The 60,948-nt window shown below is 49.3% G+C and overlaps 15 protein-coding genes and 1 non-coding gene across 16 annotated transcripts; 9 read left to right on the forward strand and 7 right to left on the reverse strand.

Moving 5' to 3' along the window:
• The first annotated feature begins 2,235 nt into the window (after window positions 1-2,235).
• On the forward strand, window positions 2,236-3,255 carry EI90DRAFT_2676523 (uncharacterized protein). The gene is made up of 4 exons (XM_039053450.1): window positions 2,236-2,681; window positions 2,746-2,846; window positions 2,905-2,999; window positions 3,055-3,255. The coding sequence occupies exons 1-4, from the start codon at window positions 2,387-2,389 to the stop codon at window positions 3,122-3,124; spliced, it is 561 nt and encodes a 186-aa protein (XP_038910035.1). The 5' UTR covers window positions 2,236-2,386; the 3' UTR covers window positions 3,125-3,255.
• Window positions 3,256-12,523: 9,268 nt separating this feature from the next.
• On the reverse strand, window positions 12,524-13,930 carry EI90DRAFT_3082058 (uncharacterized protein). Its single transcript, XM_039061979.1, has one exon. It carries the CDS (start codon window positions 13,707-13,709, stop codon window positions 13,158-13,160), a length of 552 nt encoding a protein of 183 aa, XP_038910036.1. The 5' UTR covers window positions 13,710-13,930; the 3' UTR covers window positions 12,524-13,157.
• Window positions 13,931-17,603: 3,673 nt separating this feature from the next.
• On the forward strand, window positions 17,604-17,961 carry EI90DRAFT_3132578 (uncharacterized protein; the record flags this gene model as incomplete). The annotated part of the gene is made up of 3 exons (XM_039064483.1): window positions 17,604-17,658; window positions 17,726-17,808; window positions 17,872-17,961. The coding sequence occupies 3 exons, from the start codon at window positions 17,604-17,606 to the stop codon at window positions 17,959-17,961; spliced, it is 228 nt and encodes a 75-aa protein (XP_038910037.1).
• An 862-nt stretch (window positions 17,962-18,823) lies between these two features.
• On the forward strand, window positions 18,824-19,577 carry EI90DRAFT_3082069 (uncharacterized protein). The gene is made up of 2 exons (XM_039061980.1): window positions 18,824-18,971; window positions 19,029-19,577. Exon 2 carries the CDS (start codon window positions 19,139-19,141, stop codon window positions 19,478-19,480), a length of 342 nt encoding a protein of 113 aa, XP_038910038.1. The 5' UTR covers window positions 18,824-18,971; window positions 19,029-19,138; the 3' UTR covers window positions 19,481-19,577.
• A 3,812-nt stretch (window positions 19,578-23,389) lies between these two features.
• Window positions 23,390-24,208, forward strand: EI90DRAFT_3082077 (uncharacterized protein). Its single transcript, XM_039061981.1, has 5 exons — window positions 23,390-23,472; window positions 23,557-23,655; window positions 23,717-23,815; window positions 23,875-23,944; window positions 23,995-24,208. The coding sequence occupies exons 2-5, from the start codon at window positions 23,596-23,598 to the stop codon at window positions 24,153-24,155; spliced, it is 390 nt and encodes a 129-aa protein (XP_038910039.1). The 5' UTR covers window positions 23,390-23,472; window positions 23,557-23,595; the 3' UTR covers window positions 24,156-24,208.
• An 881-nt stretch (window positions 24,209-25,089) lies between these two features.
• Window positions 25,090-25,163, forward strand: EI90DRAFT_t243. The gene has a single exon. It is a non-coding gene; the product is annotated as a tRNA-Ala (tRNA).
• Window positions 25,164-28,829: 3,666 nt separating this feature from the next.
• EI90DRAFT_3020770 (uncharacterized protein) lies at window positions 28,830-29,480 on the reverse strand (the record flags this gene model as incomplete). Its single annotated transcript, XM_039057543.1, has 1 exon — window positions 28,830-29,480. The coding sequence occupies one exon, from the start codon at window positions 29,478-29,480 to the stop codon at window positions 28,830-28,832; it is 651 nt and encodes a 216-aa protein (XP_038910040.1).
• A 1,534-nt stretch (window positions 29,481-31,014) lies between these two features.
• Window positions 31,015-31,294, reverse strand: EI90DRAFT_3082089 (uncharacterized protein; the record flags this gene model as incomplete). The annotated part of the gene is made up of 1 exon (XM_039061982.1): window positions 31,015-31,294. The coding sequence occupies exon 1, from the start codon at window positions 31,216-31,218 to the stop codon at window positions 31,018-31,020; it is 201 nt and encodes a 66-aa protein (XP_038910041.1). The 5' UTR covers window positions 31,219-31,294.
• Window positions 31,295-33,564: 2,270 nt separating this feature from the next.
• On the forward strand, window positions 33,565-34,125 carry EI90DRAFT_3132580 (uncharacterized protein; the record flags this gene model as incomplete). The annotated part of the gene is made up of 4 exons (XM_039064484.1): window positions 33,565-33,622; window positions 33,690-33,763; window positions 33,836-33,908; window positions 33,971-34,125. The coding sequence occupies 4 exons, from the start codon at window positions 33,565-33,567 to the stop codon at window positions 34,123-34,125; spliced, it is 360 nt and encodes a 119-aa protein (XP_038910042.1).
• Window positions 34,126-39,651: 5,526 nt separating this feature from the next.
• EI90DRAFT_3020772 (uncharacterized protein) lies at window positions 39,652-40,101 on the forward strand (the record flags this gene model as incomplete). Its single annotated transcript, XM_039057544.1, has 3 exons — window positions 39,652-39,759; window positions 39,823-39,892; window positions 39,935-40,101. The coding sequence occupies 3 exons, from the start codon at window positions 39,652-39,654 to the stop codon at window positions 40,099-40,101; spliced, it is 345 nt and encodes a 114-aa protein (XP_038910043.1).
• Window positions 40,102-43,425: 3,324 nt separating this feature from the next.
• EI90DRAFT_3082115 (uncharacterized protein) lies at window positions 43,426-43,698 on the reverse strand (the record flags this gene model as incomplete). The annotated part of the gene is made up of 1 exon (XM_039061983.1): window positions 43,426-43,698. A coding segment is annotated over one exon (175 nt), but the record flags the coding sequence as incomplete, so codon positions are not given.
• Window positions 43,699-44,470: 772 nt separating this feature from the next.
• On the forward strand, window positions 44,471-45,242 carry EI90DRAFT_2677705 (uncharacterized protein). The gene has a single exon (XM_039053451.1). It carries the CDS (start codon window positions 44,655-44,657, stop codon window positions 45,120-45,122), a length of 468 nt encoding a protein of 155 aa, XP_038910045.1. The 5' UTR covers window positions 44,471-44,654; the 3' UTR covers window positions 45,123-45,242.
• Window positions 45,243-45,769: 527 nt separating this feature from the next.
• Window positions 45,770-46,530, forward strand: EI90DRAFT_3082119 (uncharacterized protein). Its single transcript, XM_039061984.1, has one exon. It carries the CDS (start codon window positions 45,805-45,807, stop codon window positions 46,075-46,077), a length of 273 nt encoding a protein of 90 aa, XP_038910046.1. The 5' UTR covers window positions 45,770-45,804; the 3' UTR covers window positions 46,078-46,530.
• Window positions 46,119-47,359, reverse strand: EI90DRAFT_3082123 (uncharacterized protein; the record flags this gene model as incomplete). The annotated part of the gene is made up of 8 exons (XM_039061985.1): window positions 46,119-46,263; window positions 46,320-46,617; window positions 46,678-46,723; window positions 46,760-46,835; window positions 46,893-47,002; window positions 47,054-47,103; window positions 47,160-47,269; window positions 47,305-47,359. The coding sequence occupies 7 exons, from the start codon at window positions 47,357-47,359 to the stop codon at window positions 46,498-46,500; spliced, it is 567 nt and encodes a 188-aa protein (XP_038910047.1). The 3' UTR covers window positions 46,119-46,263; window positions 46,320-46,497.
• On the reverse strand, window positions 47,088-47,864 carry EI90DRAFT_3082132 (uncharacterized protein; the record flags this gene model as incomplete). The annotated part of the gene is made up of 2 exons (XM_039061986.1): window positions 47,088-47,177; window positions 47,230-47,864. A coding segment is annotated over one exon (162 nt), but the record flags the coding sequence as incomplete, so codon positions are not given.
• Window positions 47,865-53,474: 5,610 nt separating this feature from the next.
• Window positions 53,475-54,820, reverse strand: EI90DRAFT_3132586 (uncharacterized protein; the record flags this gene model as incomplete). The annotated part of the gene is made up of 4 exons (XM_039064485.1): window positions 53,475-54,244; window positions 54,297-54,393; window positions 54,458-54,595; window positions 54,647-54,820. The coding sequence occupies 4 exons, from the start codon at window positions 54,818-54,820 to the stop codon at window positions 53,475-53,477; spliced, it is 1,179 nt and encodes a 392-aa protein (XP_038910049.1).
• Between the last annotated feature and the right edge of the window lie 6,128 nt (window positions 54,821-60,948).

Below are 60,948 nucleotides of genomic sequence, written 5' to 3' on the forward strand. Positions count from 1 at the left end.
GGGAAGGAGTCTACTGTACCCACATGACCAAACCCAGACACAGCTTAATCCCAGACATCACAAACCGGAGGATCCCGTCATCCTGACCACACCAACCAGATAACCTACCTTGTATTGACGAGCCCCTCATGTACAGTCAGATGTAAATAACCGGGCTAGCCGCACTGCCACGTACAAACGCGGCCGCGGGGTAACAAAATAGAGTACAACAACAACCCACACGACCAATTACCGGCTGAGGTTCCGAGTGTGACACAAAATAGTCAACCGGCTTCTCCTTGTGACATGTGACAAGCAACCGGAAGAGGTGGCAAGGTTGGTGTGACACCAGCCACAGTGGCGCTGGAAATGTCCAACTGGCAAATTTTCGTGTTGACACATTTTACACCAAAAAAACTACTTCCTTGCAGACGGCTTTTGTTTTCATTGAATTTAATCCGATTTCACACAGCCACTTAGGCGCCAAAAAAAATTGGTGTGACAAGGATCATTCAACCGGAACGTCAGTGTGATGCGTGACAACAGCCCACTTACAGCCGGACCGGAAGGTGCGTGTGATGCGTGACCGGTAATTGGTCGGTATATCTCCCCTCTACATGAAGACATATAATGACCATTAGTCGGCCTCCAGGAGTTGCCGGAGGCGTCGAATCAATTCAATCCAAAATCTTCGTGCGACATGCGATAGGCTTATGGTCGTTATAGAGTAATCCCGCAAACTCATTAATTTCAGTGCGTGACATGCATGATTGAGCAATACCATAATCCCGTCTACCTTAGCCTTGGCCGCGGAATGCGTGTCAGATGGGCAGACGAGATTTGTTGTAAAATATTACTTATATTTAAAAGGTAATTTGGAGTACACAACTGCCCAAGATAGGCAGGGACTCCAGCCTCTATGACTTCGTAATATCATATAGAGCCCAAAGACACACTCATAGTTTCCTGATACTAATAGAGGCTGGTCACCTGCCTAAGCTTCCTGCCACTGCCATGTCGTCGCGAGGAACAAATCGTCACCGTTACCGCTTGCAGATCCACTCATTTTTGGCCCACGACTCAACACGACGTGTAGCTGCACGGCGTGGATCTCCTCCAAAGAACAACTTAGAAACACGGCCGGTGCCGCTGTGGTGTTCTGTCCAGGCAATGCTCTTTTCACTGTATCATTCGTTCTAAGAGCCGGGGGAAATCGGTAACTAGACAATAAGAGAATAAATTCGATCCGAGAACTCGTTTTGGATGCGCACTCAGCTGGATTCGAAATCAATATATTTCAGGCTCAGCTTCGTGAGGCATTTGTACCAGCTCGTCGCTCAGATCCGAGCCCTTAAAGCTCTGCCATCGAAATCGCTGAATTCGAGAGGTGGGTTGGGGCTTGACCTGAGTTTCGCCAGTCCCTGCGAAGCAAGCCAAAAATGATCGATTTGTCGTCAAGAACGGATTAATTGTAACTGGTGGTCGGACGTGCGTGCCAGGACAACCGCTGCAATGACAAGAAATGCGGACGTCCCAGTCACCAGGTCAGGGTTGCTTTGCTTTGGGGAATTCAGCGTCAATTATTGGCCGAGCTTGCGAGGGTTTTGCTTCCCAGCACTATTTTGTTCATGCTTTTGGCGGGGGAGCTCGGAAGCAAGCTGAGTCACCCCACCTCAGTTTCCGTGCTTGTAGTAAAAGTGCCAACAACTCAGCGCAGCCTCCCCTACCCGATACAACCGCACATGACTCCTAACACCGTCCCTCCTCTCAACCACCCGGGGCTGATCAACGTGTGGCTGGTGTACACTCTGACATTCCCGAGGGTTTCTGTGCAGAACGAGAAGCACGGCCTTTCTCAACCCTGAGATCTCGCTCCCATCCCCTACATGCCACTGTTTATCACTACTTGTTCTCCTCAGCCATCTGAGAAGTTGAGGCAACTCAGCTTGGACGCACATCATTCCCTCCACACCTGCATATGGTTTCGTGGTCATCTTTCGCTTCGTCACTTTGACCTAAAGTTTAGCAGACTTGATACTGGACCGAGAGCGACCATGATCAATGATGTGAGCACATACGGGCATTGATTGGCGGTGACTTTGCTCTTCTGGCACAGGAGGCACCAGCACAGCTCATCATCATCTTCCACTCTCGTTGAATACTTTCACTGGGAAAAGTTATCGAATCTGGGGGGAATTGTGCCGTGGTCATTACCAGGCCCATGTGCAATACATGTTCTTGCGAATGGGGCAAATAACGTTAACGACCGAAGTGCGAACTCCGCCCTGAAGTGGGCAGGTTAAACCTGTTGGAGAACTCCGCCTGTTATGGATAGGGCTTGCCTGGCCCCCGAGATCTGGCCAGGTTCTGTGCGACTGGCTTCACCTCGATAACTCATTCCTACGACATGCCTGGCGTTGCGGAGTTTGCCGGAGGCGTACCTCACCAACAATCCATGCGCGCGCCATTCAGTGGACTTCGTGCATGCATGGTAACTGTGGCATCCATTTTTGGGATCGTGTTAGATCCTAGAACGGCAGACAAACCACAAATGATCACGACATTCACTCCCAGAAACACCATCACATTTCCTGAAAGTAACCAACTGTCACTGGAGACAACCCTCTCTACTATTGCTTTCTACCTTCTGCATAACCCTTTGTATGCCTCCCAGGCCACTTCCTGGATGTTTTCCGTGCAGGGTAAGCAAAAAATGTGAGATATCCTGCTTGCGCACCACCACTCGATTCTGAGTATCGCGTGTAGTGTGCCCAATGACTGCGCAGGATGGAGGAGTATGTGGCAAATGTCGTGAGAAAGGTTGGGAATGCCAAGGATATGGCGAGCAGGCACCAGGGTGGACTAAGGCATGCTACCGGGGGCATGTTTGATTCGCTAAAACACTAATTCTTTTGGCTTGACTAGGACCAAGTGTTCATAAACGAGGTCAGGGCGACACTGATGAACCGGGCTGACCCTCTACCTGCACTCGCCGGGACCAGTGAGGGGGCAGTTGTTGCGTGTGAGCCATCCTTTGTATCTGGATTTCCATACATCCTTATCCCCATTAACTAGTGGTGGCCGGTACCCTCTCTCCTCCCCTGCCAGACGCCTCCCATATATCCCCCGCAAGCGTTCCTTTTGACACTCCTGGGCTTGTTTCACTTCCACAACAGCTGCGCTGCCTTCTACCCAACTCCTCTGGCCAGTGGAGGGGCGGCTCGTGTACGACTTTCGCACCCGATGTTGCTCAGCTCATTGGGGGATCAGATGGATCGCTTGTGGCCGGCTCGGCCACCCGTTCAGATAGTGTTCTGGGACCAAATCTTGACTCTATCTCTCCCTACTCTAACCTTTCCACTCCCTGTGCCTATGAAGGGGGCTCCAGTGGGCGTCGACACCGGGTCATGCCCGTTAGTGACCCTTTATCATCTCCACCCTTTCCGGATCGTACCTTGGGAAACACCCTTCCTTACAACATGCATCCAGCTTGCGTGCCATTTGCACTTGATCATGTCTTCCACCAGCAAATGGCCCCCTCCAGCGTTCAGCGGGACTCCTTGCCCAGTATTGATCCGAACACGGTTGAAAACGCGACTCTTCGTCATCACATCCACCGATCCCTCTCCATCCTTTGTCCTCAGCATCAACCCACAACGGAAGAAATTACGTCTGTAATTCTTCATCTTCAACATATGGGCTGGAGCGAATTCTCACAGTAACGGTCAGATCCATCTACTTCGCTGCGCATGCAACGTCCCCAGCGTGTAGATCTTGAGGTTGCATTTCTCCTAGACACCCACTCCCGATGTTTTGAGCTGTACTCATATGTACTGGATGCATCAATCTTGATACTGTTTTCCTTCTGGGCTAGGGGATCTACGTTAGTAGAGGCTGAGATCCTAGAGGACGGCACATGCTGAGGGTAAATACATGGGGGAAATGTCATGTGGCGGCATCGGCGTTACACCTTAGTGTGATGGATGATGTTATCGGATGTCCTGGGACGCTTGTTTGGCGTTGCCCGTCCTGCCGCTCCAGCAGGGCACGGTTTCATTTTGCCTTCATACAATTCTGCACGTGTGCGCGCATGGAGGACAAAAGCAGTAAAACACTGATTACGTGATCGGTGCTAGTTGAATCCCCATGCCCACAGGGCAGACTCGTGACCAGCCAAAGAAGGGAGTGATGAATGTTTGGAGGATCAGGGGGAAATTTCATCCGGACATAGGCCGCGCGGTAGATGTTTATAGGGTAGGAGCTGTATATCAGCCTCAACATGTCAGCACAACCACATCATCGACAATCGCGTCTGTCAGCGCGTGAGGCAAAGTTCTCACCCATTCAATTGTTTGCGAACATCCCAACTAGGAAAGGCATTGCTTACGTCAACGTTCGCGCAGTCGACCCCAGCAGACCAACCCAGAGGATCTCACACCCGACTACACCAACCAGAAACTTCATGTAATGATGATCCAATAAATTCGGCCAGCTCCGCTATAATACAGCCAGTTATGGATAGCACTGCCACGTGACAACGAAGACACGCACCATGGAACAGATATAAAGTTCTCTTTCGAGCCGTGTCTGCGGGAGGCATGTGGATGCAGATGTCTTCCTTGCGAATGAGAGGAAAATGCTGCCTCTGAGCTCTTAGCTATTAGTGATCTCCCCGGACTCATACCGATCTACTTATTAGGACTCTCCTCTTATCGGTCGGCTTTGTATCCTGTGTCCTCACTGGTTTTGGCTGCAGTGAGAGGAGATGGTGCATGACATAAGATTGAATCGACTTCATCTACCAAGTGCTGATGTCTCACATAGAGTCCACTTCGTCCCGTGGGATGGGCTATACATGAGTTTTGATCCATCCTGTTTCTCAAATAACCCTGAAGCATAATCTAGCGCATGTGGAGTGCAGCCGATCGCAAAGTGGAAGAGAGTGGGTGGCAGCGGAGGTAACTTAGGATGGTGCCTTGCAGATGTCTAAGGTATGGTGCAGTAGGATGCGCTGCCGGGATGTGGTAGAAGAAAAGCCAAATCTTAAGTCTCCACTTGGGACAAACAAAAATAAACGATCCGGATGGCAAGTCGCCAGATGCCTTAGCCGCACCAAACAACCCCCTTCCCATTGATCTACGCCCTTGTGTGCCGAACACTTTTTCCTATTGTGAGGGCAAGGGGCATAATGAATCGCTTGAGGCCTCGGATTGGCGAATCCGGTGGAAAATTGGGGAGACAGTGAACGTGTAAAATCTCCGCAGATGAGCATCCGAAACGGCACTGCGGGGGCCAAACAAGTCCCGTCCCCACTGGAGCTCGGATCAATACCTGGCCCGAAGGTGTAAAGTGGAACAGCCACAGACTGGTCAGTTCCCGCAAAGTCAGGGATCACGGGGCCCCTATAACGAAGACCCGTAAGTTGAAAGCGAAAGCGAGATGTCCAGAAGTGGGTTCGGCAGGCTTATCGCATAGGGGAGTTAAACAATATTACCAATGAATGTAACAAGCAGGCCTTGGCTTAGGAATGTGTTAGAAGTTAGGAATATCGACGTCCCATACTTTGGGCGCACGGACCTGCAGCCGCCAAAGATCTTCCATTATTCCTTTCTTGTCTTTCTTGTGGATCGACGTCATTGTAGGCTTAAAAGCCACTGGACGCGACTTTTTCTTGCTCTCCTAGTTCTACTCTCGTGAACTGAGGTGAGACCTACTCTTCATTACGCAACTACTCCTTTTACTGAGAACTCGTGTGTATTCTACTTAGCGCTAATCCTACGCTAGTTCTCTCACAGAATGGACAGACCCGCTACGGAGGAGCAGGAATTTCAGGGCACGGCGAAGGGAGCCGGGAGCGGCGGCGTCAGGATCCGCGTTTCCGCGTCGGGGAATTGTTTTCGGGAAAATGATAGAAACTCTCGTGATGTCATTCGGGGCCGAGCGGGAACATTAATAGCCTTCGGTTGTTCGAGCAAGCTTGTTAACCAAACCCCCTAGCCCCCCGAGCTTCGAGTCTTTCCGAGTCTCGGGAAGCAGGATCCACGGAAGAGCGGCGGCCTCTGGCATTGAGATGTTCCAAGTAGAAACTTTGAGTGGTGTTTAGTTGTATTGTTGACTCATGATGAGATAGTTGAAGGTGAATTTAAATATTGAATATCATCTGGAAAAAAATGGGAAAGGAATGCTGTAAGTATTTCCAACCGAGCCGAGGAAAGGTTGTAGACACATCGGGAGCTGTGGGCCGTGAGAAGGAAGATATGTATGAATGGGGATGGTAGTGGGGTTGGGACACAGGGGAGACACAGAACATGAAGGAGGAATCGAGATGTTGCGTTTTACGTACACGAGTGGGTGGTCTAAGCCCCTGAAAAGAGGGGACTTGAAGATCTCATTGGATTACAAGTCATGCTACCGTTCAGGCAACATGTCCCGCTAGCGTGCAACATTCCACACACGCGACACCGCCTCCCCGATTGGTCCGTGCACCGATCGCCTTGTAGCACAGCCTCGCTGTACTATAAAGACGCCGTAGTTAAAATGCAACAATAACAATCGGCTTTGAATTGGCTTTGGTACTTACGTTATTACTCGAGTGCAGCCGTTGAGTGACTCACAACAACAAATCTAATCGTCTGGTTACAACGTGTTGTTAGTGCCGGACGTAGTAGGCTTTAAGCGCGCATGCACGCGTGTAGCTCGGTGAAACGGTATTTGGGTGAGTTAAGGTCCATAATCGGGAGCGAATATCGAGGGAGTGTCCAAGTGGGTGGGCACCAGTATACGATAACAAGTTAAGGGTCCTCGATCGCTTTTCCCATCCTCAGCATTGAAGAGTCTAGGTCAGCGTGCAAAGTGCTGACTGTTCATTTATCCGGTAATGAACAAAGCGCCAGTGGAAGAGAAAGTCTGGAGCATATCGCGCTATATTAGGTAGTGCCAGGAAAATCCTCTCAGGGAGGACCGATGTCGAGCTATTCAAAGTGGGGACCTTTCGTAGTTTCCCTGGGTGATATGCCGACAATGCAACATTGGAAAAGGCGGTCACTCGGAGCCCACACATGTTTTAGCTATCCAGTATATTGGTGCCTTGTGGTCGCATTTCTGGTGAAGAGCGATGAGCCGTTGTGACTAGGGGTGCCACGGTTCGGTTTGGTTCGGTTCTGGAGCGATTTTTTGAGAACTGGAACCGGAACTGGTTCGAAATTTGATGATAATGCCGAACCAGAACCGAACCAGTATGTGAACCGAACCGAACCATTATTTGGTTCTCTTGCGGTTCGGTTCGGTTCTGGAACGGTTCGAACCAACTTTGTTAAATGTGATAATTTCAATGAAATATTATATTTTCGGCGGAACATTCTAAGTGTCCATAATGAGGCCCACCCGCTCTGCGCGTTCTATCATGAGATTTGCGTCATAACCCTGCCACTCTCGGACCTTTGCTGCGTCTAATGCCTTCCTTGCCTCCCTCTCCTTGAAGTAGTTACGCTGCATATCGGCCTTCGCGATTTGAATAGCCCCGAGATGCTCGGGAGTGAGACGGTTCCGACTGTCAGTGTCACTGTGTTTAGCGGCAGAAAATGCCCTTTCACATGGAATAGAGGATGCTGGGACCGAGAGCAGATCTCGGGCGATGGAGGCTAAGACAGGATATGTAGCGCCTTTTTTCTGAAAATTAGTATAGATAAGTTCGAAGTTAAAGCATAGTTGAGACAAAATACTGGTGCCGCTCACCATCCAAAAGTCGAGGATGTCCTTTCCAGGCAGTTCAAGTGGGTCGTTGAGATAGCATTCAAGTTCCCCACAAGGATCATCGCTTGATACTTCCTGAGCCCGTCAAGCTTGGCTGGCTGCAAGACGGCGAGAGAGACCAGAAACTTCATCAGCTGAAGTGGCAACTGGCAGCGCATATACACCCTCGCCCTGGTTTTTTCCAGTTGTATTGAAGGCAGCAGACCGGGTTGCATATATGGAATGATACTCAAGAAACTGGTAATAGTCTGTGACAATCAACACTCTGGGAGATGAATGGCGCGACTCACAATGATGCGCACGCTCTCATTTTTCATTTGTGTGACATAAGATACTAGTAAGGTTTGGAGCATGACAACATTCCTACGGTTCTATGGTTCGGTTCGGTTCAGAACCGGTTCACATTTTCCCCCTAACTTAGAGAACCAAAACCGAACCATCAGAGAACTGGGTCAAAACCGAACCACGGTTCGGTTCCAGCATGGTTCGGTTCTCGGTTCGGTCCCGGTTCGAACCGGTTCTCTGAGAACCACGGCACCCCTAGTTGTGACGATTCCTTGTCAATGATGCGATGGAACATTCATCCTGTCCAAGGAAAAGGAAATTTGATTGAGCGGAACACCTTTACGAGAACGGTCATTCTGCAGCCCGCCACTGTTGATATGACCTAGTTTTTCAGTATTTGGAGGTTAGTTGATTAGCGGCAGGAACGTCCGAAGGACGCGACCCGTGACGTGACAACCTTTCCATTTGCGTCACTCCATTTCGGTGCATACCGTACTAGGTAACTGCAATTATTTGTATTTCATCTGTGGGGAGTCAGCCGCTTCTCGTCACCGGCCCCCACCAACAGATCTCCTTATGTAATCGAGGCTACACCAACAGGCCCCCAAAAAGAAGTCGTCGGAACCCCAATCTCTCATGACCAATCAAATGGGTATCTGTTTGCTCCGATCGGCCAGTCGAAATGAGGGATTTCAAATTTTGCGTAAGTCAGCTGTTGCAGCCGTTCAAGCCACATCGTTTCCGAGTAGATCGCATTGGAATACTGCTGCAACATCTGGCTGTGCATTTGATTGGTGGGATCGGCGGTCTCTCTAACCCGGGAGTTGAATGAAGTTGCGGCTGGGCGCGTACGTTTCATTCTTCAAGTTGCATCGGATAGATTTGATGACCGAACTACGCCACCCACAGCGCAATAACAAGTAGCTGCGGCACAAACCATGAGATACACCGTTTTGTTATCCGCTACTGCTAGTTGTTGAGCGTCTGCTTTTTTGCCATGGTTCTGTCCCGCGGATCCACAAAACATAATGCCAAGGATTAGGACATTTGAATGTTTTCGACCAATTCTCGATCATTTAGTAAGTAGAGATAATTCCCTGATTTGCTCTCAAGGTATTGCCGCACGTACGGAACGGTGCCACATTAAGCCCTATACTCGGCAGGGCTTCCTTACTTGGATTTCCATCTCTGCTTTCTTTTGCTGCCTAATACCCTCAAATCGGTGCCGCCAGTCAAAAAGCTGGGAGTCTTCCCCTAACTCCACTCTTCACTAGCATAACCCGACCCCCTTTCTAGGCTCTCAAGCTAATTTCGGGCCCTCCTCACCTTTACACGCGGTGTACATCCATCTCTCCTCCGGATCATACAGTGTCATTGACCTTTTTTTACATCACATCATGCTCTATATAGGACTCAGCGATTTCCGTACCTTCATCCTCGACCCTAGCGTTCCACTTTCGGGACACCCAGCTTACGCATGCCTGAAGAAGTTGGTCACCATGCTCGAGGCATTTCCAATCCAGACACGCAGCACAGAGTGTGTACTGTTTCGTGGGGTTGGACCCCCCCAGTTGACTAACGATCCACATTCATGCAGGAATCACCAGGAAGTACTATCACTACTCAAAGCTCTGAGAGCAGCGAGTTGACGGGCCGTGGAAACGTCTCTGGGGGCGACCAGCAGGCTACAATAGTGAGTGCGACTTCCTCGCTTCACTCTCAATCACCAGATACAATTGCGAGTACCAGACCCACGCGCCCATCCCTGCAGAAGACCGGCCAAACTCGTCTGGCTCTCCTCATCCAGGCAAGCAGTTCCCATGATTCCTTGAACGTTAGCGCTCATGATTTGAATCAGTGGGCAACGTTCCTGATAGCCGATTTTTTACTCCGTTCCCCGCGCAGCAGCTTTCACCCACAATGTCTAGTGCATGGCTCAACGGACATGGGCAAGACGAGTCCCTGCCTCATTAGATTGAACTGCGTAGCTACCATGTAATTAGATGGGAAGTCAGTAAAGTTGATCAAGTTAATATCTGTTTTGGCCACCATGAGGGCAACTGTATTGGGTGTCCCTGCCTCAGCCATGGGAGAGAGTTTCGAGATGAGGGCGGTATGAGGGCGAAGTTACGTATTGTTCCCCTTCGGGCGATATCCAAATCGAGGGTTGTCCATCAGTCAGTTGTGGGGGAACCCAGGACACGCGATAAGACCCACACAGTTCTAGAGTGCAACCGGAACTTCGCGGTTGACGAGTTTACTCTTCCAGTTCGAGAACTGGCTCCAAAATTAACCAACTAGCAGAATTTCGGACCGAGACCCGGAAGCCCTTCTGCTGGTCCTCACCAGCGCTTGTAACCAAACAAGTAGACTGTATGGAAAAAAATGAGCAGAGGGCCGACGGATCACATTTGGAACATATGCATTGGGACGAAGTGTCGAGATGTTGTCAAATCCACGTGGTTTAAATGAATCCCACATAACATATGGGCGATACTGATCCAGATCTTCGCTCCAGTAGAAATCGGGAATTAGAAAAGCAGCCAGGGAGTATAGCACAATTGAGAGGAGCAATGTACTTCAACAAATTAACTGGCGATCCTCATGTAAGTTGTATCAAAAGCAAGCGAACAATGCAGCAGCTAGTAAGCAGATCGATCCCTGTTTGTCTTCCACATAATGTAATTTCTTAGGACCGGGCACCGGGGGATGCTTGTGTGTGGTTTATGAGCTGTAGGGTGGCGCCGTCCAAGAAAAATGATGCAGAGTGAAAGAAACGTCGATTTCTCCATCACGTGGCATGCTTGGTCAGCTACAGCAAACCCGATAGCCTCGGAGTCGACATCACTTTATGTGCTTTGCCATTTATTGAATAAGTACATCTGGTAACTGAATCTGATGTCGTGATGTTCAACCAAAGTGAAATCTGAATGCATGCGGAGCAGTTTGAGGTACACCACGATTGAGTCTTTACAGGGCCACTGAGTTCGCCACCATCACTATGATTTTCAGATTTACGACATCACCATGGGCAGTAATTCGCACCATCACGCTCCCTGGGGTTTTCCAGGCATCACGGCCGCGGAATTGTAGGCCAGAGCGCTGGAGGGTAGCTCGAATTCTATAGCTAACCGCACATGAAGCTCGTGAATTGCAGTCTTCCTGATGGAATCTCCGCCGAGTTAGGGATACTGATTCATTCCTTGTGATTTGATTGACTGATCATCATCGATTTCATTCAGGAAAAGCATCTGCTAGCACACGAGACACAAAACCCCAGTTTGGGCCGTTTTTTAATAACCGGCCGATGCACACGTGGTACAAAACACGACAATATGGTATCAATTCAAGGCATGGACACTGAATGTTCTTCCCCATTCGTAGATTAGAAGAACGTTAGCGTGATCGCGTGAATTAACACCAGTGTTTCGCCAATGATTGACCAGACGATCACCACCAAGCAAGAAAGGCATTCTCCAGCGGGTCCACCGCTCTGCATATGTACATATGGATGGCTCATCGTCAGACCCCAGAATGGTAAATCGTGCCTTAACAGCGCCCGACCCTGCAATCTTTTTCATTGGCTCTCATCAGAGCTGGCAGATCATTCCACTAACGAGGAGCTAATCCGATCCGATCTCCGGAAGGGGGTCAGTGAAGCAAGGAATCTCAGCAGCCACCTTCTTCCTCCATTTCCCCCCTTCCAACCATGAACGTTACAATGGTTGTAACACGAAATCCGCTACACTCCAAACCGGTCTCCTAAAGCTCCACTGGCTCAAGGGGAAAAATATTGCATACTTGACTGGAGGCATAGCTGTGCAGAGATTACAGGGCGCAGTGTACCAGCGCGGAAGTCCCGCGTTCTGTAAGTAAGTATCTCCAGAACGCTTCGTAAGCCCTCAGCATCTTCACGAGAGTAAGGAGCACCCACGCCCCAGCACCATCTTCCCAAAGGTGGGCAGTTGCTGGCGCCTGTGGTTGTTCCCGAGCACTCCGGTGCTCGGCGTCTTAACATGGGTAAGGGGTGTGGCGGGCAATGAGGAATCGCTCATGTTGTGGATGACAACCGAAAACTGGAATGCCACATCCCTAACGGATCAAATGCCGAGACCAAGGCAGCCAAAGCATCGACAGGAGCTAGGGGCAGAATCTCATTCTCTCATCTCTTCCACCAAGGGCGAAAGACATGAGCGATCCCTCATTGCCCGCCAAGAAATCATAGGACGAACTATCCATTCACCAAACATCCGTGGTGCGCGTTGAAAGTCAAGAGATCAAGCCTACCGTAGTCCCAATAATGGTGCCACCTCGTGTAGATCTATAGGACTTGGTTCATGCTTTGCCACCCCCCCATCCAATTGATTGGATAGCTTTGTTGGAGATTGTTCAGGGCATAAACATTTATTGAAAAGGGCACTCATTTCGGGAATCAGATTTAGGGCGCAGGGCATCGGGTAAGCCGATACCACTCGCTGCAGCTAGCGCGGACAGCGCATCGAAGAAGCTGACTGAAATTAAGAATCCCAACGAGCATTATAGACCACTGATGCTAAAGGCTGGCGAGCGTTAGGAATACGGCGCTACAACCGCACGTCGTACAAAAGACCCAGCTGGAAGGGTCTGCCACATGCAACTGGCAGAGTGCCCCCAGTATGGTGTAATTGAAGGCTCGGATCCTCCTGCAGACTGGACCGGTGCGAATCCTATCATTGAATTGGGGACGTGAGAAGATGAAGAGAGAGAGGTGTCTCGTCTAATCGCTGTAGTTATAACGTTGTACTGCCTCAGCTCAAACGCTAACTAAGACACTTTCTACCGGCTTGGTTTGGCATGGAGGGGACCCAATAGAGGGGCAGCGCAAGGACCACTGGCATTCCGGCCTGAGCTAGGACGGGTCCAAGAAACAACCGCTGAGATTACTCCGTCACATCGCTGCATCAATATTGCACGCTCGATCATCCAATAGAGGACAAGGCTGGCGGGATTCCCGTTGTCGTGTGACGCCTCGCATGTTTTGAGTGGAAGATGGGCTTTTGTGAGGAGTTGTCCTGTCCAGCGCTAGTACGCATAGTATTGTAGTAGTAGTAATAGCAGTAGTAGTAGTAGTAGTAGTAGATGTACGTCTTTAAGCCGGTCGGCTACAATGTGATCAAGGAGGGTGTTTGTAAAAGGGTGGAATCGAAAGCATAACGGTGTGGTCTCGAGGTGATAGATCTCGGTTTCTCGGATGTAAAGTCGGCAAATTGATGTAAGGGGGAAAAGAGATATGATGGTCGGTTCACGGAAGAGTGGTGAGGTGAGTTCCTAGCATCCTTGGATTGAGTGCTCACGTGGAGATCCAGAAAAGTAGGGGTTGTCTTTGATTCAATGTAAGTTTGGCCAGGCTCGATCAAGAGGGGATGTAGTTGTTGAAAAGATTTCATCATCATCATCGCAGGGAAGGAGCTTTGGGCGGCCATTGCGGATGGGCATAGTGCGGATGCGCTGTGGAAGTCGCGCGGGTTGCTGTGGTGTGCACGCTGCAGTTGTGATACTATGCGAGAATGGTGGTCGGCGGTTCCTACTGGCGGGGTAGAAGGGAGATGACTGTCACGCGGTGTTGGGTTGGCCTTGCAGGGCCTGGCCATGTCACGAAAGGTAGGATAAATAGGCAGCCAAGAAATTTTTAGCGCAATGCTGGAGGCCTCCATCTCATGTATAGAGGCCTTGTTTGCCGACTGCTTTGAGGATGCTGGGAAGCATGTCCGATCCGACGCGTGTACCACCACCCACGTCGTCTACTCACTTCCCAGTGGACGCATCTTAGAGCCTACAGTTCCCAGTACCACATTGGGTTGAGAACTGGCCGCCTGGACTACGTCAAAGTAAGGTGTTCCTGGATAACGTGACAACAGTCATGAATAAGCGGTCTGTGTCACATGAATGAATGAATGAATTCATTGTATTGTACGTCCCTGTGCTTGTCGGCATATGCCGTACATACGTGAACCAAAGACAAGTGGAGGAATGGTATGTTGATTGAAGAAAGGTGTTGTGGGTTAGGACGGTGTTGCGACGCGATGACCGCAACTGTATAAGACAGCTTTTTAGTTCGGTGCGCTTGCCAACAGTTACTAGCGGCATGGGCCCTGGTTGTTGAACGACCGGACATACGTCTACTGCTGCATCAAGTATGAGTCGAGGTACGCCTTATCTGGAATGACCCGCGAATGGAATGTTCATTCAACTTATTGCGGCTGCCTCTTCCGAACCCCGGAACATCCCTGCGTGTAACAGTTATGGCTATTGATCATATGGTATGGATGTTCCGCGGAATCCCTGCCTCGTGATATGGAGGACCGATTTTGGACACGGGTGCGGACAACAGTGATACGCAATTTTCAATTGCGACTGGCAAGACTGGAAATCATCTCGCGTATAGGCACAGCCAACACCAGCAAGTGAATACTTTCGAATCGGTTGGTGGGAGGATACTCCGCGTTGATCTTTTCAACTTCCGTTGTAACACCGCGTGCATGACACGGACACGACGATAAGGCATTCGGCCGCAAAGCCGCAACACAAGCAGTTGCGGAGTAAATCACGCAGTAGTATATGTAAATGAGTGCAGGCCTAGAGGCGTTGGTGTTCTTCGGCCTTTCCCCCTTGCCTTCGCTTACCTCTCATCAACTATAAATTGCTATCCGATGCACGTTCATCCCAAAGAGTCAGCATAGCATGTCCAGAGGATACCCTTTTCCAATCCAATAAGTACCATTTCCGTAGCATTTATCGGGAATTGGGCGACCCAAAATGAAACTTTGTGGTAAGGATTAATCCTCCTTGCCTCATGTTGATGTCTCCCAGCACAGTTCCGTACACAATGCTGCAATGTCACGCTTGCTCCGAATTCCGCCACTCAGTTCAGCTTCCCAGAATATACCAGGATGCGAACAGTATCAACGAGGTGCCTGGGTATATCTGATACGTCAGCTCTCAATGGTACCTTGCCCGATGGCTCGTAGCGTACGTAGCGGCTGCTCCAGGTGAGTTCTGTAGTTGAACTATCCCTAGCACCTATATCCAGCTGAAACGTACTCAATTTCCTGCTGAGGATCCCGCATTATCTCCATCCATAAACGAAGCGGCTGCAATATTAGAGCCAAAGAAGTTGAATCAGTATCGATCACACCGCCTGCGATCCTACGAGCCTAGGCGAGCCAGAGTGAGAACATCTGCCAGACCTATGTTTTTAGATCTGGCGACCCCACTATTATATTGCGCTGGATGTATTCTAGCCTGACTGCTTTCGGTCCGGGTGGAGCTGGTGGGGTGAGAGTATACAGAAGCACGAGGCCGCCAATCTCATCGTTCCTAGGCTTTATTCGGGCACTTTAAATGGCTCGAGCGCAAGCTCCTCAAAGCCCAGCACTATCCGTTATGGCAGGAGACGATGAAAGACATTGCCCAACCATCCCAAATTTGGACGCATCGCCTCGGCCCCACATTTACGAACTCCGCGCAACCGAAGCCAATTATTTCTTTTCAAGTTGCATGTGCCTGATTACGACTCAATTCAGTGGTACAATGAATCCCGATCGATCTTTACTTCTCTTGGTGAGTCCAATCAGAGTTGTTGCAGACATTTTCTTTTTTGTGACGGAACGAGATTGGCGAGAGATCCCAGGTCAATCTGTCGCTGTCCCGGACCGCTGCTTTTGCATTTACCAAAACTCCGCCCGTTTGGGCTCTTGAATCTTCGGGGCTCTGTATGCTGGTGCATTCACCAACAATAGATGTCAGAGAATGCGTCCCGAGAGGTTCTTCCGATGAAATGCAATAGTCCAGACATTCATATATATACGGCAACTGATACGTACGTTGTTGCACTCCAAGGACACTACAATGAAACGTGTTCCCTTAGATACGTTTACCACAAGAGGCAATTCTCAGAGAGGTTGTTCTGGTCTCGCCTGGTTCAGGATTTTCTGCTGTAAGCAATCTGTGATAGGGCGTTTCCATGCCAATTTTTTTGGCTCTTCTGCGGAGTTGGGATGAGCGCTTCGGATGTTTTGTTCCGACAGGCTTTCCATACAAGGTTGCTTGGCCAGCTGACCATTCAATTCAACATCTAATTAACGGTGCAATCTCCCACTGCGATGAGGCACTTTCCCCTGCGCCCTCCGGCTTCTGGGGGTCGATTTTTAGCTTTCTAGCTCACGAATAACTGGGGAATTTCCCGCGGAGATTTGATCGGGATCGCTTCCGTACCAAGGGCATGCATGCTTCGGCTTTGTCCTTGGGCGCCCAACTTAACAACAGTGGCAACTCATTGCTATATTCATGCAATGGGGTTCTCTCTCCCTCTGGGGTGATGCATAGTGGCACAGTAACGTTCGGGACGCGAATCCGTCGTATCGCCCTCGGGTCCATTGCCTAGAGGAGAATTCCCCAAACCTGAATCAACTCCACCGCGACCCATTTACGAAGAGTTGTAGTAACACAATGCTGCACCTTAACAGGACATCCCTCGCGCGTTTCATTCGACGAGGGATGAGTTCACACATATTTAGTGAAGATAATGGCATTGCTTTCCCATCATTTCGCCATGGAAGCTTGCTTTGTTATTTACAGTGTATGAAGCCAAGTCTGTAACTTTGGCCATTGATATTCAAATATTTCAGCATAGGGGTGACGGATTAGGTATGTTGTAAGATTTGACCTTTTTTCTCCCTACTGAGAATGATCACAGAGACAGGGCATCGCAACGGGGGACAGGGTCGAAGAGTCGGATCGCGGTTCCCGCAGTTTTGGCGCGAGGCTCCCAGACGCACGGGGGTTAGACACCACCTCTGCCCATTTATTTGGGTAGTCTCATTCTCATATGCTCACTATGCCACGCCCCTGCCCTTGTGTTCAGCAAACTATGGCGGATCGGTCAATAACGGACAAAAGCCTACCCCAAACATGTTCTCAGTGGGATCGACATTTCACCCTGCATGCCGGGGTAGCTCAGTTTTTGCAGGCAGAAACTATGAAAAGCAGGATCATGTCGAATATTCTTTGTTCCCATCATTACCTCTACCGCATTGTCGGTCACCCCAATTTGGTTCATCGGCCAATAGCATCTCTCCCGAGTTTGATAACCCCGGATCCTACTAGATCTTGCTCCCACGCAATGAAACAGTTTTTGCTATTACTTAAAGAGGACGGATACTCATGACCTAATAGCATAGAAATGCGTGCGCGCGCTTCTTCTCTCCTTCCTTGTTCGGTCTCCGCAACGACCCCATTACCGCGCTGTTTTTCTCCGGTAAAACAGCTCCAAGAATCTGGATAAAATGCCAGATATGTTGCAAGCCCCCATCACTTACTGGTCCCCCTCCCATCCTAACAATTCCTTGCGGCGAAAACTTAACACACAACAGCAGTGTTCTCACCCACTACCTTCTTGCTACGCGTCGTAAATTCACTGTATGTACTCAGGGCCTTTACCTTTACCTTCTATCGCCAAAACCCCTCCTAAGCCTCGTGCTAGGGGGGTCAACAACTCTCCTCACTCATCGTGTTCATAATCCTCAGACTCCTATCACCAAATTGCTCGCATGTCAAGAGATCCCTCTGGCCCGGATGACATGGTCCCTACACAGCATGAGGCAGGTATGGTTCTGGGTGGTTGGCCACTAAGCTAACCGTCAATTCGCATGCGGATAGGGATCGTCCACAGAAACTGAGGATACATGTTCTCAGACTAGAGAATTCACTGGAGATAGCAACGGCTCCAATAACAATCAGGCTGCAAACGCTGAGGTGGGTGATTGGACTACCCCCTTTCCGCTATGTCTTTGTTGCTGATCAATAACTACAACCCAGAACCATGCCCCCGCTTCTGCGGAGGACGGTCCAAATCCCGTCGGTCTGGACAACCCCAACAATCCTTCTGCAGGTTGGTGGTTGCCTTAACTCCATCGTCGCTCAACATCAGCATGATTCCTTGTACAGGGGACCACGGTGTGTTCTCACCACACCCAGTCGACCAAATCCCGCCCCCACAGGATCTGGTTCGACGAAGATGGAGTGGACGACTCGGAGTTTCCGGCGCACCCCATAGACCAAATCCCCATCGATGAACGTTTATTCGTGTCTTTGCGCTAGGGTTTTCTCGAGCTAGTCTTGTGCGTGACACGAGCCAGGTTCAAAAACGCCACGCTGGGACATCAATAGTTGATCTCAATGGAATAAAAGTCACGCGTGACGCCAAGTCTAGGTCTCGATATTCACGTTTGCGAACAGCTGCCTTATGTACATATCACCGCATGCTCCTAGCGGTTCTTCTTAATGAGTTCCGCCCAACGCCTCACACAACTTTAGCCCCACGCTATACTTTTCAATTCGATCCGAAAGAAAAAGAAGCGTCTTAACCCCGCCCTTTACGAAAAGGAACAAGCGACCAAAAAACAAAGACCAGGAGCGGGGACACGGCCGCCGCCACAATCTCCCCAAATGAGGATCCGGATTGCCGTTGTGGAAAACTCTTAGGACTTCAGAAGCAGCTTATCTGGAACAATCCCCGCCATGACCTCCTGGGCAGGGGACCCCGAGAGCGATGCTCTTAGTACTACTAGCCGAGTTCTCGGCTGCCACGGGGCCATACGAGAGGCGAAGTGAGGATTTGTTGGGTTTTGATTGGATCACTCGACGTGAGTTCAGGTTGGGCCAGTTCTTGTTATTTGTTACGGGTAGCATGTAGCCTGAAAATCCACTGACATCCTGAGTAAGACCAACAAACAAATGTATTCGGCTTCCTGCACTGTATGTCTGGACCTCCTTCCACCTTCAAATCAAATATTCTTTCTTTTTGCCTTCTGTTACGCCTCTGAAGTTCTCTCCAAAGTGGGCATAGGCACTACCTGGTTCTTTCGGCTGTTTGCTGTTTCTGGGTATGCACTGTAATGTTCCAGCAAGCTGCTAGCCTATACAAAATATTTCAGTATGTGGCAATAGATCTGAGAATTGACTGATTACGAAACTTGTGTGGGTGCTCTTTCAATTGTGGCGTCTCCAGTTCCAGTTGTAATCCATCGAGTGCGAATATCAAAATCTCATATATTCCACACGTTCTGGTTCCCTCATAGTATGCATGCATCAACCCCGTATCGTCTTGGGGGAGATACCCCTATTCATGTTTCCGTGCTTAGCATTCTGTGCCACAACTCGGATAGGAATCAGCTTCATTAACTGCGCACCGGCTGTAAGGAGAGGCTATGTTCCCTTTGCGCCGCAACCCTCGTTGTCTCTGCGAGGCCCGCCAACTGCTGCAAAGATGCTCCCCCGAGCCAGTCAGGGCTTCATTCCGCTCGCACCGTCCGCATATAGATACATAAGGCGTGGATCGACTCGTGACGCCAAGCTCGATGTAACATATATATCGGTTGGCCCCCCCTCAGTGTCGATGCCACAACCGTATGAAAAACCATCGTAGATCATATCGGGTTTGTATGGGACCTGCAGTGATGAATTCAACCGTTCTGTTTCTCTGCTGGGCCACTGGTAGCATGCCAGTGACTATTCAGTCTGGCCTGGCTCGCGGGAGTAACCAAGTCTCACGCCGCCAATACATGCAACGCTAGCACCAAAATAGCATCGACAATTAGCCAGTTTACATATTGTATCATGACGGCAAATGTCCATTAAATTTATTGGTGCTCTTCCGAATCTCGAAGCATTTTTGCGTGTGACCATTATGAATTTTCAACTGCTGATCATGCGGCATAAATTATTAAATATGTGCGCGGGAATTTGAACGTCATAAGTATGTACTGGAACAGTCGACTGCCCAACACACGGTTCTTCGAATTTGAAACTGTGACTGGCAAAACTAGAAACTGTAGCGCTTTGAGAGACAGCAGGCTGTGAATAAGCACATTCAACGTTGGCCACTGGTGCAATTTGTTAGTTGGTTGAGCGTTGACACGACGTTCTTGGTTGGCACGTTGATCGGCCTCATTCGCGCATGGTTGTTTGTGTGGGAGGATACTCGGAATTGATATTTTTGTGGGTGACAAATCGCGCAATAGGAAGGTAAGAACAGGCCTAGAAATGCCAGCGTTCTTTTTAGATCTTCTCCTTTCCTTCGTCCGCCCCATCACATTAATTCCCATATGGAGTCTAAGTTACTGGTAAGGTATCTAATCACGCATCCTTTTGAGGTCCCAGGCCATGGCACAAGCCAAACTTTAGAACTTTGAGACCGATAGGAAGCATGCCATTGGTACTCGATGCACGTTCATCGCCAACGGAGTTATCCAGCATATTATGTCCAGACGAGACCCTTTCCAATACAATGGACGCCTTTTTTCCGAAAGTCTATTGTCAGAAACTGGTGGCCCAAATAAAGCCCAAAGTAAAACTTGATCTCCTGACGACAAGAATTGTGCCCACTCACACATCCGCACTGCATTCCCCCGATCAGCTCAACTTCCTGGAACAGATCAGGACGCGAATGGCAGCGACGAGGTGTTCGGGTGCGTCTGATGCACCGGCTACCAATTGTAATGTACTAAGTGACTGATTGCTGTATTACCCAACACCAAGCCAAAATACGACCTACTCCATAATAGGCACGCTGCACCTACACAGTGGCAGCCTGGAGCCTGTCACGCGTCATGCTGGCCTTGCGGTACGGCTCAAACGCAGCTTTTGTCACCCATCACCCTGGGTTTCCACCAGACGAATTGCGCCAGCACAATATGACAAGATCGAAAGATCGCGAAGAACACCGATTGACAGATGATCTAGTGATCTTACGAGCGCACTGATACTTTCACATGGGGCAGGACCCCAGCCTCTACTAGTATCACATGGGATGGGAATAATGCGGGGTTGTCAGCAGAGATTAATTGTGATCTGTAGTCACGGTCATACCCTTTCCAAAGTAAACACGGACGGGAGCCGCAAGCCTGCCGGCAGACTCCAGAAGCGTGACACGTGGCGACCGGCATTTTCCTACCACGTGTGACGTGGATTTGAAATTAAAAAAATTGAAAATTGCACAACTGCAAATGAACAGCTTTACTCTTGCTCACCAGCACGTTGAACCTATGCCAATGGCTAGTCCCCGCAGCCGCGAAGCCTCCAGGTTCAAGGGCAAGCAGATCATGAAGAGTTTGAATTGTTGGCTCACGCCACACTCCTCACAGGTGCAGAGACGCAAAGCTGGTCGTCGCCCAAGTCGGATTTGCTAAGCTTCTACAGTGCCGACGAAGAAGAGCCCGTTTATCGCAAGAAATATTTCCATAAGTGGGTGGAGAAGGACTGTAAGATCAAGTGCCTAGAGCATCTTGCGTATTGCCAGCGAAAGTTCTATGTCATTACTGCATGTTTGGAAGTGAAGAACGTCCTTACCGCTTCAGGGAATGATGACTCATTCTAACGGAATAACCGCTTGCTCTAATGCTAAAGCTCAGTCTCAAGCTAATGCGCGAGAACTATAATATTACCTAATGCTAAAGCTATAAGGTAATATACAATGAGTTACAATGTATAAGAAATCAGAGTAAAAGAATATTGTAACTAACCTCAGTCTCAAGCTAATGCGCGAGAACTGAGGGAAAAAGGAAACTAATCCAAATGAATGAATATAGTTTGTGGACCTCACGGATAAGTCCGAAGTGACTAAAATAGATAAGAAGAAAAAGGTGTTGTGACCAAGTAGTCACGCTACCGCGGGAATGTGGCTGTCCCGGCGAGTTCCTCGCTCGGATGTGGGAATGTGGCTGTACGGAAACTCCATAGCACACGGTTCCTCCAACACATTCTACCAAGGATTCTCGTCTAAGTTTAGACGCGAACTCGGGCACGACCTCAAGGTCCAAGGCCTGTGGTCTGATTCGACCCAGGGTCCTCATATGAGCGACGTTGTTGCTGTTGCACAAAAACTGGTCCGAGACGACTCAGCGCAATCTGGAGTTCAGAGCGACCCTACGCCTGAGTTTGGCGCAGAAACAAGTTCCAAAGTTCCACGCCTCCTAACAGTTCAGAGCAGCTCACGGATCTGAGCAACGTCCGCAGTGTGTGCGACATTCAGTACTCCGAGTCCAAGTCGAGCGGACAACCCGATGTCAACGCCAAATGTCACAGCAGTTCCCTTAGTGGAGTGGGCTGGCCTAGTCCCAGCCAAAGTCGAAGTCAGAAGCGCAAAAGCGCTGCAAACTGAATTGAGTCATGTTTACATTCAGTTCGAAGCCGAGCCATCCATCTCTTACGAGTCTGAATCAGATTCTAGCGATCAAGGGCCTGGAAGCTAGCGCTCATGATCAGCTACTAGAGAGCCTTGTTGTTGAAGTACCAGAGCTACGAGCAAAGGAGCTTAGGCCTGATTCGTGATTCGAGCTCTAGCCTTGCCCCCCCAAAAAACTAGATCCCTCGATCTGTCCCCTGGTATGATGAGTTGGTGCAACAACATCCCGGGACAAGAATCGGTGTGAATACACCCTTAGAACCCAGCCCAGAGGGCCCACAATTGCAATCCAACCTGCGGAGTAAGGGTTGGTAGTAGCACACGCGTGGCGCGGTGCCTTGAACATTCATGTTTTTTGCATTTTATTCAATCGAGTGATAATCCACATGTTAGTACTAAGTGGCTTTTTTCCCTCATCAATTCGCCATGGGCACATTCTTTGCATTCTTGCAGTGCACGAGGCCACTTTTGGGCGTTTAGTATTTAAAGATTCGTCGCACTATAGGCCATACCAATTAATGAGAGAAAGTTGTATCCGATCAATACCACCGTTGGTTGGGCCATTGATTAGCACACCAATTATAGAATACGCATGTTGTGGAAATTTTGCCCTTTGTTCCCTGCCTGGAATTTCGTGGGAGCTAGAGTCAAATTTGCGGTTCGTGCAATTAATTTACCCAAAGCCCCAAGATGCTGGAGGTGTTTGACACCACCTGTACTCATTTTGTAGAGGTATCCCTCGTTTTCACCGTCTCGTGGGAGTATGCTTAAACTACGCCACGCTTCCTGTCAGCCTCGTGTTCAGCGAAACTAATGGCAGGATTGGTCGATGTCGCGCAGAAGCCCCATATTAAGCCATAGGTCCGTTTTCTCACAGCCAGACAAAAACTATGAGAAGCAGGAATTCCATCGCTCCATATACCGCAGTATACTGTGTATGCCAGTCTTGTATATATCCAATCACCAAAAGGGGCGCTCGGGGCCGGATGGCAGGGTGTGTGCACACTTCCTCTTCCCCTTTCCATGTTTGAGCTTCGCGGTAAACCGTTTCCGCTCGGGTCCGGTGCTCCAAGATGCGACCGGAGAAGCCAGAGGTGGTATAAAGTCGCAAGTTCCATCACTCACTTTTACTCACTTATCCCCCCTCCTGCTGCCATTCGCCCCAACTGCTCTTTACTGCGAAAGGCGTATTTAACACACATCAGCAGTGTCCTCACTCACTGCGTCCTTTCGCTGTATGTACTCGGGGCCCATACCTTTAGCGTCTCGTCAAAAAATTTCCCTAACGCCGTCTACAATTTTCGTCACTCATCGTGAAGTTCAGAATCCTTCAAAGCCACCGTCGCCAAATTGCTCACATGTCGGGGAAGCCCTCTGACCATACCGGCCAAGACCCCTCGGCCCCTACACAACCTGAGGTTGGTATTGTTCCACGTAGTTAGCCACCTAAGCTAACTGTCAGATTAACGTGTGAAAAAGGGATCGGCGTCCAGAGACAGTAATGACGCGGGTTCCGGGCCTAGCGATTTGGCTGAAGATAATAGCAGATCCGGTAGCGATGAGGCCACGCACACTGAAGTCGGTGCAACTATCCTCCTTCCACTATATCCTCCTCCTTGGCTGATCAATTAGTATAGAATCACACCCCAGTTCCCGCAGAGGACCAGCCAAACCCCATCGGTCTGGGCACTCCGAATACATACACAGGTTAGTGGTCGCTTGAATTCAACCCAAAAACCATCGCTCAGCATCAGCAGGATATCCAGGGGCCAGCTTGAATGGGTTCACACCATACCCAGTCGACCAGGCCCCGCCCCCGAGGGCCGGGGAGTGGGTCGATGAACATGGAGTGAACGGGTTCCCGGCACACCCCGTAGACCAAATCCTCATTGATGCCAGCGACGACCAACGTTCCTAGTTTGTTCTACTCTTCATGTTGTTTGCAATTAGCATTCTGCCACGGCTTTATCGTGCTAACATACTGGGTGACCCCCTGATTGGTGGCATGCGAGTCCTCCAAGTAGCCTGATTTGAGTTCATCGGAGTCAAAAGCTTTACACTGGGTCAATCCCCCCCCCCTCCCCCAATATGCGCCATTCGTGACGCGAACCGTTGAGAACGTTTCCAACGTGACTCTTGAGTCCACCCCAATGGGAATATTTGAATACTGGAGTCTTGCCTTATATGTATGGACAAACACATCAATTCGTTTGCCAACAAAAGCTGGTATCTTGCTTGCCTAGTGCCATTCGTGGCTACGCTTGCACCGACCATGCCTCCACGAGACAATTGTATGACTTGAAACGGCATAGTATGGAGATATCTTCAAACTTGCGAGGGTGTTCATATGACGTCTCAAAGGCTCGGGACTCGATCGGCCACAGTTCCGGCTGCAATCCATCAATGAGAATGTCCAATATCAAGCCATTCCACACGTTTCGGTTCCTTCAAACTAGCGCTGGACACACACCCTCGTTGCGTGGATTGACCACCTTCCCACGAAGGTCCTCCTCTAATAACCCAGTCAGGGGCTCTATTCCATTGTCATATGTCATCCGTGACGACTCGAGGGTGACTCTCGACTCATGGTACCGGGCTGGATGCAACAGCAGACGCACGCCGACTGACCTGGCCCACTTTGGTGTGGGTGTCGTAAAGCCACCTCAACTTGGTATCATGGATCATCGATTCAGTACGTGATGATGGTGAACCGTTCTACTCTCTGCCGGGGGAGCAGGCCAGCGGTCATTCAGTCTGGCCTCATGCGAACAACCAAGGGCCCGCGCCGTGCCGCTAGCAAGCGTGTTGTCCGGAGAAGGTGCATCTGTTGAAATAACCACCTCAGCCTAACAGGGCGTATGGTGTAATGGCAGTGCACGCTGAGTTCGCGATCCAATCGACTGGAGTTCGATTCCCAGTATGTCCAACTTTTAGGTTTCCCTAAAAGACCACGTGCAAATTCCAACAGCATCAAACTGCAGTTCTTTTAGCTAAAAAAATAGGAAGACTTGTAAATGATCCTCGGAGGTGAACCATGGACCCTTTCGTCACTTCAATGGATTCACGTGAAGAAGTTGGGAATTATTATTATTATTTTTGTCAAAACACCTATTTCAACTTACCATTGCGGATGCTCTTCCGGAACCCCTGAGTGAGGCCATTTACGACTTTTGATCAAGTTCCTGGTCATGTGGTCCGCAGGATTCTTGCATCGTGATGTACTAGGAAGACGAGTTTTTGATCGATTTTGATCGATTTGGTGTGGCAGAATGGTGCGGAGCAACAATGATACACAATTTTTCAAACTTGAAAACCGCAACTGTACGAAATGCTGAAGATATTCATGGTTGCGTTGAGGGAGACACCACGGCATGAACAGGCAAACGGGTAACATTTTCATGTCACGGTTCTTGGCTCCACCTTTGTCTGAATGAATGGAATCGGGTGGCTGTTCACTGGCCTGTGATAAGTGCAGGCATTCAATCGCCCAAGCCGCACAGTTTCAGTTTTGATCAACAGGCTGCTGCGGGGAAAATCACGCAACTGTAACTCAACCTAGGGTCAGTGTTCTTTTCGCTTAGCTCTCCTAGCTTGCTTGTCAAAAGATGGCAAGAAAACTTGCCCGCTCAGTTTGCGATCAATTCCTGCATCAATTTCACAAGTTAGGGGGCTTCTAGCTCTCATGCCTCGAGGCCCCATGAAGTTAACAACCCAAATATCAGCACTTTGGGAATGATGAAAAGCATGCGATTGCTATCTGATGCACGTTCATCGCCAATTTGCTATTCAAGATCTCAGCTAACGTGCTCAGAAACCCTAACAGATTCAGGAGTACACATAATTTGTCGGAAAACAGGCAATTCGGATCAGACCCAAAGTGGCGGACTAATTGTGCTCGCCTCATGTTGACGCCGCACAGCGCGCGCTCTAATCACACATCGACACCCATGCATAACACGCCCACACCGCGTTCCGCCCATCAGCTCGACTTCTTAGATTACACCGGGATGAGAAGAGCAGTAACGAGATGTTCGGGCACACATCTGATAGTCCGACTCCCAATAATGCTTTTGCCCGGCGGTCCGCGATTATACTGAAGCGGGTACCAGATAGCGACGTAATCCCTGCTGACGATCCATCCGCGAGCACAGCACTTACATGATATGTACCAACTCGCCCTCCGGGCCAAAGTGGGGCACATCTGCCAGGACGTTTTCCAACTTTGCTATGAAGCTGAGGGAATTTGAATTCCCTTCGCACGTTATAGCCAAGCGACAATGAATGTTGATTAGCCCTAAGCGACACAAGCGACACAATTCAGTCCCCTTCAATGCGGATCTCGATCAATCTTTGCTCCCTTAAGAGGTTAATCACCATCTGAGCTTCTATTTAGGCAAGTAGGAAGACGCACTCAGAAACCATCCCCGAGGTTTTTCCGTTCCATGTCCCAGTATCTCATGCTATTACCGCGACCGTGCGTATGAAACCATCCCCTTACGCCTTAACAGAAAACCAATCGCCGTACGAATCCGATAGGTCCGACGCCCAACTTTCGCATATTGTTGGTTTGTTGTTAAATAATAGTTTCCAGCGGCCAGTTAAACCACACCCCATTCTCCTCAGAACCCTACTCATCCTCTGAACCCCGGTCAAAAGGCGTCAGCGCACAAGACGAATCATTCATATGTCCCAGAGCCAAGAACGTGTCAGCGAACAAGAGGTCGAGGTCCTTCCCCATATTGTTTAAACCATAGTTGCCCATTCTGGGACATTTTCAAATCATAAGTGGAGAAGGGGGTGCCGTCTCCCGTCACACAGAACCCAATAATCAAGGGCGGGGTATGGAACAGAGAGGAAGTGACCCAAGTAGGACACTCGTTTACCCCCCCGACCATGTTTCGTTACCCCTTTACAGAGAAGTGATTCAGCGCATGCGAGCCAAACGATCAACTTGTCCAGAAACAACTCTAGCATGACCAGCAACATTCAATGCGACAAGATCTCAATTCCAGAGACCTGGCACTGGCAACCATGTGTTTCCGGCACATTCATCTGATCAAGTCACTATGCAGGGCGTGCCAGCAGTGGATCAGAATGAAAACATGCATCGAAACGAGTTCTTCATGATGGCGTATCCTGTAGATCGTGCATGGCACTAGTTGCAGTAATGCCAGTGATGATGATGATGATGATGATGATGATGATGTTTTCATTTTAGAGTACGTAACTGTGCCTATCGGCATATGCCGTACTATGATGACACGGGTGAAAGATGTTTGAGACATAGGTGAAATGGTGTGGGTCTTGTATCTAGGTGTGAGTGATGCATCGAGATTCGGAAGGTAGGGGGGAAAATAAAGTGAAGTAATAACACAAAGGAGAGGTGCATGGCACCCTCGGCGTGTGTTCACGGAGGTGGTTGGTAGTTGGGGAGAGTCGCGTGTATTAGGAAGTGGGAGTAAGAATAGGTTAGAAATGAAGTATGGATGGGGCATATGCGTATAAAGTGGTCTATGTCATAGGTAAGGGAGAAGAAAAGAGATAAGAAAAGAAAGACAAGTTGAGAGTTAGGTGCCCGCAGATTGCGTTGCATACAAGGGGAAGCGCTCCGTTTCGCGGATGAATCGGGAGGTGTGTGGGATGACCTTCGGGTGGGAAAGCAACTGGGTCAGATCAAAGGCTTTGATAGATTTGTCCTTGATGGAGGTCAGAATAATGGCCCTCTTTAGCTTAAGACGTTCGCGGGAAAAGCGGCGGCAGGTGAAGAGGTAGTGCTCTACCGATTCGGGTTCTGAGCACAGTGGGCAGTCAGGTGAGTTGGTCCGTTTCCACCTAGCTAAATAGGCGCGTAGAGCAGTGTGTGCAGAGCGTAGCTGGAAGAGGATGGATGACATGCCCCGTGGTAGAGTTGCCGTGGTCTTTATAAACATGCCAGGCTTCTGCCAGTGATGATGTGCAATCATGCGACTGTATACTGTTGCTTCTTGAATCACGGGCGACTCATGTAGAATGACGATGTAGCCACTTTTGCGACTAGTGTAGCAAAAGCAGCGAGCACACCACGTGTCGCTGCAGATTGTAACAGTGTGAGCGCCCGTCTTATCGAGGTTCGTTCGATCGAGAAAGGGAATCTCCTATTCAATTCCTGCACGCATCATCTTCAACATTTTATGTAATTCAACCACGATTTTGTATTCACGGCTGATGGCCCACTACGTAGTACTTGAGCACAATACCATCAAAGGCAACGCCTATACAGTGAGGACCTGGTCGATGTTGGGCTTGGGTCTCTGCCGTCCTTGAGAAGGAGCCTGATGGGTGTGGCGCAGGGGACGTCTGAGGAAGGCGCGTCGCTAGAGCCACCGATGATGAGCCTGAGGCCGCCGATGCGTCCGGGGCTGTCGACAGCACGAGGAAATGTTGTTGTTGGCGCGACCGACGGCCAGGCAGTGGTGTTGGCAGAGCTTGAAGGCCCCACGGGTCGTTGTTCAATATGGTCGCGTGGAAGTCAGTTTACGCATCTCCTCATCCGGAATGATGCCCTTGAGCTTTAAAAGACGGTCGTGCGGATACTTGAAAGAAGGGAGGGGGATTACACGCCCAGCTCGGAGTCGAAACGTCCTGATTGTGCGCTTTCATCGCCCTCCCTTCGCCACGTCCAACGCGTCCTGGGCCTTCTGGCGCCCCTTGTCCGGCTTCCGGGCCATCCCTTCAACCGCACTAAGACATCCCTCCTGATACTTGCCTTGGCTCCAATCTTGGCCTGAATCGATTCGGGGTACTTGGCGAACCCTGCATTGCCAAAGAGCGTGACGTTATGACAGCGCTGGTTTTTATTCTTATGCTCGAAAGGGCTCGTTCTTGCTCTTGTCCGGCATAAGGACAACGTTGGCGAAACGGTGGCAAGGAGAAGAACCTTCTTGGTACTTCCCGCCGTTGGAAAGAAAGAAACCGTCGGTTGCCCCCACCAGTGCAAGGCGTAGACTAGGTAGAGGATGGGGAGACCGAGCGAAGTGGTAAGAGGTTCGCGGGTATCAATGGGTGTAGTTGGAAGAGAAGATTGGGCGGAGGAGGAGTTTGGGACGTTGGGCCTAGCGCGGGTCACAACCGAATACCCTGATCTCGACGTTGAGGTCGACCTTGTTGAGGTCCCAAATCCCGAATCCGAGGCAGCCAAAGCACCGAAGAGGTGCAGGATGTAGACCCTAGGACTGCCTGTAGACCCACCACCGGCGTCCCCCATCGATATCGATGTTGTATCTCCATTGTGGGGGGTTGGGTTTCGCCATTCCACGTTGGGTGATACAACTGATATTGCGAAATGGGGCAAGGAACGGACAGAGCGCGGGGAGACTTTCGTGAAGCTGACTTTCTAGTCGCTGAAGAAGCAAAGCGACGAGGACGAAAAGGTTCTTTCTTGCTCGATCGTGGTCTGAACCTAATGGAGCTCTGAATTAGAATATTTAGGGATGGAACCTATGGGGGAATGACTTATCTATGAGTTTTTGACGCGCCAGTGGGCAACAAACTAGGCAGACGATTCATCCCAAGGGTGCTAAACGCGTCATGACCGGGCTGTGGGCTAAGGACTTTTAATGAGACTGAAAGGAAGACCTTCGGCTCTGCGTCGACAATATTGTCTAGTGCCGTGACGGCGGTTGGTATCGTGATGCACAGCCACGTCCAGACTGCCTCGCAAACACATGGCTCTCAAACCATTGGTGGTCTACTCACTGCCAATATTTCAACTCTTGTCAGAGGTCATAGCGACGTCCTACTGAATCCCTGTGCTTTATATTCCAGCGTACGATTCCCTTCACCTCTCCCTCGAACGCGGTGATTATCCCCACGCTAGGGAGCTATGTGTCGCGGCTCTTTACTCTTAGTGATGTTCATTACATGAATAGAAAGACGTTCTTTGTCAATTTCCATTCATCAACGTATTTTTGAACCGGCCAGGGCTTCATTCGGCAATCGACACAACATTGAACTCGCCAATCCCACGTAAACGTGCTCGTCTACTGCTGCATCAAGTATGACCTGCGAATGGAATGTTTATTGATTCAACTTATTGCGGGCGCTTCTTCCGAACCACCCCGTCATGTAACGGCCACGGCTGCGGATTATATGGTATATATGGATATGTCTGTGGAATCCTTGCATCGTGATGTGAGGGACCGGTTTTGGACCAATTGGCCATATTCAACGCCACGGGTGCGCACACGATTTTTCAGTCGCGACTGGCAAGACTGGGAATCATGTCGCGTACAGGCACAGCCAACACCAGCAAGTGTTCGAAACGGTTGGAGTGGGGGGATACTCAGCGTTGGCGTTTTCAACTTCCGTTGTAACACCACGTGCATGACACAGACATGGTGATAAGACATTCAATCGCGAAGCCGTGACACAGGCTGCGGGGTAAATCACGCGGTAGTATATATAAATGATGTAAGTCCAAGCCTAGAGGCGTTAGTGTTCTTCAGCTTTTCTCCTTTGCCTTCGCTTACCTCTCGTCAAATGACAGCCAATAAAAGTTACCGTCCAATTGCTATCCGACGCACGTTCATCCCAAAGAGTCAGCATATCATGTTCAGAGGAGACCCTTTTCCATTCCAATAAGTACCATTTTTGCAGCATTTGGGCGGCCCAAAGCGAAACTCAATTTCTTTGTAGTAAGGACTAATTGTCCTTGCCTTATGTTAATGTTTTCCAGCGTGGTCCCGCACACAATGCTGCAATGACACCTAATGACACACTTGCACCGAATTCCGCCACTCATTTCAGCCTCCCAGAATATACCAGGATGCGAACAGCACCAATGAGGTGCCTGGGAACATCTGATACGCCAGTTCCCAATGGTACCTTGGCCGATGGCTCGTAGTGTACGTGGTGGTTGCTCCGGGTGGGTCTTGCAGTTGAACATCTATATCCAGCCGAAACGCGGTACTCAATTCTTGCTGAGAACCCCGCATTATCTCCATCCATAAGCGAAGCGGCTGCAATATTGGACCCAGAGAAGTTGGGTCAGTATCGATTACACCGCCTGCGAACCGAGCCTAGGCGACCCAAAGTGAGGACATCTGCCAGATCCATGTTCGGCGTTTTTTCAGACCCGACGACCCCACTATTATATTGCGCTGGATGTGTTCTAGCCCGATTGCTTTCGGTCCGGGTGGGCGACAGGTGGAGCTGGTGGGGTGAGAATATACAGAAGCACTAGGCTACTAATCCTATGCTTCTTCCGGCACTTTGACTGGCGCGAGCGCAAGCTTCTCAAAGTCCAGCATATGGAAGGAGACGACAAAAAGACAGGGCCCAACCATTCCAAATTGGACGCATCGCCTCGGCCCCACACCTACGAACTCCGCGCACCGAAGCCAATAATTTGCTATTTCTTTTCAAGTTGCCTGATTACGACTCAATTCAGTGGTACAATGAATCCCGATCGATCTTTACTTCTCTTGGTGAGTCGTTATTGCCGACATCTTCTTTTTTTTCACGGAACGATAATCTGTCGGTGTCCCGGACCGCTGCTTTTGCATTTACCAAAACTCTGCCCGTTTGGGCTTCTTGAATGTTCGAGGCTCTGTATGTTGGTGTATCACCAACAATAGATGTCAGAGAATGCGTCCTGGAGGATTCTTCCAATGAAATCAAATAGTCCAGACGTTCATATTTACGGCAACTGATACGTCCTTCGTTCCACTCCAAGGACAGCAGTATTAAGAACACTACAATGAGACATAGATGCGATAACCACAAGGGGCAATTCTCCTGGTCTTGACTGGTTCAGGATCCTCTGCTGCGAGCAATCTGTGATAGGGCGTTTCCATGCCAATTTTTTTGGCCCTCGGGGGCTCTTCTGCGGAGTTGGGATGAGCGTTTTGGATGTTTCGTTCCGGCAGGCTTTCCATATAAGGTTGCTTCATTCAATTAATGGCGCAATCTCCCACTGCGATGAGGCACTTTCTCCTGCGCCCTCGGGCTTCTGGGGGGTCTGTTCCCAGCTTTCTAGCCCACGAATCACTGGGGATTTTTCGCGGCGATTTGATCGGGATCCCCCTCTGCACCAAGGGCATGCATGCTTCGGCTTTGTCCTTTTGCATTCCTACATAACAACAGTGGCAACTCATTGCTATATTCGCTGCAATGGGGTCTTCCTATTCGGGGTCGATGTCCCAAGAAATCAGATCCCTCTATCATCCTTCCCTCTGGTGTGATGCATAGTGGCACAGCAACGTTCGGCGAGACACGAACCCGTCGTATCGCCGCATCAACTATGCTCTTGGAACTCGGGCCCATTGCATTGACGAGAACTCCCCAAACCTGAATCAACTCCACCGTGTTAGGAAGAGTTGCAGTGACACAGTGCTGCACCTTGACCTCGCGTTTTATTCAATGAGTGATAATTCACATATATTATATTCAGTGAAGATAACGACCTTGCTTTCCCATCATTTCGCCATGGAGGCTTGTCTGGACATATTATTTGTATATTTATAGTATATGAAGCCAAGCCTCTAACTTTTGGCTATTGATGTTCAAATATTTCAGCACAGGGGTGACGGATTAGGTATGTTGTAAAATTTGACCTTTTTCACCCTACTGAGAATGATCACAGTGACAGGGCATCGCAATGGGAGCAGGGCCGAAGAGCCGAGTGGCTGTTCCTGCAGTTTTGGCGTGAGGCTCCCGGTTCAGACACCACCTCTACTCATTTATTTGGATAGCCCCATTTCCACCGTCTTGCATATGCTCAAACTATGCCACGCCGTGGTTCAGCGAACTATGGTGGATCGGTCAATTACGGACAGAAGCATTACCTATTCCGCATTGCCGGTCGTGCGTTCATGCCCCCAGTTTGGTTCATCGGCCAATACCAAATTATCACATCTCTCCCGAGTTTGATAACCCACTCCCGCACAAAACAGTCTTTTTTGCTATTACTTAAAGAGGACAGAGCCCATGACCTAATAGCATAGAAATGGGTGTGCGCGCGCTTCTCATGTTCGGTTTCCTGCAGCAACCTCCTTACCGCTCTTGCTGCTTTTCCCCAATGAAACAACTCCCAGAATACGGCTAGAAAAAGCCAGAGACGATGCAAGCCCCATCGCTCACTGGTCCCCTTCTATTCCCCTCACACATCAGCAGTGTTCTCACCCGCTACCTTCTTGCTACGCGTCGTAAATTCACTGTATGTACACAGGACCTCTACCTTTAGCTACTCTCGCCAAAACCCTCCTAAGCCATCTGCATCGTGCTGGGGGGGTCAACAACTCTCATCACTCATCGTGTCCATAATCCTCAGACTCCTATCACCAAATCGCATGTCAAGAGACTCTCCCTCTGGCCTGGATGACATGGTCCCTACACAGCATGAGGCAGGTATGGTTCTGGGTAGTTTGCCACTGAGCTAACCGTCAATTCGCATGCGGATAGGGATCGTCCACAGAAACTGAGGATACATGTTCGGAGACTAGGGAAGATAGCAGCGGCTCCAATAACGATCAGACTGCACATGCTGATGTGGGCGGCCGAACTACCCCCTTTCCGCTATGTCTTCGTTGCTGACCAATTGGTCCAATAACGACAATCTAGAACCATGCCCCCGCTTCTGCGGAGGACGGTCCAAACTCCGTCGGTCTGGACAACCCCAACAATCCTTACTCAGGTTGGTGGTTGCCTTAACTTGCTGAACGTTTCCGCTCAACATCAGCGTGATTCCTTGTACAGGGGACCACGGTGTGTTCTCACCGCACCCAGTCGACCAAATCCCGCCCCAACAGGCTCGGGAGTGGTTCGATGAAGTGGACGACTCGGAGTTTCCGGCGCACCCCATAGACCAAATCCCCATCAATCAACGTTTCTGGATGATTCGTGCTTCGTGACTTTACACTAGGGTTTCTCGAGCTAGTCTTGTATGTGACACGAGCCGGGCTCAAAAACGCCGCGCTGGGACATTGATAATATTTAATCTCGATGAATAAGTGTCACACGCAGCGCGGGGTCTGGGTCCCAATATTCATCCGCCTTATGTATATCCCTGTTAATGAATTCCGCCCAACACCTCGCACAACCTTAGTAGCCCTGCGCCATACTTTCCAATCTGGCCCGAAAGAAAAGGGTGCGTATTAACTCCCCCCTTTACGAAGAGGAGAAAGCGAAAAGCAAACCCGAAAGACCGAGAGCGGGAACTTGCCGGGACACGCGCGCCATCCATGACCACAATGTTAGGGCGCGCAAGACCCTTAATGGTAGAGACGTTCTTGGAAGCGAAGTTGGCGCCGTCCGCATCGGCTTCGCTCGTGTCCCTGTTAAGGGTGGCACACCTGGTAGTAGGGCGGTGAAGGAGAGCTGTCCGAGACGAACAACGATTCAACGTACCCCGATCCCCAATGAAAAAGATGTTAGTGATCGCCTTTCGCGCCTCGAAGCGCGTGAATGGTTTCACCAACACTTGGCCACATTGGCAAGTCAGAGGAGTATAGCTTGGGTACTAATTGGGCCACTCGAACATTCATGAGTTCAGGGTTGGGCCCGTTCTTGTTCTTTGTTGCTGGGGGCATGGCATAAGCACTGCTCCATGTTTCTGATTCTTTCGGCTGTTCGGAGCTGCTGTTTCTGGGCATGCACTGCAATGTTCCCGCAAGCTGCTAAATATTTCAATATATCTGAGAATTGACTGATTACTGTATATGGAACTTCTTTTCTGGCGTCTCCAGTTCCAGTTGCGATCCATCGAGTCCGATTCGAATATCAAAATCTCATACATTCCATACGTTCTAGTTCCCTCATAGGATGCATCAACCCCGTATCTTCTTGGGGCAGATCCCCCTATTCATGTTTCGGTGCTTAGCATTCGGCGCCACAACTCGGATAGGAGTCAACTTCATTAACTCCGCACAGGCTGTAAGGAGAGGCGATGCATGTTCCCTTTGCACCGCGACCCCCGCTGTTTCTGCGAGGCCCGCCAACTGAAAAATGCTCCCCGAGCCAGTCAGGGCTTCATTCCGTTCGCATGATATCGTTCGCATAAGGCGTGGTTCGATTCATGACGCCGAGCTCGATATAGCATATCGGTTGACCCCCCCCTCTCAGTGTCGATGTCACAACCATATCAAAAATATCATCAATCATATCGGGTTTATACGGACTTGCAGTGATGAATTCAACCGTTTCTGTTTCTCTGCTGGGTCAGCAGGCCAGATCATTCAGTCTGGCCAGGCTCGTGGGAGCAACCAAGTCTCACGCCGCCAATACAACGCTAGCGCCAAATTACACAGCATCGATGATTAGTTGTTCAACTTTCAGCCCAAGTTGTTGGTGAATTCAATTCATTGTGTCAAATTAATGTCAAATGTCCATTAAACTCATTAATGGTGCTCTTCCGAATCTCGAATCTCGAAGAATACATACTCGTTTTGTCGCGGTTTTCCGACGTATATTTTGGATTTGAAAATTGCATAACTGCACCCTCTCACCAAAATCCACAAAAAGTGTCAAATGGACAAGTTCACTCTTGCTCACCACATCACATCGTGCACTATTTGGGCAGCGACAACATTCCTGACAGTCTTACCACAGCCCAATGGCGCTCTAGGCAGGTGACCAAGCCAGGCCTTGGAACCTTTTCATTCGCTCGATTCAGAAACTGGCAGATCATTCCACTATCGAACAGGTAATCCGATCTGATCCTCAGAAGGAAACCAGGGAGGCAAGGTAATTCAGCAGCCTCCATCTTTCGCCCTTCCAATTATGAACGTTACAATATGTTGTAACATGGAATTCGAATCGGTCTCCTAAGCTCTAACCGAAGGGGAAGACATTTCGCACTTGACTGGCTGTGTGGAGATTGCGGATCACAGGCCACCAGCGCGGGAGTGCCGCATTGTGTGATTAGGTATCTTCAGAACACTACGTAAGCCTTGAGCAGCTTCATAAGGGACGCCCAACACCATCCTCCCAAAGGGGGTAACTGCTGGCGGCCGGGCTGTTCCTACTCTGGTATTCGGCATCTCAACATTGGTATGGTGTGTGGTGGGCAATGAGGGATCGGTCAAGTTATGGCCAGATGTCTCATCCTATCCACTGGTAGGCGCATACTACGGGACGACAACCGCAGAAGAGGATACCAACACACCAAACAGGGAGAGCGAAGGAGCGAAAGCATTGAGGAGAGGAGGGCGTGATCAGGTCAGACCCCCCACTTATCTCCTCCGCTAAGGGAGCTCACTTGCTCGCTGATCCGAAGTGCCAATGTTGATGCCATAGACTTGGTTCATGCGAAGTTGTTTCTGCATCCAATTGATCAGACAGCTTTATTGGGATGGCTTAAGGCACAAGGATCCATGGAAAGGCGTGAATCTTTGCACATTTAAGGACCAGGTTAAGGTATAGGACATCGAGCAAGCCGTGTTAAACTTCTAGCCACTCGTTGTGGCTAGTGTAGATAGCGCAGCGTCTACCGTGGAGAAGCTGCCTAATGATAAGGACACCAACGAGCACTATAAATTACAGGTAAAGAGGATCAAGAACATCGAAAGGTTGGTAGATGTTCAGAAATACAGTATTGCAGGCGAGGCCGACAGATCGTGCGAATCATGAGCGCGTGACCCGTAATACGAGAGTTAGCGCTACTGGCAGGGTGCCCCAGTATAATCAAAGGCTCAGATCCTCCTGTACACTAAGCCAGCGCGGTTATGATCGAATCGGGAAGACGAAGAGGGAAGTATCATAATCTCGTTCATCGTCACAGGGCAGTGCATACCGTCAGGTTCTCAGCCAAAATTTGCAATGACGTGACAGCATTTTTCGGAGGCCGGAGTTGGCCGAACTTGGTCGTCGGATTTGCTGTGCTTCCACAGTGCCGACGAAGAGCCCGTTTATCGCAAGAAAGATGAGTGGAGAAGGACCATAAGATGAAGTGCTTGCGTGTTGCCAGCGAAAGTTCCATGTCAAAGTTGCTGCATGTTTGGAAGTGAAGAACGTCCTTACCGCTTCAGGGCATGATGACTCATTCTACCAAGGATTCTCGTCTAAGTTCAGACGCAAACTCGGGCACGACCTCAAGGTCCAAGGCCTGTGGTCTGATTCGGTCCAGGGTCCTCATATGAGCGATGTTGTTGCTGTTGCACAAAAACTGCTCTGAGGCGACTCATACGGTGTCAACTTCAGTGTCAAGTCCGAGCCATTTCCATGCTCCAGAAAGGACAGTGGTGACGAGCCAGTTGATGACTTGGCCGACCACGGAAGTGGTAGCGCTAATTCACATCAGACAGCAAAACCTCAAGGGTTCCACACAGAACTGTGTTCCCAGCACTCCCAATCCAATCTGGGGTTCAGAGCGACGTTATGCCTGAGTTTGGCGCAGAAACGAGCTCCAGTGTCCAAGAAGATTCCATGGTTCCTAGCAGTTCAGAGCTAGGCAGGATACCAGCCTCTATAGATAGAGTTCAGAGCAGGATCCCACGGATCTGAGCGACGTCCGCAGTGTGTGCGACATTCAGCACTCCGAGTCCAAGTTGAGCGGACAACCTGATGTCCACGCCAAAAGTCCCAGCAGTTCCCCTAGTGGAGTGGGCTGGCCCAGTGCCAGCCAAAGTCGAAGTTAGAAGCGCAAACGCGCTTGCAAACTGAATTGAGTCATGTTCACATTCAGTTCGAAGCCGAGCCGGTTTGTGACGAAATAGTCGTACGGTTATGGAAGGTCTATGAGGAAAGAGTCCGTCTCAGCCTCAAGCGTGATACGACTATGAGAACTGAGGAAAAGAAAATAAATGGAGATATCCGCCGTAGTCTGTCGCGGACAAGTCCGAAGTAATAGAAAAGAGGAAGTGATCATGTGGCACATAAAACATGTCACATGTTGATAACAGCACGTGCCTTGTGGCACGGTTGTTGCGCTGCTCCTCCAACAGTTTGCTGCATCCAACTTTTACGAGTCTGAATCAGATTCAGCTAGCACTCATGACCAGCTACTAGAGAGCCTTGTTGTTGAAGTATCAGAGCTACAAGGAAAAGAGTTTAGGCCTGATTCGAGCTTTAACTTTGCCCCCCTAAAATCGAACTGGCCTCTGGTACGATGAGTTGGTGAAACAACATTCCGAGACACAAGGATCGGTGTGAATACACCCTTGGGACCCCGCCCAGGGGGCCCACAATTCCAATCCAACCTGCATAGTGAGGGTTGGTGGTGGTAGTACACGCGTGGCGCGGTGCCTTGTTTTTTTTTTTTTGTTTTGGTATCTTATTGAATCGAGTGATAATCCACATGTTAGTACTAAGTGGCTTTTTCTTCCTCATCAATTCGCCAGGGGCACACTCCTTGCATTCTTGCAGTACACGAGGCCACCTTTGGGCGCTTAGTATTTAAAGATTCGTTGTATGGGCCATACCAATTAATGAGACTTTGCGGGGGAACTTAGTCCGTCAACACCGCCATTCATGTAGCCAACAGCTGGGCTATTCATTAGCACGACCAATTATGGATTACACATGTTGTGAAATTTTTGCCCTTTGTTCCCTGTCCGGAATACGTAGCTTACACTTCTTCGGAGCTGCACAAGGGGCCTCATGCACCGCACTAGAGTCAAATTTGCGGGTCATGCAATTAATTTATCCAAAGCCCCAGACGCTGGAGGTGTTGACATCGCCTCTACGCATTTTGTAGGGGTATCCCCCGTTTTTCACCGTCCTGGGTATGCTCAAATCATGCCGCGCTCCTTTGTCTGCCTCGTGTTCAGCGATCGGTCGGGTGTCGGGCAGAAGCCCGAATTCATATCATTTTCTCGGACAGGAGCTATGCACCCTTTTATGTTGAAAACTCTCCGTACGCATCGCTACGCATATACCGCATGTGCCAGTCTTGTATTCATTCACCAAAAAAGGGGGTGGAGACACATGGCCAGATGACATGCGTGCACGCACACGTTTCCCTCTTTCCATGTTTGGGCTTCGCGCTTCGTGGTAAAAAAAACCTTTCCAGCTGCTCCTCTCCGCTGCAAACAGCTCCAAGATGCAATCAGAAAAGCCAGAGGTGATATATAAAGTTGCGCAAGTCCCACCACTCACTTTACCCACTTGTTCCCCTTCTGTTGCCATTCGCCCAAACTGCACTTCGCTGTGAAAGGCGTATCCAACGCACATCAGCAGTGTCCTCACTCATTGCGTCGTCTTTTCGCAAATTCACTGTGTGTGGTCAGGGCTCATACTTTTAGCGTCTCGTCAACTTTTTTTCCTAACGCATCGGCAACTTTCGTCACTCAGAAATCCCTCAAAGCCACCGTCACCAAATTGCTCGCATGTTGGAGGGGCTCTCTGACCGCACCGGCCAAGATCCCTCGGTCCCTACACAACCTGAGGCAGGTATTATTCCATGCGGAATTAGCCACCTAAGCTAACTGCCAGATTAACGTATGAAAAAGGGATCGGCGTCCAGAGACAGTGATGACGCGGGCTCCGAGCCTAGCGATTTGGCTGAAGATAACAGCGGTTCCGATAACGATGAGGCTACGAATGCTGAGGTCCGTGCAACTAATTCCCCTTCCGCTATATCCTCCTCCTTGGCTGATCAATTAGTTCAATAGAATCACACCCCAGTTCCCGCAGAGGACCAGCCAAACCCCTTCGGTCTGGGCACCCCGAATACTTACGCAGGTTAGCAGTGGCCGCTTTGACTCGCTCAACACCATCGCTTAGCATCAGCAGGATATCCATATACAGGGGCCAGCAATGGGTTCACACCATACCCAGTCGACCAGACCCCGCCCCCGAGGGCCGGGGAGTGGATCGATGAACATGGAGTGAACGGGCTCCCGGCGCACCCCGTAGACCAAATCCTCGTTGCCAGCGACCAATGTTTCTAGTTTTGTCTACGCTTCATGTTGTTGCAATAAGCATTCAGAGCGCTAACCTTCTTGGTGACCCCTGAGTAGTTGGTGGTGTGCGAGTCCTCCAAGTAACCTGATTGGAGTTCATCGGAGTCAAAAGGATTATACTATGTCGATCCCCCCGTGTGTGTGTGCCGATGACGCGAACCGCTGAGAACGTTGCCAACGTGACTCTGCAAATGGAAATTTGAATACCGCCCGGATGCGAATGGTAACACATCTCTGAGTTTTGCCTTATATAGACGCCACTCGTGGCCACGCTTGCTCGCCTCCATGAGACAATCATATGGCGTAATGCCACAGCCTAATTCTTCCAGTTGAAGATTCAGATCGTCGCTGGCTGTGGAGAAGTCCTTGGGGATGAAAGAACACAATCCCACTGGCATTGAGTGTGAGTATTTGAATTGCGACGATCCCCGCTCCTGGCCGCAAGCGCCGGAGCATACAAAAACACAGAAGAACTGGTAAGTGAGGATTCGTCAAAGGTGTAAGATCTGGGTTTAATGAAATCCGAGGAGAACGAGCGGACGAGCATACAGACACTTTACCCTACTGCCGTGTATTCGAAATTCCTGGTGTTAGCGCGTGGGAAACGGGCTTGTGCATTGGCACACTAACAAGCATCCTGTAGCTTGAAGAGTTAATATCCCGGGTGGGGTTCCAGCTTCGATTCATCAATGAGAATATCAGGAGTCTTTTATGGAGATTTGTCTTAGGTCAGTTCCTCCTGTTCATGCTTCCACACTCAGCATTTTGCTAGATGGGAATCAGATTTATTAACGGCCTGTGCACACATATAATCCAGTCAGGGGCTCGATTCCATTTTCATATGTCAACCGTGATGACTCGAGGGCGGCTCGACTCATGGTACCGGGTTTGTTGCAACAGCAGACGCACACCGACTGACCTAGCCCACTTTGGTGTGGGTGTCGTAAGCCACACCTCAACTTGGCATTGTGGATCATATGATATCATCGGTTCAGTACTGGTGATGGTGAACCGTTCTGCTCTCTGCCCAGGCAGGCCAGCGGTCATTCAGTCTGCGAACAACCAAGGGCCCGCGCCGCTAGCAAGCACGTTGTCCGGTAGTGCATCGAACTGCAGCTCTTTAGCCAAAAAATTTCTACTGGAAGACTCGGCTTCAAATGGAAATGATCCTCGGCGATTAGCCTGACGAAGCATGGCCGACCTTTTCGCTTCCAGCGAATTCATTGGGGGATTTTTTTTTTGTGTCAAAAATCCATTCAACTTATTGCGAATGCTCTTCCGGAACCCCTGCGTGAGGCCATCTACAACTATACTTTGATCGAGTTCCTGGTCATATGGTCTACAGGATTCTTGCATCATGATGTAAGAAGACGAGTTTTTGATTTGTGTGGCGGATAGCGCGCGCGCGACAGCAGTGATATTTTTTCAAGCTTAAAATTGGAAACAGCTGCAGCTGGCTTGAACGTTCATGTTCTTGGCTAGCGCGTCAATTGATGCTCCACCTTGTCCGAATGAATAGCAAAACGAATCGAGTGGCTGTTCACTGGCATAGTATATGTGGGAGGATTCTCAGGGTTTTGATGCTTTGCAAACTTGTTGTGCGTTGCCGTCCATGAACCGGGGATTAGCGTAGTGCAGGCATTCAATCGCCCAAGCCGCACAATTTTGATCAACAGGCTGCTGCGGGGAAGATCACGCAACAGTAACTCATGAGCAGACGGTACCTTAGTAGGGTCAGTGTTCTTTCATGTTTGCCTTTTTCCCCTCGCTTAGCTCTCCTAGTTTGTCAAACGATGGCAAGAAAACTTGCCCGCTCGGTTTGCGATCAATTCCTGTACCAACTTCACAAGTTAGGGGCTTCTAGCTCCCATGCCTCGAGGCCTCACAGAGGCCATGGAGCTAACGACCCAAATCTTGGCACTTTGGGAATGATAAAAAGCATGCGATTGCTATCCGATGCACGTTCATCGCCAATTTGCTATTCAAGATCTCAGCTAACATGCTCAGAAACCCTGAAAGACCCAGGAATACACACCATTTGTTGGAAAACAGGTGACTCGGATCTGACCCAAAGTGGCGGACTAATTGTGCTTGCCTCATGTTGAAGCCGCCCAGCGCGCGCTCGCACATTACACTGTAATGACACCCATGCATAACACACCCACATCGCGTTCCGTCCATCAGCACGACTTCCCAGATTACGCCGGGATGCGAAGAGCAGTGACGAGAGGATCGGGCACACATCTGACAGTCCGACTCCCACGGTCCGCGATTATACTGAAGTGGGTACAGATTAGACCTAACATCCAATCCCACCAAAAAGCGAGATACATACGCTCAGCAATAGGCTGACGAGATACCTACGTAATTCTTGCTGACGACCTCCATCCGCAAGCACAGCACTTACATAATATATACCAGGCCCAAATGAAGGATTTCTATAACCCGCCCTACGGGCTAAAGTGGGGAACATTTGCTTCCATCCCGCCATGAAGGTGAGGAAATTTGAATTCCCTTCGCATGTAGTCACGCTACAAATGAATGCTGATTAGCCCTAAGCGACACAAGCGACACAGTTCAATGCAGATCCCGACCAAGCTTAAGAGGTCAATCACCATCTAAGCTCCAATTTTAGGAAGACACACTCGAAATCATCCCCGAGGTTTTTCCGTTCACATGTCATGGTATCTCATGCTCTCTGCACTGCGACCGTGCGTATGAAATACAAAACCATCCCCTTAGACCCTCAACTCCAATACCATTCGCACCAACAGAAAACCAATCGCCCTACGAATCCGCTAGGTCCGGGTTGGTTTGTTGTTAAATAATAGCTTACAGCGGCCAGTTAAACCACACCCCATTCTCTCCAGAACCCTACTCATCCTTTGAACTCCGGTCAAAACGCGTCAGCACACAAGACGAATCATTTGGCACATGTCCCAGAACGAAGAACGCCATCCCCTCCTTCAGAACCTCGCTGCATGCGACGAAGGCATCAGCGAACAAGAGGTTGAGGTCCTCCCCCATGTTCTTTAAACCATATTCACCTGGCGTTGCTCATGGAACATTTTCAGATCATACCTGGTGAAGGGGGCGCCGTCTCCCGTCACACAGGATCCAATGATCAAGGGCGAAGTATGGAACAGGGAGAAGTGAGCCAAGTAGGACTCCCGTTTATCCCCCCCAACCATGTTTCGTTACTCACTTACGCCGTTATATAATTATTTTGCTCCCCACAGGGAAATGACCCAATGCATGCGAGCCAAACGATCAACTTGCCCAGAAACGACTCTAGTATGACCAGCAGCATTCAGCGAACAACATATCAACTCCCGAGACCCACTGGTTTGAACCATGTGTTTCCGGAACATCCATCTGATCATGTTGGCACTTTCCAGGGCGTGCCAGTAGATCAGAATGGAAACATGCATCGAAATGACTCGTTCTTCAAGGGGTATCCTGTAGATCATGTTTAAGATGCATGTAGTGAGATAATATGCAATAATGCGACTGTACTATACTTCTTGAATCACGGGCGACCCATGCGGAATGACTACGTTAGCCACTTAGGAATATTGCGACTACTAGTGTAGCAAAAGGGAGCGAGCAAGCCACGTGCCGCTGCAGATTGCCCAACTTATTTGATCGAGAAAGGAACTCCTATTCAATGTCTGCACGCTTTTATCTCATTCAACTTTGACATTCAATTCAACCACGACTTTGTGTACTGGTATAACACCATCAAAGGCAGCGTCTATACAGTTGTTCTTACGCTCGAAAGAGCTCGTTCTTGCTCTTGTCAGGCGTGGAGGATGACGTTGGCTAGCGGTAACATGCAAGGAAGCTTTGGTATTTCCCGCCGTCGGCAATAAAGAAACCGTCGGTTTCCCTCACCAGTGTAAGGTGTAGACTAGGTATATAGAGGATGGGGAGACCGAAAAAAAGCGGCAAGATGTTCGCGGGTATCAATGGGTGGAGTTGGAAGAGAGGGTTGGGCGGAGGAGGAGCTTGGGACGTCGGGCCTCCCGTGGGTCACAACTGAATTCTCTGATCTCGACGTCGACGTCGACGACGGCGATATCAAGGGACTTCTTACAGTACTTGGAGGTCACGTCGAGGCCGTCATTCAAATTACCCGAGAGAGACCCACATCACGCCGATCCACAGGATGACGGGGTCTCGACGGCGGAGAACTCTTCGATGGGTACCCGATTCGGGTGCTTTGTCCGCTTATCTGGCATGGATCTCGGGAGCTTAAGGTTGTCTTCCCAGGCCTTCACGAGCGCGTGGGTTGCCGACGGCACGGAGAGTTCCTTGATCCTCCGGTTCCGGTTCCACACGGTGGTGTTAGTACGGGCTACGAGGACCGGGGTAGAGCGCAGTAGTACCTGGCCTCCATCGGGAACAGGGGGGAAGAGATAAAGGGAAAGTACACCATATTAATGGGGGTACCTTAGTTCTCCGCCGGGTTAAGTTATATTATCCCCATCATAGCCCTCGGCTTTTTCTGGCCGCCTCGTCACTCTAAGACCTCTGGATGGATGCATTACACAGGGATAGCCACGCACTCACACAAGTTCGGAGCAGTCCAGCTTCGACTTGTCCAAGTTCTTTGCTGTAAAACCAAGTGGAATGAGTATCCTCCGGAGGTGGGACGAACATGGGATTCATGGCGTATTTCTCTGTTCCGGTGTTGTCTGATCCGAACATACCAAGTAGGCAGAATACTCAGCACTGTGCCCCGAATCAGTAGTGTTGATAATGCCCTTTGGACCCCTCCATGCCAGCTCCTTGAGTCGGAACACTCAGGGCGCCCTGTTGGTTTCGGCTACCTGATTGGGATCTTTGCTACATACCTCCCTGGCAATCACTTTTATGCCGCTACTACACTTAGCTATGTGCTTTTCAAGTGCTACCTGATATCGAAGAAACCTTTTTGTACCAAGGTTTCTTCGTTTCGTTGTGCATTCTGTTCACGATCCGGGGGCAACCTACATAGATCCAGGTAATCCAGTTACAAATTCACTTCACACACTCTCAATCCCTCCTTTTCTCTGGTGATGGGCACAAGAGGTTGACTGTTTCCCAGTGTCTCAAGCCGAGCGTCAGTCGTGGCAGCCATCAATGCTGCGAAAATGTTTTCCTTGCTTAGCAATAGGATGTGACCTTGAGTTAAGTTGGCATCGAGGCACGAGTTCGTTAAGGGAGTGGCTCGCGAGGGTTACTCACGGGTTCTGTGATCTTGGAATTCACACGTTGTCCTCAGGGCTATGTTCGACAAGCACCACTACTAGCAAGGAGAAATTAACCCTACTGCATATACCCTTGTTATGCGACGGCTAATTGGAAAACGTTGTATTTATGAACAATATTATCAATACGTATATTCTGCCAGTGATAAAATATCGGGAGGCAATTGTGTTATCAGCCGGCAGGTGTCTGAACGCGATATCAATCCGATAGTTAGATAATAGGGTCCATCCCGCCGCCAGTGCGGGTAGTCGCAATATGTGCGACTCGGTGCGCCATGTCGGGTTGCTACGTCAACAAATTGGTTATGTCCAATGTCGGATACTTGGATATCCAACGTCAAGGGACTGTGTTTGAATTTGAATATCGACGCAGAAATTATCACTGGTGCCATGTGACTGGCATCAAGTTGGTCAAGGCAGTCACAGACTTGAGCAAACAATGGGCGGTTACTATGATGAGATCGAGATTGAGGATATGACGTGGGACAAAGAGGCAAGGGTTTTCCACTACCCATGTCCGTGCGGCGATCGCTTCGAGATTAGCAAAGTTCAGCTCAAAAACTACGAAGACATCGCCACATGTCCCAGCTGCAGCTTGATCATTCGAGTGATTTACGATCCAGTGAGTGCACTTTTCTTCATCTCACGAGTCCAGTCGAATGGTCTGTCCCCATCAGTTCGATTTCGAAGACGAGGAGTCGTCTGGGGATGACGAAGAGGGGGCCGAGGAATCCGCTGACAGCGAGGACGAGCCTAAGGAGCAGCATGAGACAGCTACTGAGATTGCTCCCCCTGATGGCACCAAAATTGTAGCCTCCGTTGAGGAGAATTTTGGCAATATTCATCTAGAAGATAACCCCCCTGTGGCGAGAGACGACGGAAGCGCACTTGTTGCAGGTGGAGTCATAACAAATCGTTGAGCCTGATAATCCCTCGCTGAAAAATGAAGTAGGAACAAAGTATGGTGGCGGGACGACGACTTTCGGAAATGCTGATCTGCCAAGCATTGAATGAAGACATGAACACTGAGACTCCTTTATTTTATGGGCCCCAGCACATATTACGAATGTGCGCACTGTATGGAACTATAATGATGATACGATATCGATCCCGATTGTTCTATCCGTCACAATCATGCAGCGTCTGGCCCCCTCATGCCCTTTGTTGAAGCGGCACTTTTGCTTCCCCTCACATGCCCAATGATATGGAGCAGTGAGGTCGGTGTCATGCCCTCCATGCGCTTCGCGGCACCCTGTTTGGGTGCATGGACATTCATCAATACACTGGCAGCCATAGATCTGACTTAACCTACAATACTTGTCGGCCTCAGTTTTGTGAGTCTCTCCTGGACTTCGTAGCTAAGCCCCTATACGTCGCTGTAATTAATGTCGGACGGGAGAGTCATTTCCTCATCTTGCATGAAGACTTTAACGTCATGCGCTTGATGCTTGAGATTAAATCGGTATCGACCTAGGGGCAAAAGTTCCATTCTTAACTCCCTTGAGAGGCGATAGGTTTTATTCCAACCTTCAATATCCACTCGATCAAGGATTCGCGGATGATATTGAGCTAGCTCCGGTTTGATTGGAACGAAATCCCGCGTAGGGATAGTCAGGAAACCCAAGAGGTAGTAAGCACTGTGTCAGAGTGAACGCTTCGTAAGCTAGAAGGACCAAAATAAAAAGCACCTTCGCTGAATCCCATCGGCGGCAACCCTGAAACCTGCGGCATTCCATCCCTTGAGATAAGGTTGTAAGTGAAGAGTTCCTATTCTTTTCTTTTCAGACCGCAAACTTGGGGACTCGATGTGTGCTGTTCTAACGAAGTTTTGATTCGTTTCAGGTCATCCATTGATGGGACGTGCCTCGTCCATCTTCTATCAGAGACGATTCCGACAGCTCGACCTACACTTGTTTTGTGTTCAGCAATGGAGCTGAACGATGGAAGGCCAAATCGGTGAGCCTCATGTTTGCATTATCACCTCTGATAGTCATACGATATTCGCTCCTACTGGTAAACATGCGATACGGTTCTCCGGCGCCCCTTGAAATCAGGTCATCGACCATCACTCCCCAAACGCCATCCGCTCGCGTTAGTACAAACTGCTTCTTTGGCGATCGATAAAGCGCAGAAAGTCCCGCATTAGCACCCGCAAGAATGCCTTGGGCGGCGGCCTCTTCGTATCAAGTAGTGCCTGAAAAAAGCATTACAATCAAAACCATATACGTACGAGCCTTGGCATACCATTTATATGACCAGCGAGAAACAATTCAGGTATACGTTTCGTCTCAAGAGTTGCTGCACGGTGATAACGGAGACCCACGAATGAGGCCAAGAAGCTGACCTTTGAGCTCCCGAGCATTGATACAGTTATATTCGACACTGTAACCTGATCGAATCATATTGACATTTTCAAGTCCCCGAATGGTACGCAGCATTTGTTCTTGCTTATCCCCTGGGAGAGTACAGGATATACCGTTCCAACCATACAGTATGTCCGTCTTTTTCGGTGAGCCTGATGACTTTGGACTCTATCGATGGGCAGTATATCGGGCCTAAACATAAAGCTAATCAGAATTAACATTCATGACATTATCCTGTGGGTTTCGGGAAATAGACTAAACCTCATTGGCGGCACGATCAGTAAGATACGAGAACGGTGTAATGTCTGAATCGCCCTTTTGTTCCATTATTTGCGGATGATTCCAATCTATGCTGTCTTTGTCCAAGCGAGGGCGTGTGTCTTCAGTCTGAAATCTCGCTTTTCTCAAAGAAGCGGATATGCCTTCTGGTGGAGACGCCGGGTCATTGATGCGCCCTGGCCAGATGGTAGGCTACAAGGCCAATATGAATCTCGCCGGAAAGGAAGGTGTGGACAAGACCACCGATGAGCACTTAATTTCCTCGCCGGTATCTACACCATCGCAGGAATCAGTGTGAAGCCCCGCACTTCAATCTTCGGTCGCAATCTCACCAAGACGGATACCAGCGACTTGGGCCCAAACCGGTGGTTTGAAGGTATTGGGATTATCCAGGGCGGCATTCCCTATGTCATGGGGAGTAGATGGTTGGTCCCTGAATAAATCGTGTGCGCTGGCTGCCCGGATATCGAGGCTCGGATAATTAAACAAATTTCTTGCATGTGCCTCTTGTACCATTTCCTATCGATTTGGACGCGAAGGCGCTAATATAGAAAACGAGTTGTTATGTAGAGACAGGAAGTACACATTTCCTCTCACCCATACTGAAGGACCTTTGGGGGTCTAAACTGGATTATGAATTGGATCTAAAATGGACAAAATTTGACTCACGTGCGACCCAAGTTTAGAGCGACTTTGGGTCCAGTTTAGATGCTCCAGTTGGGCATTCACAGTACAAGCCTCTAAAGTGCTGTTAGAATTCTTGGTATTATGGTGTTCGCTATGACCAACTCACGTTTGGTGATGTTGAGTCGTGTGGCGTTTAGATTTACACCTATTGCCTTTCTTGGTGGCGTCCGTGCCAAAGTCAGTGCGCATTCATAGCGCCTGACTATAAAAGAACAATTTTTTCACAACCCAACCTTTCCTCAGTTCACGTACAACGGGACTGAGGTGTGTTGGTTATCTCTTGTTCATCGTCCATAAAACGTGTATCTAATATTCGTACACCAGCGACAACATCGCTAGGTGATTACTCTAATATACATTTAGTTCACGTACAACGGGACTGAGCGACAACATTGCTAGTCCGACATTTCGTCTTATAAGTGCATCCAAAGTGGGTTGGGTAAGTCCGTCACCCATATCCTCTATGTTCCTATTATGTAATTAGCCACTCTAATGCCCGTTCCTTCTGATCGCAAGCGACTCATCCATTCTACCATCCAGCATGCCCACCGGCTCCGTGCACGTTACTATCAACAATGCCGAACTCTCAGACTAAAGGGTACCGACTCTGTTAACTCCAGCACATCCTCTGACAACACTAGTAACCCAGATACCAGTTCAACCTCCACATCAACAATGACCAACAGCAGCAGCAGCAGCAGCAGCAGCAGTGACAACGACACTGACACTGGCAATGGTAACACCAGCAACATCTCCCAGCCATCCAACTTGTCATTGGTTGCTGAATGCAACCAAGTGCTGCAGTCCCTACATCGCTCATTCAGGCGGTCCATGTTTCGGGTGCGACTTTTCCTCTCCACTCTCCTTTCCACCCGAGTCCTTTTTCCACATGATTGTCATATCCGTGCATACCCGACCCCGACCCGACTTCCAGACCTCCACCCTCTTCACCTCCGGAGTCATAACCTACCGCTGCCTTTCCGATACTCACCTTCGGTCTTGGCAACACACCCCTCCTCTTACCTCTCCGACCCCTTCTCCGTCCGTTCCGATACTCATCTCGGACCGAACATCGCCCTACTCGCCACCCTTCCTACAACTCCGCTCCCCCCTCACCACACCTCCACCCTCCCGTCATCCCCTACGCTTTCTCCGTCCATTCCGATATCCACCTTCGGACCTGACTACTCTTCCTTACCTGTCCCCTCTCTCCTTCCTCCGTCACTCCTCCGCCACCCTTCCGCCAAGTTACGACCATCCACCGCTGTTCCGTACTTCACACTCGGACACCGTTCGTACCTTACTCCGAGCCTCCGTCATAGTCCATACCTCGGACTTTGACTCCACCTCGGTCTTAGTCCATTGCATTGGTGACCTCATACTACGTAAACACCATTGCCAATATTCCTCGGACTTCCAACCCCGCCTCCGTAACCTCCGTAAGCTCCGCAACCCCCGAGCTTCGCGGACCGCCTCCGGCACTCTCGCCGTTTGTAATGTATTTCTCGCAATTCCCCCTCATCCCTATTTGGACTACTGCTTCCTTCTATTCTAGCCAGTTAGTCATCACCCCCACTTCCCCTCATCCTCCTGCCCCTCTGGGCCTCGCCCACTCTACCTCCTTTCGGATGTATCACAGGTCTTGCCCTATGACCTTCGGTACCGCTCTGCTCCCTCTAACCCTTTGTTCCTGTTCGGACGTCTTCGTTCCGATTCGGTCGCCCTTTGTTTCTCCTTGTGCTTTTGCCCCTTCCTTATATATATATCGGTGCTTGTACATACTCGTCTGGTTTCAGTCCGAAATCGACCTGAAATGCCCCCAAGAGACTTCCTGCTCACCTACTGTGAAATTAAGGACCAAATGGACAAACAGCAATGGCACAGCGCTCCGCTTGAGTCGCTGAGGCCAAGGTCCCTCCACGCTAAGTCTCCGATTCCACTCCGGAGTCGTCCGTTTCCGCCCATCTCTAACAATGATGTCCTGAAATGCAGCCAGTTAGCGCTTATTCTTTTGTGCTATAAAGAAGATGACCCCCCCCGCTTCCATCAAAATCTACATGTCTCACATCACACATTCAACATCCTCGTCTCCCTCATCCAGGCCCACCCATGTTTCCAAAGCAGCTCCAGGAATGACCAGTGGCCTGTTGATTGCCAGCTTGCAATTGCTCTCTATCGGTTCGGCCATTTCAGCAATGCAGCGTCTGTTGATGCCATTGCACAGTGGGCAGGCTGCAGTGCAGGCATGGTTGTCAAGGCCACACGTTGTGTTATCATGGCCTTTTTGCCACTGCATAACCAGGCCATTCGATGGCCAAATGCAGCTGAGAAGCGGGAGGCATCGGACTGGGTGGAGAGTGTGTCTTGTCACGCATGGAGGCCGGGTTTTTGTATGGTGGATGGTACTCTTCTCCCTCTCGCATCCAAGCCAGGACATTTTGGGGAGCAGTTTTTTGACCGGAAGTCCAACTATTCTCTCAGTCTTACAGTATGTGGATTACTATCAATTTTTTTTATATATGTGGAACACCGGTATTAATATCCTTTTAGCTTGTAACATTACCAAACCTATGCATCATCGACTATGTGCTTGGCCCCCCTGTCATATCCGTACAATCCCGACCTCCACTCTGGGCTCCCAGAACTCCGAAACCAACTCCAGAGCCCTACTTCCCTTCCGTCACCTTCTCCTTGCCGACTCCCAAGAGGTTATCCCACCTCCGGCTCCAACACCATCTTCGGTCCGACTCTGGAACATTCCAGGTCCAACCCCAACCTCGACACCTTCCAGATGAGTACGCAACACCTATGCTCCCGACTCCGGACCTCTGCTCCGGAATCCTGTTTGTGTCTCTGTCTCCGGAACCTCCGGTCTTAGCTCCGACCTCAGACTTTGACCCCACCTCCGCTTATACCCATTGTATTGGTTAGCTCATTCCATTTAATTACGTTTGCCAATATTCCGGAGTTTAACTTCCGAGTTTGGACTTTCTGGACTTACCTTGGACCTTGCAACTATTGCATTGTCCCATTCAGTTCCGCTATACTCCCTCATTCCTATTTGGGCTGCTGCTTCCTTTCTATTCAGTCAGCTGGCCATTCCCCACTCCCATCCTCCCTCCTTCCTCCTTGGGCCTTGGCCCTTCACTCCTCCTTTGGGAAACACCATTGAGTCAAACCCTTGACCCTCGGTGTTGCCCCTCCTTTCAGCTCCCTTTGTCTCCTTTCGGAGTACCCTTGCTCCTTTTGATTCCGGACCCCTCCTTATATACAATGTACATAGTAACTTGTAACCTCAGTCTGAAATCGACCTGAATTCCCCCAAGAGACTTTCCCTCTGCTAGATCTGAAATTAGGGACCCCCAGGACAACCAGCAATGGCACAGTGCTCCACCTGAGTCGCTGAGGCCGAGGTCCTTCCATGCTAAGTCTCCGATTCCACTCTGGAGTCGTCCGAATCTGCCTGGTTCTAACACCCCCTGTGTCATATCCATTCCCAGCCATCGACTTCTGGTCCCTCCGATCCCTCCGGTCTACCTCCGCTCCTTCTTTACTAACCTCGGAGCTCCTGTATTCCGCAATCCTCTCGGTACCCCTCGATGGTCACCACCCCCTCCTTTCAATTTATTACCTACGCCTCCCTAAGTACGGAGCCCCAAAGACTTCCAGACAGCTCCGACGTCCGCTAGCACACTCCCGCCTCCGCTGGGCAATACACTCGCCTGCCCTGCAGAGCCCACCTTCGGGCCTATCCCTCCTTTCCATTTCTGGGTTATCACCCACCTTTCCGTTAACCCCGCGACCCGACTCGTCGGTAATATTCAGTTGGCTAATGTTTATCCCCGTTAGCTCTGCTCCGTTCGGCTCCACCATTTGCGGACCCGTCTTCGCTGTAACCATATATATATCCAACTTGTACATAGGTTACACTTCAGTAATAAAATCAACTAGAGTTACCCCCCTTCAGTTCTGGTTGCCAGTTAGTAAGTTAGGGCATGGACGTGTTACTAGGCACAGCGCTCTTGGCATAAGTTGCTGAGGCCGAAGCCCTCCACCATGGAGACTTTCCTTTGTCTCGAACCTGGTCTCTGACACCCTGGCAGTATGCACGACTCAACGGCATTCAAGGAATCCCGTGCATTCAAAGAATCTGACCAGCTTTTCCGCAATGGTGAATGGTTGTGGGCCGACTCTGCATATGCACTCTCCCCATGGTGTATGGTGCCTTACAAGCGGCCACAATCACTTGCAGCATCAAACTGCCAATTCAACTATCATTTATCTACGGTGAGTTATTTCCAAGACCTCTCATGATTATTTATGATTTAAATGTCCTTTTTTACAGGTGTGCATAAGGTCAGAACATGCTGTGGGGTACCTCAAAGGTCGCTTCCAGTCACTTCGTGGACTCCGTCAACAGATCAATTCAGAGCGTGATTATGTACTTTTGCTTGCATGGGTCCGCACATGTTTGATCATCCACTCTTTTGCAGCATGTGTTGAAGATGAGGAGTATGAAAGTGATTTCTGGGAATGGGTTGAGGAGGGCAGGAGTGGTGAAGATGATAGCGAGGATGATGAACCAGTTGCAGGTTTCACCTGGGGTGGAGCAGGGTCATCACTGCCCCGAGAATTGGAAGGGCACCAGAAGCGCTGTCTTGTACAGGCAGCTCTTTTTGATGCTCTCTACTAAAATTTTCATATTCAAATATTTGTACTACATGTGTATGAGTATGAAGATGAATTTTTTGTGGTTTTTTCACACTGAGCATAAAGAAATCTAAAAATTGAGACTCCCAAAATCAAATGTGGGATCATGCTGTTGTTGTGGCTGTTGCTGCAGCTGTTGCTGCTGCTGTGGCTGTGACTGGACCTGCGCAAGTTGTAACTGAAGCCTGAGCGACTCAATTTCAAATTTATGGTGCATCTTTTCTCTCTTGAGCTCAAACCGTGCCATCTGCTGTACATGATGGTATTCAGCCTCTTGTTGAGCTTGAACCTGATCAACCCGTGCTGCCTCATGGAAATCGGCAATAAAATCTTTGTGGCCCTTTGACCCTGATGTGCGTGAAGCCATGAGCGTCAAGTCAACCTTGGACTTGAGTGTGGCAGGCCCTGGGGTTGACCTTGCCAGTGTATGAGATGAAGACACACTTGAGTCTTCTGCATTAATCCCTGGCTTGACATCAGGGAGCTGCGAGTCTGGAAGGGAGAGTGGAAAACCAGTGGGCGACTCCATGCGAAAAAGGGTGGTGTCCGTATTAAGAAGTCCCATGTCAACCTGAGGTGGTGGTTCGGCCCAAGAAATTGGTGAGTTGACATGGGAAAGCAGTGCATTTACGATGGCTGGTGGTGAAGGTGGACGGGAGGTATTGGTCTCAATGGGTGCAGCAACTTGCTCTGGAGGCACAAAGACGGCTTGTTCAAAATCACTTACCATCTTCCCAGTGCCGCTTGTTGAGTTTGTTACCATCTGGAATGCGTATTTTGGATGCTCTGACCACCATCCATGCAGTGTGTTCCACCATGGGAAAGATGCATGAATCATCTCTTCAAAAATGAGAAAATAAGCAGTGTACCAAGTAATTGACATGTACGCTACCTAGCTGGTTTCTGTGCATTTCATTCTTATCCTCATCCTCATCTTTGAGGCCCTCACCGGTCTGCTGTAGCATTTTGCGATATCTGGTGTATGTCTTCTGTAAACTACAATTGGGAGAATACTAGATGAGCTACAGTGACCTCAGCAACTAATAAACTTACTAAGTGATCCGACCTAAGACAGGTTGCATAGCGCTCAGGTTCCATTAAATAAGCGCCACGATCCGGTTCCCCTTCGACATCAAAGACAGCCTTTGCTATCTCACGGTAATATTCAACTTTGGGTTTGCTACCAACAACCTAGGTGATAGTGAGTGGTGAGAGTTGAAAGGCATCATATTAGATGCTCACCTTTTTCCGTGACTCCTTCCTTGCATCCTTGACAGAATCACTGAACATTTTCAGTCGAACATCAAGGTGGTTTGTGAGATATTCAATTGGGCGCTCTGTCCAGCGTTCATTGGTGTCCCATTGAACCTTTGGAGTGTGAGGCTCAGACTTAATTTCAGCCTTGACGGCAACCATGGGTGGGGTGGCACTGGCAGACTCGTTGTCTGTTGTTGTACGTGAGCAGCACCCTGATCGTAGCTGAGGGACCAAACCCTCAGGGTTTTTTTCGTTTGGCTGGCATGGTTTGGGAAGCGAGATGGTGGTGACGGTGATGGGGTGGGGTGATGAGGGGTGAGTGAAAATGCGCAAAGGGACAGGTGACCTAAAGCAGAGAACTGTACAGCAAGATTTGCGGACTTATGTATAAGGCCGAATTTAGACTGACTTTAGAAAATCGACTTTAGGCCAGTTGGGGGACTTGAGCCCCAAGTCAAAGTCGTCAGTTTAGAATGAGTTAAGATCGAGTTTTGTCACTCACGTGTCACTTTAGGAATTTCACTTCAGATGCAATTCAGCTGACTTCAGTCAACTGTGAAACGCCCTATTATCCCTGCTTTGTCGGTTAGGCTGACATCAGGCAAAAGGCACACTTAATGAGGTAATTGATCAGATGCCAGCGACCCGACCACACATGCCGTCTAGTGCATCCACTTCCCAAACCAGTGTACCCTTTAATGAAATAGGAGCTATCGCGTGTAACTCAGTCTCAAAATGGAGAACTAGTATTAAGATTTTTACCTATTGCATGTAACTATAACATGAAAATACAATGAGTTATGCGCAAACACAGATAGGAAAGAAATGGAGAACTGAGGGAGGGAGAAAAATTACGGCGTCCAGTGTAACTTATACGACTGGAGCCAATATCGCTTAAAGCGATTGCCAGTGACAACTGGTGATATAAGACAAAGGAAATTGGGAGCGTGTGGTACCGTGACTCTGAAACAAAAAGGTATAGTCGTTGTTAGTCACAATGATATTAAGTTAAAATAAAAACTCCCCAATCCACGCTGCAGCTTGGCTGTTGTCGATGAGCGTTGATATTCCAACACACCCACTCAATGATCATGACCATCGATAATTCCATACCTCTGGTGAACTTGTCATGTTTAGCCAGTGCAAGTCCTTTAGTAAGAACATTGGCCACCTGATCGGCCATCGGGACATAATTGAGCTCTATGTCTCCATTGTCTGTCATATCCATACAATCCCAACCTCCGCTCCAGGCTCCTGGAACTCCGAAACTGACTCCGGAGCCCTACTTCCCTTCCATCACCTTCTCCTTGCCAACTCCCAAGAGGTTATCCCACCTCCGGCTCCGACACCACCTTTGGTCCGACTCTGGAACATTCCAGGTCCGACCTCAACCTTGACACCTCCCAGACGAGCATGCAACACCTATGCTCCCAACTCCGGACCTCCACTCTGGAATCCCGGTTGCGTCTCCGTCTCTGGAACCTCTGGTCTTAGTGTCAGGGGATGCGTGTGCTCACGCAGGATGCTCCAATAACCTAGTTGTGATTAAAGCTGGGGGAAAGGGATGTCCCCATCTTAGGGTCAGCTATATACATGTAGAGTCCAGCAATAAGGAAACCAAACGGATTGCCGATAGAATCACGTGATCATAGAATGATCCAGAACAATGCCGGAGATGATCTGGGTCACTGGGGCTTAGGTAAGCAGAGTAGACAGGAATTACCGGCATACTTCCCACATGCATATGCACAGCCGGCATAGGGTCCAGGGTCGTTGCTGATCCCTGACACTTAGCTCCGACCTCAGACTTTGACCCCACCTCCGCTTATACCCATTGTATTGGTTAGCTCATTCTATTTAATTACATTTGCCAATATTCCGGAGTTTAACTTCCGAGTTCGGACTTTCCGGACTTATGTCGGACCTTGCAACTATTGCATTGCTCCATTCAATTCCGCTATTCTCCCTCATTCCTATTTGGGCTGCTGCTTCCTTTCTATTCAGTCAGCTGGCCATTCCCCACTCCCATCCTCCATCCTTCCTCCTTGGGCCTTGGCCCTTCACTCCTCCTTTGGGAAACACCATTGAGTCAAACACTTGACCCTCGGTGTTGTTCCTCCTTCCAGCTCCCTTTGTCTGCTTTCGGAGTACCCTTGCTCCTTTTGATTCCGGACCCCTCCTTATATACAATGTACATAGTAACTTGTAACCTCAGTCCGAAATTGACCTGAAATGCCCCCAAGAGACTTTCCCTCTGCTAGATCCGAAATTAGGGACCCCCAGGACAACCAGCAATGGCACAGCACTCCGCCTGAGTTGCTGAGGCTGAGGTCCTTCCATGCTAAGTCTCTGATTCCACTCTGGAGTCGTCCAAATCTGCCCGTTCTAACATTGTCAACACATTCTCAAATGAAATGTTGTCTGACACGAATGTGTTTAGTCCACGCATGGAAGGCGGGATTAGTGGCAAGGGCAAGAGCACCCTGATTGTTGCCAAGGATGGTGTGAGGAACAGAAGGGGGTTTGAGGATGCCACCAAGAAACTGCTGAATCCAAATGGCTTCCTTAGACACATGAGTCAACGCCATGTATTCACCTTCTGTGCTGGAAAGAGCTGTTGACGATTGTTTCTTTGAACTCCAAGAGATGGCAGCGCTGGCAATCTTGAACACAAAGCCGGAAATGGATCAATGATCGCGCGAGTCACCTGCCCAATCGCAGTCGGAATAGCCTGTAAAATCATCATTGCGAACTTTACCGTTATAGACTAGCTTGTAGTTTCGTGAATAGTTCAAGTATCTGAATACACGATTAACAGCAGCGAGATGTTCCTTCCTGTTAGAACTGGGCGAGGGCGGATGATTCTGGAGGGGAACCCGGAGACTTAGCAAGGAGGGACCTTGGCCTCAGCGACTCAAGTGGAGTGCTGTGCCATTGCTGTTTGTCCATTTGGTCCTTAATTTCATAGGCAGTGAGCAGGAAGTCTCTAGAGGGCATTTCAGGTCGATTTTAGACTAAGGCCTAAAACGAGTATGTACAAGCGCTGATATATATAATGGAGAGGGCAAAAGCACAAGGAAACAAAGGGGGTCCGAATTGGAACGAAGGCGTCCGAACGGGAACAAAGGGATGACAGAAGCGGAGCGGTACCGAAGGTCATAGGGTGGAACCTGTGGTACATCTGAAAGGAGGTAAGGAGGGTGAAGCCCAGAGGGGCAGGAGGATGAGGGGAAGTGGGGATGATGACTAACTGGCTAGAATGGGAAGAAGCAGCAGTCCAAATGGGGATGAGGGGGAAACGCGAAAGATACATTACAAGCGGTGAAAGTGCCGAAGATGATCCGTGGAGCTTGGAGGTTGCGGAGCTTACGGAGGCAGGGTTGAAAGTCCGAGGAATATTGGCAATGTGTCAGGGGATGGACCCCGGGTCCCCATGACCCCTCTCTGCAGTCCACAGTCTGGCCTGTAAACACAGCCCATCTCAGGGCATAGCTACTGTGGGTAAGAAAGTGTATAGATAAATAGAAAGTAGGCTACACTTGCCTACTGTGGGTAAGAAAGTGAGAAGAAGGTTAACTTCTCACTTTCCCACAGTGGCCCCAATATGGTGAAAACTTCCGGGGATACCCGGAAGTCACATGAGGTGGGATCCGGGGTCGGATCATGCGGCGCAGGAAGTGCGCGGGAAGTGGAGTGGGTCCGGGCTAAGTCAGGGTATGTGCCCTGACACAATGGTGTTTACGTAGTATGAGGTCACCAATGCAATGGACTAAAGCTGAGGTGGAGTCTAAGTCCGAGGTTGGGACTATGACAGAGTCTCAGAGCAAAGGTACAAGTGGTGTCCAAGTACGAGGTATGGGACAGCGGTGAAAGGTCGTAGCTTGGCGGAGGGTCGGTGGAAGAGGGTCAGAGGCAAGAGAGAGGAGAGAGGAAAGGGGTGAGGAGTGGAGGAGAGGAAAGGTGTCAGGTCCGAAGGTGAGTGTTGGAGCGGACGGGAGAAGGGTAGGAGAGTGATGGAAGGGTGGAGGTGTCGTGAGGAGTGGGAGGAGTGAGAGGAGTGATGTTTGGTCTGAGATGAGTATTGGAGTGAACGGAGATAGGGTAGGAGAAGGACAGGAGGGTGGAGGTGGCATGAGGGGTGAGGGGAGGTGTGGTGTCAGGTGTGGTGTCAGGACTGAAGGTGAATATCGGAACAGACAGTGGTAGGGTAGGACTCCGGAGGTGGTGAAGATGGAGGTCCAGGAGTCGGTTCGGGATCGAGTATGTATGGATATGACACTTCCCAGGATTGGTGGAGTATTGGCTCAGCGCGCTGTAGGAGAAATAACGGTCACACTATGGAAACCCATTATGGAAATATGCCAGATAGATCACAAAACCTCATACGACAAGTAGATATAAGAAAACTGAAGGACACGAATTTTTACGAATTATTATGACTATATGCAATAAATCGAAAGAAAGAAAAATAGCAAAAATACTTCAAGCTTACCATCAACGAGACGGAATTCCCAGGGGAATTTATAGCAAATATTAAAACAAGAATTAGGACAATTGACCAAGATTTGACTATAAAAACAATCAGAGAACCTCCACGGAAACTACTTTCCCACGTCCACACACGTAGCCAAGGATGGAAGTACCACGGATCAAGGATTCCTCAGGAACTAATGCAAAATTCAAAGTCATGTTTATAATAGGAAATGTAGATGTCCCCCAAACGGACCCAATGAGAGTAATTACAGGGGAAACTACCCATAAACGACGGAGATATGACTAAAACTCCTGCAAAATGAGGACAATATCTAAAAGGCAAGCGCGAAAATTAACCAGTAACGACCGAGACAAGCTGGATAAGCCATTAGAAAGGAAGGGATCTAATCTTAATTCTCCCAAATTTTCATAATAAAAGGATCATGCGTTAATGAGATATCCAATAACGGGAATAGTGACATCAAAAGTCCGAGCTCAGGGAAAAGATGATGTTTGCGTAGGATCCATAATTAAAACATACAACGAAATTTACACGGAAATTATTAAAAATGGGGAACTATAGTTATGCAAATTTTCAGCCCAAACGGTCCAGCCGTTGTGAAGTTATACCCATGACGGGAATATAGGAATCCGCATCATGTGTAATGACACGTGAGGGTGGCGATGCGCAGGGAACCGGCCGTCGGAACCGAGATCCGCACTTCGGCAGATCGCGAAGACCAATTTCCGTCCAAATAAGGAAGAGCCTGGTCAAAACAAAGCATGGAAAGTGCAAAACAACCTTAGATCATGAGGGAAAAATCTGAAATAAATCACAGAAGCCCATATGAAAGAAATAAAAATCCGTGCATATCATAAATCCCAAACAATTAAACGGAAACGGTGCCCGCATAACGAACGACTATGGGAATGATGCACGTGATTGCCGAATGTGCGTGCGAACTTTTGCTAACTCAACGAATACCAGGAAATAGGACACAACCTTAGTACCATTGGAAAGGTGGGAATAAATGAAAATTTATGATACCAAGAACGTGAGAAAACATCCAGAAATGAATGAGATATAGGGACATGAAGTTAGAAACCTGAAAACGTGCGGGAAAACAGCTTCAAGAGGTCCAGAGTCCTAAATAAAATACATAAAAATATGATATCTTCAAGGACGACCTACTATAACAACGAACAATACATATGGAGGATTAGGATGTGATAATAAAAAGGGGAATCAGGGAATATGAACGAAATTCATGAAAACCACTAAACTACGACGGATCATGGCGGGAATTTTAGGGAACGATATTCTAATGAGGTGGAGAGCTATAACACATTTGTTTGAGTAATTCTTGACTACTAGCAACTTTTTCTTTCAGTTTTAAACCTGAATAATTCACTCATTTACCATTTCAGTCTCATTTTAACTAAATGTCACTAAATAAAAATGGAATAAATCAGCTGAAGGTCTCAGCACAGCCATACACATAGTAATGCGAAGTTTGAATTCAGAATCATCGAGTCATAGCAAATTTAATGGTATATATAGGGAATTTGAAATAGGTAACTGCGGCAAATGCAGCGCAGCCAAGTTCTAATTAACCATTAAAATAGCTTAGGCGAGGGAGGACAATAAGGATTCTAGGCGCAGTCTGACCGCAGTAGAACCGCAGTTCAGCACAGCAAAAGCGCAGTAGAACTATAGCGTGAAAATTTCATTTTTTATTCAGTTTGAGAAAAATACACTGTAAATAAATCCTGTAAATAGAAGGTAGAGCGTGAAAAAGGAAGGTGACCCAAGG

This window comes from Cantharellus anzutake (genome assembly GCF_015039405.1).
Source record: "Cantharellus anzutake strain C23 chromosome Unknown EI90scaffold_90, whole genome shotgun sequence".
NCBI classification, from domain to species: Eukaryota; Fungi; Basidiomycota; class Agaricomycetes; order Cantharellales; family Hydnaceae; genus Cantharellus; species Cantharellus anzutake.

Coding starts and splice junctions, on each gene's coding strand:
- EI90DRAFT_3082119 (XM_039061984.1), top strand. CDS start 45,805: ATGGGCGGTTACTATGATGAGATCGAGATTGAGGATATGACGTGGGAC.
- EI90DRAFT_3082069 (XM_039061980.1), top strand. CDS start 19,139: ATGCATCAACCCCGTATCGTCTTGGGGGAGATACCCCTATTCATGTTT.
- EI90DRAFT_2676523 (XM_039053450.1), top strand. CDS start 2,387: ATGCCTGGCGTTGCGGAGTTTGCCGGAGGCGTACCTCACCAACAATCC. Junction 2,682..2,745: donor CTGGATGTTTTCCGTGCAGG/GTAAGCAAAAAA, acceptor TATCGCGTGTAG/TGTGCCCAATGACTGCGCAG. Junction 2,847..2,904: donor AGGCACCAGGGTGGACTAAG/GCATGCTACCGG, acceptor TGGCTTGACTAG/GACCAAGTGTTCATAAACGA.
- EI90DRAFT_2677705 (XM_039053451.1), top strand. CDS start 44,655: ATGCATTACACAGGGATAGCCACGCACTCACACAAGTTCGGAGCAGTC.
- EI90DRAFT_3082058 (XM_039061979.1), bottom strand. CDS start 13,709: ATGGAGGCCTCCAGCATTGCGCTAAAAATTTCTTGGCTGCCTATTTAT.
- EI90DRAFT_3082077 (XM_039061981.1), top strand. CDS start 23,596: ATGTCGGGGAAGCCCTCTGACCATACCGGCCAAGACCCCTCGGCCCCT. Junction 23,656..23,716: donor CGGCCCCTACACAACCTGAG/GTTGGTATTGTT, acceptor CGTGTGAAAAAG/GGATCGGCGTCCAGAGACAG. Junction 23,816..23,874: donor ATGAGGCCACGCACACTGAA/GTCGGTGCAACT, acceptor CAATTAGTATAG/AATCACACCCCAGTTCCCGC.